This window comes from Cottoperca gobio, chromosome 17 (genome assembly GCF_900634415.1).
Source record: "Cottoperca gobio chromosome 17, fCotGob3.1, whole genome shotgun sequence".
Taxonomy (NCBI): domain Eukaryota; kingdom Metazoa; phylum Chordata; class Actinopteri; order Perciformes; family Bovichtidae; genus Cottoperca; species Cottoperca gobio.
In genome coordinates this window covers 22,713,994-22,786,082 of record NC_041371.1, presented here as the reverse complement: position 1 = coordinate 22,786,082, position 72,089 = coordinate 22,713,994, and the positions used below count along the sequence as shown (strand labels likewise).

General features: G+C 42.0%; 3 protein-coding genes across 7 annotated transcripts in view; 1 reads left to right on the top strand and 2 right to left on the bottom strand.

Annotated features, from left to right (window-relative positions):
- Positions 1–35,921: 35,921 nt before the first annotated feature.
- LOC115022630 (uncharacterized) lies at positions 35,922–57,319 on the top strand. Of its 3 annotated transcripts, none has more exons than XM_029453679.1 (12): positions 35,922–36,152; positions 40,524–40,581; positions 43,025–43,186; positions 44,773–44,970; positions 45,541–45,699; positions 46,250–46,330; positions 46,583–46,739; positions 47,052–47,096; positions 47,519–47,551; positions 47,709–48,173; positions 49,024–50,534; positions 52,472–57,319. In XM_029453679.1, the coding sequence occupies exons 1-12, from the start codon at positions 36,091–36,093 to the stop codon at positions 52,502–52,504; spliced, it is 2,964 nt and encodes a 987-aa protein (XP_029309539.1). In that variant the 5' UTR covers positions 35,922–36,090; the 3' UTR covers positions 52,505–57,319. The 3 variants fall into 3 exon arrangements, with proteins under 3 accessions (XP_029309539.1, XP_029309538.1, XP_029309540.1); XM_029453678.1 differs by having other exon boundaries at positions 40,524–40,608; XM_029453680.1 differs by lacking the exon at positions 47,519–47,551 and having other exon boundaries at positions 40,524–40,608.
- Positions 57,320–58,484: 1,165 nt separating this feature from the next.
- Positions 58,485–67,976, bottom strand: LOC115022029 (tissue factor-like). Of its 2 annotated transcripts, none has more exons than XM_029452817.1 (7): positions 67,766–67,976; positions 66,439–66,553; positions 65,548–65,637; positions 64,052–64,158; positions 62,493–62,671; positions 60,568–60,734; positions 58,485–59,317 (listed from the first exon to the last, which is right to left on the bottom strand). In XM_029452817.1, exons 1-7 carry the CDS (start codon positions 67,830–67,832, stop codon positions 59,230–59,232), a joined length of 813 nt encoding a protein of 270 aa, XP_029308677.1. In that variant the 5' UTR covers positions 67,833–67,976; the 3' UTR covers positions 58,485–59,229. The 2 variants fall into 2 exon arrangements, with proteins under 2 accessions (XP_029308677.1, XP_029308678.1); XM_029452818.1 differs by having other exon boundaries at positions 58,485–59,315; positions 60,573–60,734.
- A 3,697-nt stretch (positions 67,977–71,673) lies between these two features.
- The window catches only part of LOC115022804 (uncharacterized), a 2,990-nt gene continuing 2,574 nt past the window's right edge, over positions 71,674–72,089 (bottom strand). For both annotated transcript variants that reach the window (XM_029453901.1, XM_029453900.1), the window contains one exon: positions 71,674–72,089. This exon is cut by the window's right edge and continues 330 nt beyond it. In XM_029453901.1, coding sequence (XP_029309761.1) covers positions 71,770–72,089 — 320 coding nt within the window. In that variant the 3' untranslated portion in view covers positions 71,674–71,769.

Below are 72,089 nucleotides of genomic sequence, written 5' to 3'. Positions count from 1 at the left end.
TGCAAAGAGCAGCGATGAGATCCTCAGGTCACCGAACTGCAACCCCTCTCCTCCACGACTACGCCTCGATATCCTATCCATGAAAATCACGAACAGGATTGGTGATAAAGCACAGCCCTGGCGGAGGCCAACATTCACGGGAAACGAGTCCGACTTACTGCCGAGTATCCGGACACAACTCTCGCTTTGGGCGTACAGGGATTGGATGGCCCTCAAAAGTGACCCCCTCACCCCATACTCCCGCAGCACCTCCCACAGTATCACCTGGGGGACCCGGTCATACGCCTTCTCCAGATCCACAAAACACATGTAGACCGGATGGGCGTACTCCCAGGCCCCCTCCAGGATCCTTGCAAGAGTAAAGAGTTGGTCTGTTGTTCCACGACCAGGACGGAATCCGCATTGTTCCTCTTCAATCAGAGGTTCGACTACCGACCGAACCCTCCTTTCCAGTACCTTGGAGTAGACTTTACCAGGGAGGCTGAGAAGTGTGATACCCCTGTAGTTGGCACACACTCTCTGGTCCCCCTTTTTAAATAGGGGAACCACCACCCCGGTCTGCCAACACCTAGGCACTGTCCCAGACTTCCACGCAATGTTGACGAGGCGTGTCAACCAAGACAGCCCCTCAACACCCAAAGCCTTCAGCATTTCTGGACGGATCTCATCAACCCCTGCGGCTTTGCCACTGTGGAGTTGTTTGACTACTTCAGTGACTTCCATCAGGGAAATTGACGATGATCCCCCATCAGCTTCCAGCTCTGCCTCAACCATAGAGGGTGTGTTAGTCGGATTCAGGAGTTCCTCAAAGTGCTCCTTCCAGCGGCCGATAACCTTCTCAGTTGAAGTCAGCAGGGTCCCACCCTTGCTGTACACAGCTTGGATGGTTCCTCGCTTCCCCCTCCTGAGGTGCCGGATGGTTTTCCAGAAGCACCTTGGTGCCGACCGAAAGTCCTTCTCCATAGCTTCTCCAAACCTTTCCCACACCCGCTGCTTTGCCTCTGACATGGCAGAAGCTGCCGCCCTTCTAGTCCTTCGATACCGTGCAACTGTTTCCGGAGTCCTCCCGGATAACATAACCCGGAAGGACTCCTTCTTCAGTCAGGACGGCTTCCCTGACCACCGGGGTCCACCACGGTGTTCGAGGGTTACCGCCCCTTGAGGCACCTAAGACCTTGAGACCACAGCTCATCACCGCAACTTCAGCAATAGAGGTTTTGAACATCGCCCACTCAGGTTCAATGCCCCCAACCTCCACAGGGATGGCTGAAAAGCTCCGCCGGAGGTGTGAGTTAAAGATCCCCAGGACAGGGGCTTCCTCCAGACGTTCCCAGTTCACCCGCACTACCTGTTTGGGTTTACCAGGTCTGTCCAGGGTCTTCCCCCACCCCTTGATCCAACTCACCACCAGATGGTGATCAGTCGACAGCTCCGCCCCTCTCTTCACCCGAGTGTCCAAAACATGCGGCCTCAGATCAGATGATACGATTACGAAATCGATCATTGACCTTTGGCCTAGGGTGCTCTGGTACCACGTGAACTTATGAGCATCCTTATGTTCGAACATGGTGTTTGTTATGGCCATTCCATGACTAGCACAGAAGTCCAACAACAAACGACCGTTCGGGTTTAGATCAGGGAGGCACTTCCTCCCAATCACGCCTCTCCAGGTGTCTCCATCGTTTCCCACGTGTGCGTTGAAGTCTCCCAGAAAGACTACGGAGTCCCCTACTGTAGCCCCCTGCAGGGCTCCATTCAGGGTCTCCAAGAAGGCCGAATACTCAGAACTGCGGTTTGGGGCATAGGCACAAACAACAGTCAGAGTTTTCCCCCCCATAACCCGAAGGTGTAGGGAGGCGACCGTCTCGTCCACCGGGATAAACTCCAACGTAGCGGCGCTCAGCCGGGGGCTAGTGAGTATCCCCACCCCGGCCCGACGCCTCACACCTTGGGCAACTCCGGAGAAGAATAGAGTCCAACCCCTATCCAGGAGTACGGTTCCAGAGCCAAGACTGTGCGTGGAGGTAAGCCCCACCAGATCCAACTGGTAGCGATCCACCTCCCGCACTAGTTCCGGCTCCTTCCCCCACAGAGAGGTGACGTTCCACGTCCCCAGAGCCAGCCTCTGCTGCCCGGGTCTGGTCCGTCGAGGTCCCTGACCATCACTGCCACCCGTGTGACAGCGCACCCGACCCCAGCGGTTTTTCCCATGAGTGGTGGGCCCACAGGATGGATGGATGGGAGGCACCACGTAGCTTCTTCGGGCTGTGCCCGACCGGGCTCCGTGGCAAACCCGGCCACCAGGCGCTCGCTATCGGGCCCTCCCTCTGGGCCTGGCTCCAGACGGGGGCCCCGGGCTTCCTCCGGGCAGGGTCTCTCTTTTCCTTTCCCTTTCTTTCATGAAGTCGTTTTTGAACCATTCTTAGTCTGGCCCCTCACCTGAGACCAATTTGCCTTGGGAGACCCTACCAGGAGCACTAGGCTCCAGACAACACAGCTCTCAGGTTCATAGGGACACACAAACCTCTCCACCACGATAAGGTGATGGTTCCCAGAGAGGTTTTGTCGGCCGAGGGCGCGGGCCCCACCGACTCCCCCCCCCCACAGTAGCTCCAGTGTGTCCAGGGGCTCAACACTGTCGCATATGTGTCAGAAGTTATGTTGAACAGCAGTTCTATTGAAAACTGAATGTATTTAATTAAACAGTCATTTGAATGTTAAGTATGGCATGATGTGCAGCAAGTGTCAGGCATCAGTGAGCATCAGCACCATAGTCATTTTTCTGCCAAATGTTGGTCCAATGACAAAGACATAGCATGTGTAAATGTATGTTATGTTGTGTATAGTATCTAATACAATTGTATACAATTAGGTAGTTGGCCAACATAGTCAGCGCACCTGGAGGTCATGCAACAGTGTTGCATTTGGAGATGCCCCATCTTGATGATACTCCAAGGTCTCCAAATTGAGAGTGCCTGCTTTCTCAAATGAACAACTCCACCTCAAGTCGCACAACTGAGGTATGTAAAACCTGGGGCATACACATTTAATGAAGCTTTGACTTCATTGAGGCCATAACATTTTATTGAAAGCTTTTTGGATCATGGATTGCTACTGTAAATGCATGAATACACTCCCTTCAAAACCCTAGAAATAGCACGCACAAGCACATCCTGGACGGGCACTGCAGTAGTTCAATACTAAATCAATAAATTGTTTTTATTGTCTTATTTTAATGTCTCAGGTATAAAAATAGCTTCTGACCATTGACCTACTAGGTGGAGTATTGAGATATTCTTAGAGGAATATTTCTACATTTTGGAAAATATGCTTATTTGAATTTGAGCGGAAAGTTAGTTGAGAAGATCAACACAAAAGTCAAATATATCTGTTAAATATGAAGTTACAGCCAGCAGGTGGTTTGCACAAAAATAATAATTAGCAGTTTTACTAGGGTTTATCTGCCAAAATATTTGAGGTCCACAATGAGTAACTTGACAGTCTGCGCTGGTTGCTTGGCAGCTGCTCATAGCCAAGAAATAGTATGGCACTGTGGCTCAGAATAGAAAGGTGCCGTATAAATGCAAATCAATTTACTATAAAACTAAAACAAATGATATATAATTGAAGACTGTTAATTTTCTTTCCCATCACTTATATTTAAAATGGAAGGGAAGGGAACAAAGCTGAGGTTTCACTGGTGCTGAGGTTGTCAACCATATAGTCTCCTAGCAAGAGACGGGGTCAGGTCAGGACACTTGTGTAGTGAAGTGGCCTCTTTTAGTCTTTCAACGGTGCCTGTATGTGTTTGCATATGGGGGATGTGAGGACAAATGATGACTCTACTCAAACACTGGTATTTGAGATGTCCTAGAAAAGCTGGTAAAATGATTACAAATAAAGCAGAGATAAAATGAGGAATCAGAAATATACTACATACATCAGAAAGTAAACTGATCAAGGTAACTCTACAGGTGCTGTCCTACAGAGGAAAGTAGTGACATTTTCTGACAGAGGAAGTGGCAGCACACTCAATCGTTAAATTATTTTCTTTTTTATTATTATTGCCCTTCGTTAACATTGGCTTCAAGCTATTATTGTATTTATTGGGTTGGTTGCCATATCACAATAACGATTGTTTGATTTCCATTTGTATTTAAATATTAGGACTATGTTAAACCACTGTAGAGGTTTGATGACCAGTGTCAATATGTTCTTAATTTTTAAGTACAAGTAAATAATCAAAACAGAGAACTTTTTCCAACAGCCTTCGCAGTCCAGTAAGTCCAGTATCCCAAGAAATTACTTCATATTGACTGGCAAAATCTGCAGCGCAAGATTTATGTTCATGTGTCAGTGTCAAGGCAGGAACGAGTGTGTGTGCACTACGTAGTGAAGAAGAAAGTGTGGACGTCAAGGTGGTGGATTGGCTGGCAATGCATCTGACTTTCATAGAACAGACCCTCACTTTCACAGAATCTAGTTAAGTGTTCTCTTGTTTCTTTTGCTATCAGTTTATCTTTACATTTCCACATTGTCTTCTTTTTTAAAGTAAAAATTTAGTAAAAAAAATCAAAAACAAAACAATATCAATAATAATAATAATAATAATAAGCTTTATTTGTAGGGCACCTTTCATACAAGAATTGCAGCCCAAAGTGCTTCACAGCAAAAACATAACAACTAGTACAAGATTAGACAGAATAAGAGCATTTACAGTACAATAATCACAGTGATCATGTAAATGAGTCTGAAGTACCATTATAAAAATAGCAGAATTAAAATAGTATGAAATAGCAGAAAAAATAGCAGAAATTAAATAGCCAGAATTAAAATAGTCTAAAATAGAATTAAAATAGTATAAAATAACATTGGCACACCATTCTTGTAAATGTTTTAAACTATCAGGGCCATATTTTGAAAATATGAGATCAACAATGGGCCCCTGTGGCCCTTCAACTGGTACCCATTCTTGGTAGTCTTTGTATTTACGTTTACAGTAATAAAAACAGTAGAATCAGCACATCAGGGCTGTGGCTGAATGCCAGTATACTTTTTACTCCTTATCAGTGTTTGCTGTTTACTTGCTGGGAACCTACAAGACCACATCATAAAGGTTTAAAGCTACAACTCAACCTCACCCATTCACCATGTGTTTCAGCCATCTCAGTGTGTGAGCATGGCAATTATTAACTGGCTTTGTGTTGCCTTGGAAAAGGCTGATAACATCCAATAAAGCCATTTAGTGGCTCTCCATCACTCGCCTGTTGGTTTACACTAACACAGCCTCAAATCTATTGGCATCTATTGTATTTGATGGATGGTTGTACAAACATGAGGCATGAGGTGGGAGTGAACTTTCACTGATCTTAAGTGTAGTAGCTGTTCTAAAATGCTGCCATTTGCTCTGGAGCTGTTTGTTTCCCATTATTTAGCAGGCAGGACACTTGAACCAACACACACACACACGCACATATATATATATATATATATATATATATATATATATATATATATATATATATATATATATATATATATACATACATATATATATATATATATATATATACATATATATATATTATATATATATATATACATATATAAAATACCAAAAAAAAACAAAAAAAAGAGGACGTCGGAGGGCGATGGAAGCAATATTTTAGAAAGGGGGGCGTTCACGTGTCTTTTGGGGGCATTTGTGTGTACGGTCCGCGAGGTAATTCATAAACACATGCAAAAAATCTACTCCAAAAAAATGAATCCAAATCTAGTCAGATATAGAATATAACCGGCGACTGACTGTTTTTCCTGGCCAAGGTCAGGGTCCTTGAACACAACACGAGCGGAACATGTCATCATGTGGTCACGTCATGTCAAAAACTTCAATATTAAACGAGACGGTCATTGACATCAGCGAACGCAGAATGGCGAGTGTAACAAAGAGAAAGGTGTATGCGGAATGTTCCAGGAGAAATGGACGAACGATTATTTCTTTGTGGAAGTAAAAGGCCAGTGTTTGTGTGGACGCGCTTGCGGTCATGAACAAGGCTCTCGAGCTGCATTACAGCACGAAATGTGTCAAACTGCATGAGCTGAAAGGACGAGTGCGTTTGAATAAAGTTAACATTGTGTGTTTTTAGACTTTTATTTTTATTTTGCTGAGCGATAAAGTGCTGCTTGAAAAACAAAAACAAGTGCCGTCCCCCTCAGCCACCACTGCTCGAAAGCATTAATGTTATTCCAAAGATACACCATGAATAAAACTAATCTGAATTAATGTTAAAACACTAACGCTCTGGTCGGGACATGGACCAGCACCAGACAAGCTACACTCTGGCTGCTCGTAGCAGCAGAGCTAACACCTGCAGAGCTAACACCAGTAGAGCTAACACCAGCAGAGCTAACACCTGCGGAGCTAACATCAGCAGAGCTAACACCAGCAGAGCTAACATCAGCAGAGCTAACGTCTGCAGAGCTAACACCAGCAGAGCTAACATCAGCAGAGCTAACACCAGCAGCGCTAACACCAGCAGAGCTAACACACTGCGGAGCTAACACCTGCAGAGCTAACGTTATAGCAGAGCTAACATCAGCAGAGCTAACATCTGCATCACTGCTGCTGATTCAGGCTGTGTGTTTAAAGAACGCGGATATTTTCGCCTGAGTTTCTGAACGTTGGAGTCGACGTCGCTCCATTCATAATTAATGTGTTGGATTTCTGACTTTTTTGCACTTTGTAGTTCTCTCCTCTCTTTTTCTCTCGTTTGTTTGTGAAACGGAGAGAATGTGAACGCGCAAAGCAACGCCGTAAACACGGAAACGTGCACATAAATTAGATTAAATAACATAAGCGTTTGGTTTATTTAATAAAAGAGCACATTTGACGCTATATATTTATATAAAATAAAACACAGGGTTCTGTTGGGGGGGGGGGGGGCAGCGACTTCAGACTTGTTGCTTTGTGCTCGTTTATCATTGGATCACTTAAGAGTGCAAATTGTTTCACAGTTCTGAGGCTGCTGTGTTTAACACCGGTTACAGTTTGAATGTCTGACTCGTTTCTGATTGGCTGCAGTCTATGACATCGATTAAAGTTTTGAATCTCAAACTTCTTACCGTTGCATTTGTTTAACACTCCTTAATAAAATGTATTTGTTTGCTCCCTGGGTACATGGTGTATCAGGGCAATTGAATGTAAAAACAACAAAACATTTGTCTACTAATATAATATTTATTATTATTTTGAAATTTTATTATGTAACTTCAATCTCAGAGAATTTGAGTTTTTATAATAACATAATATAACAGCCTAATAAGAAAAATATTATAAGAATTGAAATACTAAATTAATATTATCAATATGTAATATAAATTATAAATACTAAGAATAATAATTAGAATAATACAAACTAACATTTTATTTGATGGGGGGAGGAGGGGGTAAGGGACCTGGATAATGGATAGGGGGGTGCTGGCCCAAAAAAGGTTGAGAACCACTGATTTAGACTGTCAAAATGAAAACAATTGAACATAGAGACTGTTTGTTGCACATCCTATGGCCATGTTCAGTCCAACTTTAAACTCTGTCTTCAAAAAATACTGCACTCTCTTTTATTTGACCGGGGCGAGTGCGGTTGCACAGTGGGGATGCCAACACAGATCTCTGGCAATAAAATGTAAGGTTGTCCGGCAAAAATGTTGAACCAGGCACATTTTTTGCTGCAATGTTTTTCAACAAGCAATTTGTGGTTCAGTATCTTGCCCAAGGAGACTTCGATATGCGGTCTTCAGATTGGTGGATGAAGTGTTTCTGAGCCACAGCCACACATGAAATTGTTGTCACCCTGACTTGACTTTCAAAATGGACTCCCCCCCCCCCTCCCACCAATGAAGCCTCTGGCATTGTTTCAGTGTGGTGCTGTTTAATGCCTGATGGTTGAGATGTCAATATGAAGGCTTAGATCTTGAAAATGTTTAACTTGAAGACAGCAGCTCACATCCCGTCCTCTACCAACAGTCAACATTAGTAGTTTATATTAACCTTGCTAATCACCCTTTACACCGACAGCCATCACTGAACATTACTGATTCACGCCCTGCCCTGATCTTGAAATGGGTCGCTGGCCAACATACATCTTCATTGACACTCAACCCTCATCTTGGGGTAAAAAGGGTTTGAGACAAAAAAGAGGTACTTAAGAGGTTATTGGAAATACTTGTACTTGTGTGTGTGTGTGTGTGTGTGTGTGTGTGTGTGTGTGTGTGTGTGTGTGTGTGTGTGTGTGTGTCCTTGTCCCTGGTCACTTGCTTTTTTTTGATGAACCTAGAGGGCCCCTCTTCGTCCTGACTAGGTTTTGACCTCCAAACCACTAAGTTCAAAGTTCTAGTGTGTGTTTGCATCCAGCTCCCTAAGTTAGTCACACACGGCTCTTTGCTTTCCATTTCACCTTTTCACTCTACATTTTCTTGGGTTAACACAGAGCACTCTGAGCTGGTAATGTGAAGTTAATACTCCTCAGACCCATTGATGACAGAGGCAGTGATGAGGTTTCATCAAGTCTAATCTACTAATACTCATTAAATGGAATGATGAACCCCTAACCATGACCATGTTAGATGAACCCAGTGAACAACATAGCATTATAACTTACAACTGGTACTAGTGTATATAAAAAAATAAAAGAAACCTGGCTAGAAATATTGGCAAAGTCTCTATTGCCACCTTGATAAAATAAATATAGCCAAAATGCACGGATGGCTTCTTGAAACCAAAAACTTTGAACTTTAGTTTCAATGGCTGAAAAGCTATGTTGGCATATTCCATATTATACTAATTTAAAACTAATTACACTTCATTACACACTACATTACCGTAATACCTATTGACAACTGCTACTAGCACAACACACCGGAATCTCCAACGGAACTGTCAGTAGTCGAGTTGCATTGTGGGTAACGTTAGCACCAGGTTTTGACAAATAAGACGAATATGTGTGATAAAAAATATGATATCTCTGGTAGTCTAATAATGTTATAGTAGTTCAAAGTTAAATGACTCTAGTGTACACTACATATTGAAGATGTGGGGTTTGAAAGAGGTGGGCATTTAGGAGATGGGGGGGTCTATTCAAAGAAGCTTTTTACAGGGTCCACGATAGTATACCATCGCAAATTAACACAAATATCGACGTTACAATCGTCAGTCCTCAAGGGGGCAATATAGAGCATGTACTTACAGCACAGAAGGGGAAAAAGAAAACATAGATGATGTGATGTGCATCTGAAAAGACGTGATGAAGAGCTTTTTCAAACTGGTCATCCATGGTTGTTTTAGGCGGAAGGTGTCAGCTTGTTGTTTAAGGGCATACCTGCCCCTGGTGGCAACGCTCAGACTGCAGCTTGCGCTTGTGTTGCCTTACGATTTTTACGTGACACGCTTCATAACACAATGGCCCGTGGAATCGATCATGCATAGTCTGAAGTGTACATGTTCTTGTGCGGACCATGTTTCTGCTCTAAAAGCCTGCTGAGGACGAAATAGAGGACTATTAATTTTGAAAGAGTAACAGCCAATGGGGAAACTCCAACAGTCCACTGACCAATGATATAACTTCATCACTCGCTCACCCAAGTCAGGGACAGACTTTCGCATTTATATGGCTGGCCCCGCTTTGTTGAGAATAGGGAAAATACATTTTGTAAATGCTCTGCTTTCCAAATAACCTCCTCAAGTGCCTCTTGACTGTAGATGGCTAGTAAGCTGTGTGTCAATGCTAGGTCAGGCACACATACACACAGTGTTTTCGAAAAAGGCAACAGCTCCCAACATACAGGGTGGAGTTGTGCACAAACAACACATTGTCCAATACGTTCAAGAATTAATTTCAGTCCGGTCGGACACAACTGAAAGATAAAAAAAATGTTTGGATGATAGCAATAAAAACAACTGAAATACAAACAGATAGTAGCTTTGCTTTAAAAACCTATGGACTAAATATGTGACTAAAGAACAAAAAAAGCACATTCAAAAGTGTCCAGTGTGATTTTCTTTCTGTGCTTTTTTGCTTTAAATTTGTCTTCAAAAGTGAACAAATATCAGAGAGGGTAATGGCTGTCCCTGGGGCGAACCGCTCATCAATCACTGACAGATATGGTGTAAATTAGTCTTGTTAGCCCTTAAGGTAGCGGGCCAAGTTACATAAGCATACTGAATGGCAGTCAAACATTTGTGTTAGATAAAGAGGCCCTTGAAAGCTGTGAATCCACCTGTATGCTGTTTGTCTTCTCTCAGAGAGCTCCCACACATTGTCCGACAGTGGTCAAATATACAAGTGTTGTCAAACACAGCAGGGTGTTTGCAATCTGCACTGAGTGTGCAGCTTCTCTCTTTCTGTATGTGGGGGACAAGCAGTCAGTGTCTTCCTCAGGGTGTTATGAGACTATAGCATTAAGAAGCCAAAGTGCTTCTTGTCGCAGGGTCCTATAGCTTTGGAAACCTCCTCCCTACACCTCTACTAACGGGAGGTCAGGTGTGTGGAGGTGAGAAGGGAGCCAAGGTTTGCACTTATCTATCAGCTTTGTTTTTCATTCTGGACAACTACTTATTTCCCTTTTCAGCCAACACTAAGAATGTCTTCCAGGAGCAGCCTGGTCCCACATACAAATGTAAGTGTGTAAGAGACAGTGTTGAGGACGAGTTCTATAGGAATAACTACATTTCAAAATAATAATTTCTCTCTCTATTCAATTCAAATGGCTTTATTGGCATAATGTAACACTGTACATATTGCCAAAGAATATATATATTTAAATATCTCTCCCTCTGTCCCTGTCTCTCTCTCGCTCCCTCTGCAGTCCCTCTCTTTGAAAATAGAACAGTACATAAGATACAAAGAGTATAATTCAGAGGGTCTGTTTGTTGAGGTGGATAATGTGCCTCATACTGGTGCAGGATGTCACTCAGGTCAATGCTTTGTAGAGCGCCAACATTGGCAGCTGGGCCTGTCCGTCCACCCCCCCCACTCCCATCCCGCGCGAGCGCGCGCGCACACACACACAGTTTGATACTGCGTGTGTTTATTCTGCTATTTGTTGAGACAGATAAGGAGACTCCTGTAAAGTCAGGTTGCAATAACTGAGTTTCCGTTTGACTATTTGTTTGAATTTGAACAGTTGAGTGGAAACAGTTTCATAATATTGAGTAAAGAAGAGAAGAGGATTTTTCTCTCAATATTCTCAGTAATTTCAGTGTGGTGGGCAATGAAACTAGAATCATTTGTTTTCAGGACATTAACATGCATATAGCTCACTGTTTTGAACTTGAAGTAAAATATAATAATTGATGTTGCTGTTTAATTTGAAATTGGGATGCCTAAAGTTTTACATTACAACATTCCCCAACCAGGCTTATATACAGTATACAGGACTGTCTCAGAAAATTAGAATATTGTGATAAAGTTCTTTATTTTCTGTAATGCAATTAAAAAAACAAAAATGTCATGCTTTCTGGATTCATTACAAATCAACTGAAATATTGCAAGCCTTTTATTATTTTAATATTGCTGATTATGGCTTACAGCTTAAGAAAACTCAAAAATCCTATCTCAAAAAATTAGAATAGTTCCTCAGACCAAGTAAAAAAAAAGATTTATAACAGCAAAACAAAATCAAACATTTGAAAATGTCCATTAATGCACTCAGTACTTGGTTGGGAATCCTTTTGCACGGACTACTGCATCAATGCGGCGTGGCATGGAGGCAATCAGCCTGTGACATTGCTGAGGTGTTATGGATGCCCAGGATGCTTCAATAGCAGCCTTTAGCTCATTAGCATTGTTGGGTCTAGTGTCTTTCAGCTTCTTCTTCACAATACCCCACATATTCTCTATGGGGTTCAGGTCAGGGGAATTGGCAGGCCAATCGAGGACAGTAATGCCATGGTCAGTACACCAGTTACTGGTGGTTTTGGCACTGTGGGCAGGTGCCAGATCATGCTGGAAAATGAATTCCTCATCTCCATAGAGCTTTTCAGCAGACGGAAGCATGTAGTGCTCTAAAATCTCTTGGTACACAGCTGCATTTACTCTGGGCTTGATGAAACACAGTGGACCAACACCAGCAGCTGACATGGCTCCCCAAACCATCGCTGACTGTGGGAACTTCACACTGGATTTCAAGCAACTTGGATTTTGCTCCTCTCCAGCCTTTCTCCAGACTCTGGCGCCTTGACTTCCAAATGAAATACAAAACTTGCTTTCGTCTGAAAAGAGGACTTTGGACCACTCTGCAACTGTCCAGTGCTTCTTTTCCATAGCCCAAGTCAGACGCTTCTTCCGTTGTCTTGAGTTCAGAAGTGGCTTGACCATGGGAATACGGCTATTGTAGCCCATTTCCCGGACACGTCTGTGAACAGTGGCTTTTGATACCTGGACTCCAGCTTCAGTCCACTGTCTTTGAAGCTCCCCCAAATTCTGGAAGCGACTCTTCTTCACAATGCTGTTAAGGCTGCGGTCATCTCTCTTGGTTGTGCAGCGTTTCCTGCCACATTTCCCCCTTCCAACAGACTTTTTGTGGATGTGCTTTGAAACTGCACTCTGTGCACAGCTTGCTCTTTGAGAAATTTCTTTTTGTGTCTTACCCTCCTGATGGAGGGTGTCAATGATGGTCCTCTGGACAGCAGTCAGATCAGCAGTCTTCCCCATACTTGTGATTTAGTTTACTGAACCAAGCTGAGTGTTTTTCAAGGCTCAGGAAACCCTTGCAGGTGTTTCGAGTTAATTAGACGATTCAAGTGATTCGTTGAACACCCTACTAGTATACTTTTTCATGATATTCTAATATTTAGAGATAGGATTTTTGAGTTTTCTTAAGCTGTAAGCCATAATCAGCAATATTAAAATAATAAAAGGCTTGCAATATTTCAGTTGATTTGTAATGAATCCAGAATGCATGACATTTTTTGTTTTTTTAATTGCATTACAGAAAATAAAGAACTTTATCACAATATTCTAATTTTCTGAGACAGTCCTGTATTGTGTCCAGCTAATTTAAAGCTGTTATTTTAACAGCTGTCTACTCTGGAGATCATTTTTGAAAAGCTATGGTATCAGTTCTGAAAAGTACCATCAAGGTTTTTTAAGACAATAAAATAAAACAATAGTCAGGTGTCTTTATGGACATTGAAACCAGTTGTTATATATATATATTCAGGATAATATTATTGTCCTCCTCATCCTTATCATTGAGGTTTGGGATGCTGGGTTGCACTGCTTAGTTCTGGCTGTAGTTATTATTACACCATCACATAAAATGTTCCTGTGTATCCCAAAGGAGGATAACCCAGAGAGCTTTGTTGGTGGAGGATAAGGACATGAGAATCTCTGGTGCTGTGGAGATGACTGCCCAACATTACATCCACTCTCCAGATGAATTGCTACAGTTGATCCTCCATAAACATATATTTTGATCTGATGTGACTAGAACTTTGTACATATGGATGTATTACCCACACATGAATGTGTTTTTACCATCAGGTGTGATGTGTTCATGTGTTTTTACTCTTTATCTTGTCGCTTGGCCTCCATCACATCTGGATCTCCAATAGAAGTGGCAGATGCAGTCCAGTACAGGTGATTAATGATGGCATCCAAAGTTTTCTTTACCTTTTTCAGAAAAAAAACCAGTCAACCTAAATGAAACCATCAACAGCCCATAAAAGCATTTACAGAACTTCCGTTCCGTTTTGGTCTGAGATGTGTTAATTACATGATGTGTTAATCGTTGAGGTCAGAGTTAGTGTTGGAGTTGTATGAGGCCTTGTCAACACGTACAGGGGCATTTTTGTATAGATGGGTTAAATGCAGAGTCTAAATTTCACTGTGTGTGCACTGCTGTGTACATGTGTGTGACCACTAAAAGAGGTTTCAAAAACCGCAACTTTCATTTCCATTTCCATTAGCTGTTATTCTCTATTAGCTTGTGTGTTTCACAAGGTAGCTATGCTGCCTTACAGCAATAAACATCATAACTAACGTTGCATCTCATTAGTGAAATCATTCTGCTTATTCATTTGGAAGATAGCGAACGTTAGAAAATTAGACTTAGGTTGCACAGTTCATTATTGTGGTCGAGCTGAATCTCGACCCTGACCGTCATCTCTCCGGAAGCTGCTGCTGGTGAAGCAGATGTGAAGGTACCGCACCAGCTATCAGCCTCACACGTCATGTCATATATCATATCGCCATGCACATAAAACTCCTGTCCAAAATTAGCACAGCACACGACCATGTGTGTTGTTTCAGATGCAGCAGTAAAGTTCCGTCTTTTCACGCGGACCAAATACACCCAGGCACAGGCACGAAAGCGAGCTTCTGCCCTTTTCTCGTAAACTGTGGACTCCACGTCCTGACAGGCTACAGTTTGTGCACAAACTCAATAATTCACCATGATCACAAATGGTGAAATGCAACTCACTAAACTACAGCCGCACAAACTCACTACCACATGCTACTGTTACTACTGTTTTTAGGAACATTACTCAAAACGACTACTTCTTCCTCCAATGTTTCCCTTATAGCTTGTGAAACATGAAATCTTGCATTAAAAATGTATTCAAAGTTTATTTCAAGTTAAAGGTTTCAGCAGGTATTTTTAGTACAGAATTCCCTCTTTGTGTTTCCACAGCTGCGGTGGAGGACTGCAGTCTACTATTGGGTTCATATCATTAAGTAAATATAGTGATCAGCTAAGAAGGCCACCTAAATAGAACCCCACCCTTCATTCACTGAACATGACAGTATATTGACAGTATATTGACAGTATATCGGCCTAGCCTCTGGACTGAGGGTGAGACTCTCCGGGCCCCCTGGTCTGATCCGAGCTCCAAGTTACTGTAATAATCCTGGAAACGCTCAGCACTGATAGACAAATTATTTTATTCAAGCAGAACTAGTTAAAAATGGAAATCAGTGTGCATGTGTGCGGGTGTGTGTATGTCATCAGTGTCACATCATGTGTCTTGAGCATAGACACATCAGGCCTGCCCGGAACACACACACCGCCTCCTGTACACTCTCTTCCCTCCATCCTTCCACTCTCTCTGTCTCTGTCAGTTGGGTTTCATTCACTCTGAAAGACTTTAGTACTGTTTTGTGAGCAAAGATCATATTTGAGTAAAGGAAATCTCCACTTTTTTCATAAACTGAAAGGGAGCTTTTCTGCCTCCACTGGAAGGAGTCCAGAACCTTTTCAATACAGCAAAGACGACAAAGGCCTCCATAACACCCGGTTTCATTCAGGTTGGCAAAACGACACAGTGGAACGCAAAGAAAAGAAATAAAAAGGAGGGGAGGAAAAAATCAATTCAGTCAGTGTCAGAAGTCACGCTTCATGAGGCTGAGTGTGTTAATGCTAACTGCACACAGTCAGAGGCATGACAGAGCGTCATAAACAGCCCCAACAAAAGAAATAACACAACAATCACTCAGAGATTAGTGTTTAGCATCTGTGTGTGTGTGTGTGTGTGTGTGTGTGTGTGTGTGTGTGTGTGTGTGTGTGTGTGTGTGTGTGTTTGTGTGTGTGTGTGTGTGTGTGTGTGTGTATGTACGTAAGTGTGTCTGTGTGCGTGCGTGTGTGTGTGTGTGTGTGTGTGTGTGTGTGTGTGTGTCCATATGTGTGTCTGTGTGTGCTTGGTTGTCCAGTTGTAGTTGTTGGCCATGTGTTGGTGTCTTGCTGGCTGACTGGCCCTGGCTAATTGCTGGTCTGCATAATCTATGTGGGCACTGAGCCATCCACCTTGGCATCAACAGATGACCACTACTGTCCTATCTGACTCGGTTTTCATCAGGCATCAACAGTGTGGGCCAACTGGAGTTTCACCAGAGGAGCACCACAGAGATAATGGTTTAAGACAACCTTTATAAAGTGTTCATAAGTAATAACTAACAGCTGTACTAAATGTTAATAAATCATTTAATAATACTTTGTAGATCCGTAACAAGCATTGATGAACTATTGGGTGATCAGCTTCTCCACCATGTAAGAGCTTTGTCTTTTTTAGCTCTTGAAGCTGAAACTGTAGTCATGATAGATTAGAGCTGGTTGAAAGAAAACCTTTCTACTGACTTACTAATGTCATACATTAGATGAGACAAACACTGGCCAACTGCCCTAATGATTATTTTTCACCTGACAACCACAATATTGTACTTATTTATGGCTAATAACTGATCATTAACTGGTAAAAAAAATAATGTACTTCTGTTTTAAAAAACTTGGAAACGCAAAGCTTTTACACCAATGTATCTGATGCCTTGTCTACTTGTTAATGATCATCATTCAACGTCCAATTACCCATTTGATTAACCAATAAAGCAGTTTCTGCGGCATGGTACGGCTCGGCTCTACTCGCTCTGATGTGGATAGTACCTGGTACCTGATAATGAGGTTCTAAACTACTGAGCCAATACTAGGTGGAGGTGAAAAACTGCTGACCACCTATTGGTCATATAGAGGGAATCGGAGTTTCAAGCTTCCGGTGGAATCACAATGCATGCTGGTGTGGCAAGCCTAGAAAAGTGAGCACCAACTCTACAAGGGCCGCCATATTGGATTTCTTCTCTACGTGTTTACATTGTATTTAGCTTATTCTTCGAGCGTGTTTACATTGTATTTGGCTAGTTTTTAGTGTGTAATCATCGCTCTTCTAGTTATGGTGGTTGGACACCGACATTGTGTGGTGAAAGGATGTTCAAACAGTGGGAGAAAGCTATATAAATGGGCAGAATCTCATTGTGAGCTTCACGATTGCAAAAATTGCGACTGCAAGCTACCATTCGAACTATTTCCATTTCCAACAGCACTAAAGAACAATGACAGAAGGCTAGCATGGACCAAAGCTGTAAAGAGACAGGATTACAATGGGAAGTCTTTGGAGCCCAAGAAATCTTCGCAGATTTGCAGTGAGCATTTCATGCAAGGAAAACCAACAAATGAACTCCCTGATCCTGAACTTGACCTGGGGTATGTGTGAAACCCCAAATCATCAAAAAGGAACAAACACAAGTTAGGTATATATTTATAATAGCTTACCCTGCAACACAACTGCAATAAGCACTTATGATATCGCCAGTTTTCTTAACTGCGCAGATCCATGCCGAATGTGGCGTATGGGAGATTTTCATTGAATGAGTACATTTTGCTTTCAAAAAGCAATACTCAGAATCTGCGAGAGGATTGAAAGATATTTGTTTCAACCAGCCAGAGTCAAACAGTCTAAATGCTTTGCCTTCTTTGTATTCGTTCAAAGTTCGTTTATGAAACTCGACATGGTTACCTGGGTGGTCAGACATTAAAAATAATGTTATATCGCTGAGGTATATCGGCGGCCAAGAAGTCATGCTGTTGTTTTCATTGACCCAGCCATCCTGCAATGTCAAGGGATCAGGCACTGAAACGCCACTCGGCATAACCAAAAGCTTAGTCTTTTCTTTTTCTGTGATTGAAAGACTTTCGTTAGCTGTTGGTTGCTCCTCAATGCCCATCTCTGATGCAGCAAACACCCTGGCAATAAGCTCGAGTTTTGTTCCTGAAACCTTTAAATTCCGCTTGCAGCAAAATACTTTCAAAGCTTCGACTTTCCACATCTGAACCTCATCATAAAAAAGGAGTTCAGAACTCATTGTAGAGTAGTAGGTTTGTTTACAACACGCTTGAAGAATAAGCTAAATACAATGTAAACACGTAGAGAAGAAATCCAATATGGCGGCCCTTGTAGAGTTGGTTCTCACTTTGCGATTCCATCGGAAGCCCGAAACTCCGATTACGTCTATACAATGGTCAATAGGCGACGGAACATCCTGCACAACCCGTCAATAGAAACCGGAATATTTTCTTTTCACTTAATCCAGATAAAAATGGCTACCCGCAAAACTAATCCGTACACTACGTTGTACAATTGATGAAGTTCAGATGTTCCTCTGTTTGGTTGATGATAAAGGGATTCAGCAAGTGTCCCGATAAAGTTGATGTTTCATGTTTCACATGACGGTGATAATTCCTCCTACACTGATGGGATACTGTCCGCTGGGGGAAACAAGTAGAGAAAAGGATCTGGTATCAAAAGTTGTTTAATATAACTGTTATAGTAATTGTAGTAATCCAAAAGCATCAGCATCCCAACAATGTTTAATTAAATAGCACAATTATAGAGCAGCATAAAAACCAATCACACTTAATATTCTCATTTTATATCAGTGGCATCTGACAGACATTTTCTTTTGATGTGAAATGCTAAAGTTGATAAGAAGCAATGCAGCAAGTTTAGAAATTATTATTATTATTGTTTTTATTATTAATAATAATTATGCATACTTGTTTGTAGTTTGTAGCATAATAAAAACTCCAAAAAAATGTTGAGGAAATATTTTTGCTCTCAAATAATGTAGTTCTCTAAACAGAACGTGACCCTAAAAGACACATCATTGGTTCAAACCCTAAACCCATGCCATCCCTTCTTTCAGTCTATTTGTCCTATGTTTTACAATAAAGGCAACAAAGTACCAAAAACTTATTTTAGATTATAACTGAGATAACTGCAGTGTTGTATTGTTTTATATGTTGCTCATTTAGTTTAGTTCAGTTGTTTGAGCAGTCAGGCCGCTGAATTCTACAAGATCTATTAGCTTCTTTAGGATAAAGGATTAACTCAATAAACTCACAAAATTTCATCCATCCATCTATCCATCCATCTTTCACCAAACTATGACCCTTTTAATTGCCTTGTTAACTCAGCAAAAAGACATGCTTCATTCAAACTTGATAGAAACTAAATAAAACTAATTATTGGTGAATCCACTTTCCACTGCTCCACCAATCTCCACCAACTGTGTTCAAAATAAACCTAAACATGAACTTGCAATGCACCATGAGATGTGAAAATATGTTGGCTCTGAGGGGGAGGAATCAGCAGTCAACAACGGTATAATAGGTCATTGAAATGCGTTTTTCAAAACTTGTGAATCATCATAACCACTACAGGTTCTTGAGCATACAGTCAAAAATGACACACAGAACTCAATACATAACCTGCTGGAGGAGATAAAGATAGATACCGTATTGATTACTCAATAAAATCTTTTAGCTTTTTAAGTGCCGCTCTGTGAGTTGTCAGAAAGCGGCTTTGACAGATTTTCTCCATCACACTGCGAACATCTTAATCTTTTATTTTCTGTTTTGACTTTGTAGAATCGTCATTTTTACTGAATACACCAAAAAAATTAATGAATTAAATAAATATATAAATATAATCCATGTCCTATATTATTTAAAATAAATAAGTGGGATGCAGCAGTGAAATGCTATCATGTGCATGCGTGCAAAGATTTACGGGCATTCTTTCTTCACTTGCATTTCACCCTGACCTTTTGGAAATGTGCTTAAAAAGTGTAGACATAGCCAGTAAAGCTCTTTGGTGGTACTGGGCTGCTTCCACTGGATACTAGACGCCAATACTAGATGTAAAGCAGTACACCTCTGAGGCAGTATGGAAAACACGTTGGGGCACCCAACAGTGCTCCCAAACTCTCCAACCTCCTCCCAGCTCATTGCTGATGTTCACAGTAGAATTCCAACCATCCACTTTGAACCAGGAGTAAATCTGAGGATATGAAGCTCTTCTGTGTGTTGTTACAAAATGTGGAAGTGTATGTTTAAAGAATAAGATAATCCCCTTTTACGACTCCTCTAAGTCTGCCTCAGGCCTTTCAGCTAGTTCACTGCAGAGCTTTCTGTGCTCTGTGTTGTGATGAATAGGGACCACAGTGTCTGGAACTGGCCACCACTAGCCTGCCAATCAATTTGTTTAACTCCCCAGGCGAGGGCAGTGATTGGTGGACCCTGCACACACACTCCCTTCCTGCCAACAAAGCAGCCCATATGCCCTCCCAGCAGGGGCCGGCCCTGATATGGGGGCCCACGCATTTAGAGACCCAGTTATAGGAATTTGGAGCTAATAGGATGAAAGGACTACCATCAGTGAATTGAAGCACAGAGCAAATCAAGTGGAATGCACATTCAGGGTGTCACTCATCCTCTAGCCTGTACCTCCATTCCACACTCCCCACAGCCACACTGCAGCGCTGACAGGCTCCAAACAAATCAGCAGGCATGATGTGCGGATCAAGAGAGAGTATATGAGAGTTGTGCTATGAGTTAAGGTAGGTAAGTCAGAGTAGGTATATAGAGGGTAATGTGGGTGGAGTTCAGAGGAGGTGTTGAGGTAGGTAAGTCATTGGAGTATGGGTGAGGGGGTCAGTCGTGGTTGTCTTACGAGTCAGGGGATCACTTTCACTTTGGTGGTCGGAGTTCGGGTCACTGCTGCTAGTGGGGTACACTTTTGTTCTCACTTTTTGTTCACCTTTCACTTTTGTGATTTTTTTTCACTTTTTTCCCATCCCTTTTTGGTTTTTGTTTTTCACTTTTCACTTCTTCTTAGTTCTTTTTGCGGGGTTGGTTCTCCCTTTTTTGCGGGTGGTGTGTACGTGGGAGGTTGGGATCATTTTTTTGTGGTCACTTTGGTGAGAGTGGGGGTTGCGGGGGGTTGCGGTAACTTTTTTGGTGGGGCTTGGGTCACTTTGAGGTGCCATCCAATTCCTGTCGCCCAAGCCAAACACGCTGATTTTATAGCTTCTGTAGTTTTTGGTAGTTGATTTTTTATGAGTATTTTTATTTTCGTTGTGATAGTGTTTTTTGTTTTAAGTGGATCATTGAGGAATTGTCTTAGTGTCTCTTTGGGTCTTAGTTGTGTTGATCGCTTTCTTTATTCTTTGTTTGTTTTCTCGTTTTTTTTTTTTTTGTTCTATTATAGTTATATTTTGTAGAGTTTGGATAGTCCTTTGTATAGTAGTTTTTGCCTTTATCTTTTTCTTTTCTCTATTTTTTTCCTCTTTTTTTCTTTTTTTTTCTTCTTTTTTTCTCTTTCTTTTCTTTTTGTTTTTTTTTTCCCTTTTTTCCCCTGTAGTAGTACAGGCCAGTAAGTCAGGCACTCGACTTCTCCGTATGTTGAATGTTGCCTCCGCCAAGGGCGGTGCTTATCCAATCTGTTCGGAGGATTCAATGCGTTCGTTGTGATTTTTCATGGATAGGATATCGAGCGAGTTAGTCGCTGGAGGAGAGGGGTTGGTTGCAGTTCGGATGACATGAGGATCTCATCGCCTGCCCTCTTTGCAGATGATGTGCGTCTTACCTTATGGGCATCAGTCGGTCTGGTACCTTCAAAAAGCACTGGATCGGTTCGCAGCAGAGTGTTTGACAGCGGTTGCGCGTGAGGATCGAAGAGAAAGAAAGAGGAAAGGAAAGCACATAAAGGAGGGCAGTGGCTCTCGGGGAAGAGGGATAGACCGGGTGTGGTGGTGGATTTGAGCCGTACTCCGTGGGGTAGGGAATAGAAGGCCATTACCCAAGTGAAGGAGTTCAGTACCTTGGGGACTCTTAGTGTACAGAGAGAGGGGACAATGGAGCGAGAGTTGGCCGAGAGAATCGGTGTAGCAGCGGGGGCGGTTATTACGTCACTTACCGCACCGTTGCTGACGAAAAGGAAAAGGAGCTGAGCCAGAAGGCGCAAAGCTCTCACTATAACGGCGATTCACTTCGTTCCTACCCTCACCTATGGTCATGAGGGATGGGTCATGACCGAAAAAGAACGTAGATCCACGGGTACCTAAAGCGGCCGAACAATGCGGTTTCTCAGACAGGGTGGTGGCGTCTCCCTTAGAGATAGGGTGAGAGAGAGCTCGCCATCGTGAGGACTCAGTAGGAAGGAGAACAGTAGGAGCCGTGACTCCTTTACGTTAATGAATGAAAGGAAGGAGTCAAGTGAGGTGGGTTCATTGGCATCTAGTAAAGGTGCCACTGGGCGCCTCCCTGGGAGGGTTGTGGGTGTTGTTCCAGGCACGTTCAGCTGGGAGGAGGACCACCGGGAAAGACCCAGGACTCGGTGGAAGATTAATTCTCCTCACTGGCCTGGGAATGCCTCAGGTCCCCAGTAGAGCTGGAGGATGTGGCACCGGAGGGAAGAAAAGATGGGTTTCTTAATGGAGCTGCTGCCCCCGCGACCCGATCCCGACGGATAGCGGCGTGGACGATGAGGAGGAATGGAGCTGTTGCAACAACTTTCACGTGTCGCCCATGCACTCCTCGGCGTCCTCAGCTTAACACTCTGACAAGTGTGAAAGTAGATCGGCTCCCAGGGTTGACGAGGATCATCGAAATCAGACACACACACATGCCACACAACACACATTTTTAAAATAGCTATGATGTTTAATTTAAATTTCAGGCGTTATGTGAGCGAGACAATGGCTGCCAAGAGTGAATGTAAGGAGACATCCGGCGGCCGTACTTGGGGTTCTTGGCCCCATTTGCAGAAAACTACTGTTTTAGATTTAGAAAACTTCTTCAGAGGCACCTGTCTCTGAAACCCAAACAAAGATCAATTTGAGTCGTCAGTAGGGGACAATAATAGCGGCATTATAAGAGAAGTAGTGGCGTTGATTTTGAATAAAGAAAACTATCCAGAAAGGAAAGAGAGAGAGAGACTTTACCCTTGCAGCTAGGGATGGAAGGTAATCAGGAGGCTTTAGCCCAGCAACGCAATCAAACACCCATCGAAATGAGCAGTGGTGAACATGAAAAATGAAAAAATGATGGTTGGTTTAAATCAAGAGTGTATCTCATGAATCACCCACTTATTACAAAGAGATGGACTGCTGCATGGATAGGCACACAAAACAGGTAGAAGGATGGATGGACAGACACACAGTAAATGGATAAATGTTGTGGAGTTGATATATAGTGTAACAAGCACAAGACCAGAGCTGCTGACTGCAGCCCCGCTGGTGGAGGCCTCCTTTGCTGGTTACGCCTTGCAATAAAGACCTTCCCCTTCAGCGTCCCACTTCAATGTATGCCATGTTGTGTCTAATACCCCCAGCCCACAACCCCACACACACATCCACAAACCAATTTCAAATTTTATCAGGATAGCTCTGGTGTGGCGCGCCGACCTCAGACCCAGGAGAGACGCCACTGCCTCGGTGTCGTGAAGTGTAGGACCTGCAGCGTCGACGATCCCCCTCAGTGTCACGACTCCAGCCTCTCGCAGTCCCTCAGTGAGTCCAGGTCTGCTGTCATCCTGCAGGTCCAGCCGGGCACCCCACACTAGAGGCTCCTCCAGAAGCCAGTACAGAGATGCTGCGGGTTCAAGGCGGTTCCATTTGAACAGTGTCCATGCCCTGATTAGTCCTTGTAAAAAGGAGGCAGCTCACACACACGAATAAAACAACAGTTCATTAAAAACAGAGATGCATCCAAACCCAGGTTAGCAACTCCCTTAAAAATGGTGCTGGCTACCGGCCTCCAGACGACATCATCAGGCCCTGTCAGGTACCTCTGGTAAAAAACTGTAGTTTAAAAGCAGCAGTCCGGCTCTCAAGGTGTATTAAACCCTGGCCCCCTTCTTCTTTTGGCAGATACAGAACAGCTTGAGACACCCAATGTAGCTTGTCCCAAAAGAAGTTTAAAATCGCTGCCTGTAGGGTTTTTAAAAGACCACAAGGGGGTTCGACACATTTAAGTTTGTGCCAGAGTGTAGATGCCACTAAATTGTTTATGACTAACACTCTGCCTCTGTAGGACATCTGGGGAAGAAGCCACCGCCATTTTCCAAGTCTCCCTTCCACTTTCTCAATGACTCCTTCCCAATTCTTTTTAACATTTTCTTCGTTTCCTAAGTGGATGCCAAGGTACTTCAAACCCCCCCTCTTCCAAGTTAAACCACCTGGGAGTTGAGGAAGACCATTGCTGCAAGCCCCCCACCGCTAAGGCCTCACTTTTCCCCCAGTTTACCTTAGCGGAGGAGATTTTCCCAGAAATGTTGACAATTTCTCCCAACTTTAAAATATCCTGTTGGTCCTTTATAAAAACGATGATGTCGTCTGCATAAAACAAAAGGGTTATTATACATTGGTAAAAGCAAGCCCTTTATACAACAACGGACATTGTGCAACATTGGTTCAATGGAGAAAGCATATAACATGCCCGACATCGAGCAGCCCTGTCTAACCCCCCTCGTTGCCTTAAGGGTCTACTCAGACAGCCATTGATTTTCAGCTTCTTCACCCCTGGAGGCCAGGACTTTGGAGAGCAGTTTATAGTCCGAGCAGAGCAGCGATACAGTTTTTAATGTCCTGCGGATCTCCTTTTTTGGGCAGGAGGGTTAAAAAACCGCTCTCCTGCAGCTTTGTGGGAGGATTGAGTCTTTAAAACTTCCGTTAAAAACATCTAAAATATCTGTCTTTAAAACCGCCCACAAAGTTCTGTAGAACTCTGGTGGTAGGCCGTCTATTCCAGGGGCCTTCCCCCCCTGCATGCTGTTCAGGGCCATCAGCACCTCCTCCTCCGTCAGAGGCCCCTCCAGCTCTTCATTAGAGTCCCTCAGAGACTCTAGGCAGGTTACTGCAAAACAGATTAAAAGCCTCTGTATCTTCCCGGTACTCTGTTTTGTAGAGTTTCTGAGTAGAACTCCACCGCTCTCTGACGAACCTCTGTGCTTCCTGTCAGCTGTTGTCCTCCTGACGACCGTAGAGAGTGGATCTGTCTTGCTCTGCCCGTTCTTCTTCTCCAGGCCGAAGAAGTATTTAGTCGGTGAGTCCATGAGGGTGGTGTTCTGGAAACGGGACCGGACCAGCGCCCCCTGTGCTCTGGAGTCTAGCAGGTCTGCCAAGATGGCTCTTTTAGATTTGAGGTCTTCAAAACAGCCTCTTTTTCCTGTGGAATCTGCAGAACTCTGTAACTCCACTATTTCTAACTCAAGATCTTTCATTGACTTAGTAATGTCTCGAGAAACATTGAAAGTGTACTGTAGACAGAGCTGCTTTATGTCGGCTTTCCCACGATCCCCACCACTGTCTCAATGAGTTAAAATCACCCTTTTCCTCTCTAAAACATTTCCAAAAATAAATAAAAACCTCTTTAAAATGTGAGTCTTGTTGTGGAAGTTTTCCTGCTTTACTCTGGAGAGATGTATATAACATCAAATAAATGGTGATAGAGACAGAGTTGTCTTTGTGCATTTATTTGCGGCCACAAATAGGCACCAGTTTCACAGAATACAGAGTAGTCTATGGAAGGGCACGAGTTAGAAGAAGACACATAGGCATTTTATACAATTTGGTTTGGAGGCGAGGTGATGAAAAAACCACAGGGGGCCGAGCCAAACTGCCCTTTGATGCTTGTGAGGTAATAGTTATGTAAAACAGAATATTGGGTGATACCCTCACTATTCTGTCTCAGTGAGTTAATTAGTTTGATCAGGATTTGGCTGTGTCCTGTCTTTTGTTAGTTAAGTCTAATCAGGATGCGTCTGTAAAGGGCAGTTGGCCCTGGTTTGATCTGACCGGCACTCCTATGTTAGCATCAAATGGCAGTTGGCTTGTTTAACATAGGAAACTTATATAATTAAAACAGTAGACATTTAAATTGCTATTACAGTCTAAAAGCAGAGCAGTGTTAAAATGCCAATATGCAGATTTGCACCTTATGTTGGCAATAAAAACATCACAACAAACAACAGAATGATCAGTAAAAGCCACAGGTTGAATAGTGCACCCTTTAAAAACATTAAAATGGTGCTTAAAACAATAAAACCTGTCTAGCCTCGCCATTGACATCATATTATCTCGACATTGAACCCATGTGTACTCTTTCTGTCCTGAGTGATGCTCTCTCCAGACATCACTCAGACTGTGAGCTGAGATCATCTGCTTCAGGGCTCTCCCTGAAGCAGCATGAGGTTCACGGTGATTCCTGTCTACTGTACAGTCTGCAGTGCAATTAAAATCACCCCCTAAAAACAAGAACTCCTCTGGATCACACTCACTTAAAAACACACTGAGGTTTTTTAAAAACTCAACTCGTTCCGGTCCCGAGTTTGGAGCATAAATATTTATAAAAACCAGATTAAAAAGCTCATATTTAGCTTTTACTACTAAAAACCTGCCTTTTATCTTTTCCTCCACAGTGTAGGACTTTGGTAAAAAGTTTTTAGCAAAGAGGATTGCCACTCCTGCCCTGGTGTTGCTAAAATTACTTAAGACCATGTCCCCATCCCATTCTCTCCTCCAGTCAGTGCTGTTCACAGTGTCGCTGTGAGTCTCCTGGAGCATTGCGATGTCTATTTTTTTCAGTTTCAAAAACTCAAAAAGACATGCTCTTTTTTTCACATCTCTAGCTCCATTCATGTTGAGAGAGGAGATTTTAAAACTGCTCATTATGCTGGCTGTGAGGAGTGACACACACATTAAAATGGACAGTAAAGAGACTGTCTCAGGCCTTCTCTTTTGTCCTTCATTTGAAAGCTCTGTTTTTAGTCTTGAAACCAAATTTTTTAGTCTATAGTATTCACGGTCTGTAAAACCCTCTTCCCCTCTATTGTTTATCTGAGTTCTTACAGACAAGAGCAACACACTCTTATCTACAAAATGATCTTCTATTTTGACTTGTTTGTTTTTTGTGTCTCTCAGGAACTTCCGTATCTCCTGTATTGTGTGCAGCTTATGCTGTGCTGCTGCTGAGCACTGAGACTCAGAGAGAGGCTGGCTGCTCTCAGCACAGTCCTCCTGCTCCTCTTCATCCTCCTGCTCCTCTTCATCCTCCTGCTCCTCCTCCTCTTCCATCACCACCTGTTCCTCCACCTCTGCCTGTTCCTCCACCTCTGCTTGGTCCTCCATCTCTGCCTCAACCTCGACCTGCCCCTCTTTCTCCTCCTCCTCCTCCACTTGTTTCTCCTCCTCTGCCTGTTCCTCCACCTCCATCTCTACCTCAACCTGCCCCTCTTTCTCCTCCTCCTCCTCCTCCACTTGTTTCTCCTCCTCTACCTGTTGTCTAGGCCTAGAGATGGCCCAGCAGAGGCAGCTGGGATCACATTCTCTACACTGTCAGCATGTTGTTCTGTGCTTGGACCTGCTTCAGTCTCAGACTGAGCCTGAGGGGTCACCGCCGGCCCCCCAGACCGAGCCCGAGGGGCCACCGCCGGCTCCCCAGACTGAGTCCGAGGGGCCACCGCCTGCCCCCCAGACCGAGTCCGGTCAGTCCCACTCCTCTCTCCCTCTGTCTCAGGCTGCTTCTGATTCTTTTGTGGACATGTTCTAGCTATGTGACCCTCTTTCCCACAGCTAAAACACCTCCAGTTCCCTGAGCTGACAAACATTACATAAGGGAACTCATCAGCCTTCAGTTTAAGGACCAGATTGAGCTCCTCGTCTCTTTTATTAAGAACCATCAGGACCTGTCTCTTATCAGATATACAGTGTTTTAATACTGTATTTTTGGATCCTGATGATGGGAGCTTCCTCATCTCAGACACTATCTTGCCATACCTAGACAGCTCTCTCTTTAAGTCCTCATTCTCCATCATAGGAGGGACATTTGATATGGTGACTTTAGTGGCCGGTGTAGTTAAAGGAATCACTGATACGCTCATCTCATTCAAGACAATACCGGACTCCACCACTGCGTTAGCCTTCTCAATGCTACTCACAAAGATCACCACTCCCCCTCCCATCCTCGCCGCAAACATCACACTCGGGTACCCTACTAACTTCCCCACAGCCAGGCTGACCTCCTCCACGGAGCAGGGGAAGCTGGGGGACACTTTAAACCCATGTTTGCGAGTCAGTTTGCGGTGGGGATCCATGCCGGCAGCTGCGCGCTGCGCCACTCACACACACACACACACACACCCACACAGACGCGCCGCCCAGCGGCGGTCACAACCTCTCAAAACTCTCTAAACCCCGACAAAACACGCCAACAATAAACGACTAAACACTCATCAGACACTCATATAACTTACAACATGAAAGAAAAGTTAGTTAGAAAAGTGAAACGGTTAGTAAACTCACGCGATCCGATCTCTCTCTCTCCTCTCTCCACCGTCACCGTCACCATCACATCACATAGACATACATAGATAGATAGAGAGAGAGAGAGAGAGAGAGAGAGAGAGAGAGAGAGAGAGAGAGAGATATAGAGATATAGAGCTAGAGATAGATAGATAGAGATAGAGATAGAGATAGATAGATAGATAGATAGATAGATAGATATAGAGATAGATAGATAGATAGATAGATAGATAGATAGATAGATAGATAGATAGATAGATAGATAGAGATAGATATAGAGATAGAGTGATAGATAGATAGAGAGAGATAAAGAGATAGAAAGATAGATAGATCGATAGAGAGATAGATGGAGAGATAGATATATAAATAGATAGAAGATAGATAGATAGATAGATGGATAGATAGATAGATAGATAGATAGATAGATAGATAGATAGATAGATAGATAGATAGATAGATAGATAGATAGATAGATAGATAGATATGGATAGATAGATAGATATGGATGGATAGATAGATAGATAGATAGATAGATAGATAGATAGATAGATAGATAGATAGATAGATAGATAGATAGATAGATAGATAGATAGATAGATAGATAGATAGATAGATATGGATGGATAGATAGTGGCAGTGGGGTGTGGTTAGGGCGCCGGCTGCTGGGGAGAGACAGGAGTGTCCCAGCTGGAGGCCAGACAGCTGAACGGAATCAGGTAATCAGTCACATAATAAATGCACGGTGATGGCCTGGTTCTGTTCTCTTGCAGTAGGCTGGGTTCGAGACTAGACGGAGACGCTCCTGCAGCCACGACGCAGAGCAGCCTGGAGAGCAGCGGACAGCAGAGCGACCGACAGGAGAGCGACCGGTGTCAGCTGTGCCTGTGTATAAACCCTACCTGTGTGAGAATAAAGCGTGTGTGTGACACTACCACTCCTCTTTGTCATAACTATCCCTGACTGTGGACAAGAGGGTCAACAACTGGCGCCTGAACAGGGACATGACAGAGGAGGTAGCTGCGCAGAGCCCGCTAGGGCTGATCCTCCAGCGTCTGGCGGCCATGCACGAGGGCACCGCGGCCCTCCAGCAACAGCAGAGCCAGACGCTCGTAGACCTGGCGGCGTACCAGAAGGCGGACCGAGACCTCCTGCAGGGAATGCTCCGGTCATCGGCTGCCCCGGAGGTTGAGTCGGGAGGCGGGTCAGCCCAGCTCCCGCGGGTCGCAGTGCAGAAGATGACGGCGGAGGACGACCCCGAGGCCTTCCTGGACATCTTCGTGGGCACGGCAGAGGCGTGCGGGTGGCCGCAGGCGGAGTGGGGGATACGTCTGCTCCCCCTGCTGTCCGGGGAAGCCCAGCGGGCCGCCCATACCCTGCCTGCGACCTCCAGATACCACTACAACCAGCTCCGGAGGGCGATCCTGGACCGGTTGGGCAGCACACCAGAGGGACATCGCCGCCGGCTCCGGAGCCTGCCCTTCGAGGACGCTGGCCGACCCTTCGCCTTCGCCCAGCAGCTCCTCGACTCGGCTAGGCGCTGGCTCCAGCCGGGAGTCAACTCCGTGGAGGACATCGTCGGGCAGGTGGCCCTTGAGCAGTTCATCGCCGGACTCCCCCTCTCCTCGGCGAACTGGGTCCAGTGCCACCGTCTGGCCAGCCTTGAAGCCGCCGTCAGACTCGCGGAGGCCGAAGCCCGGGCCATCTCTCCTCCACAGCTCCGGCCCGTTCCAGCCCCGAGGAGGTTCCGGCCTGCCGTGGGGGCCGCTGGCCCTGGCGCTACGCCATCCTCCGGGGGTCCTGCCTACACCCCTGGGACAGCTGGACCCCAGTCGCTCCCTAACCCCTAGTTTCCTTTGTTTTCCCCTCCACAGGACCCAGCCTACGCGTCTGGTCGCCCGGCACCGCAGAGGGCTCCTCAAATGTCAGGGCTGGGGTGCTGGCGGTGCGGCAAGCTCGGCCACACCCGGCGGGACTGTCCAGTCATGGAGGTGGGGCAGCTGGTCCGGATTGTGGCACCGCCAGACTCCTCCCCCGGTCCGGAAGGGATGTACCGTGTACCGGTATGTATACAGGGGGGTATTCACCAAGCTCTGTGGGACTCGGGATGTACGCAGACCATGGTCCACCAGCGCTTGGTTCGGCCCGGGGCATTGCTGGAGGCGTCGTGGGTGAAGGTGAGGTGTGTGCATGGGGATATTCACGAGTACCCGGTGGTGACCCTGGTAATTTCATTTAAGGGGAAAAAGCATAGAGTTAAGGCTGGAGTTAGTACTCGCCTCACGCACCCCCTGATACTGGGAACGAATTGGCTGGGGTTTGACAAGATGGCGGGGAAGACTGGGGGGGGGTGCGTTCACGGGCGATAGGGAAATGTGAGTTGTGTGCGGTGTTCAATGGGGAGACGGAGGTGGCGAACGCCGGGGAGGGGAGGGCAGGGCCGGAGGAGGCTTGTGATGAGCTTCCACCGTTACGTCCGGTGGAGGACTTTCCCCTCGAGCAGTCTCGAGATGAGACCCTCCGTCACGCGTTCGAGCAAGTAGTGTGTGTGGATGGTTCCCCACTACACCCGAACGTCGCACTGACACACCCCCACTTCTCGGTGATTAGGGACAGACTGTACCGTGTGAGCCGTGACACACAGACAGGAGAGTTAAATACCCAGTTGTTGGTTCTGAAAAGCCGCCGGGAAACGATTTTCCAGGCGGCTCATCATAACCCCATGTCCGGTCATCTAGGGTACGACAAGTCACTCAACCGGATAATGGCCCAATTCTATTGGCCTGGCATTCGCGCGGACGTGAAGCGGTGGTGTGCGTCCTGCCGTGAATGTCAGCTGGTTAACCCGCCGGCCACTCAAAGAGCGCCAGTTGCGCCCATTGTCATTAATTGAGGTGCCGTTCGACAGAATTGGTATGGACCTCATCGGGCCATTAGACCGGAGCGCACGGGGATATCGCTTTGTGTTGGTCCTAGTGGATTACGCAACGCAATATCCGGAAACAGTGCCGCTGCGTAACATCTCGGCAAAGAGTGTGGCGCAGGCACTGTTCCAGGTCATCTCCCGAGTTGGGATCCCGAAAGAGATCTTGACTGACCAGGGCACGTCCTTTATGTCACGCACTTTACGCGAGCTGTACGGGCTACTCGGCGTCCTCCATTAGGACTAGTGTGTACCACCCGCAGACAGACGGGCTGGTGGAGCGGTTTAACAAAACGCTGAAGAATATGGTTCGTAAGTTCGTTCACGAAGATAGTCGCAATTGGGATAAATGGTTAGACCCTCTGTTGTTCGCAGTGCGGGAGGTTCCCCAGGCCTCCACGGGATTTTCTCCCTTTGAGCTGTTGTTTGGCAGGAAGCCACGGGGTGTTTTGGACCTGGTTAAAGAAAACTGGGAGGAGGGTCCTAGCACAAGTAAGAATGAAGTTCAGTACGTCCTGGACCTGAGAGCGAAACTCCATTCACTGGGACAGTTATCACGTGAGAATTTACTCCAGGCCCAGGAACGTCAGCAGCGGCTGTATAACAGAGGGTCGAGACTCAGGCAATTTTCACCGGGAGATAAAGTACTTGTATTGCTCCCTACTTCTAGCTCCAAATTACTCGCCAAGTGGCAAGGGCCCTTTGTGGTCACCCGGCAGGTGGGGGACGTCGATTACGAGGTGGTGCGGTCGGACAGGGGGGGGGGGGCGACACAAACTTACCACCTCAATCTCTTAAAAGAGTGGAGAGAGGTGGCCTCTGTCTTGCTGGCTACTACGGTGATGGAGAAAGATGAGCTGGGGCCGGAGGTATTAAAAACGGTAAAATCAGCCCCGGTTTTTTGTGACAGCCAGCTTTCACCGGGTCAGAGAGCGGACGTTGCCACGTTGCAAGGGCTTTTTGCCGATGTGTTCTCCCCCCTGCCCGGGCTCACCACCCTCGCACACCACCACATAGAGACTCCCCCGGGCGTGACGGTACGGTCACGGCCCTATCGGCTGCCTGAACACAAGAGGAAAATTGTTCAGGCGGAGCTTCAGGCCATGCTGGAGATGGGAGTAATAGAAGAGTCCAGCAGTGCTTGGTCTTGTCCCGTTGTGCTGGTCCACAAGTCCGACGGGTCAATTCGGTTCTGTGTGGACTATCGCAGGGTTAATGAGGTGTCCAAATTCGACACGTACCCAATGCCCCGGGTTGACGAACTCCTGGACCGGTTGGGCACGGCTCGCTTTTATACAACACTGGATTTGACCAAGGGTTACTGGCAGATTCCCCTGTCTCCAGAGTCCAGGGAAAAAACGGCATTCTCCACTCCGTATGGCTTATACCAATTTGACTCTTCCATTCGGGTTGTTTGGGGCCCCAGCCACCTTTCAGCGGCTCATGGACCGGGTTCTGCGTCCTCACTCGGCGTATGCTGCTGCCTACTTAGATGACGTGATCATACACAGCGAGACGTGGGAGCAGCATATGCAGCAGGTGGGGGCAGTGCTCGAGTCCCTGAGGAGCGCGGGGCTCACAGCCAACCCGAAGAAGTGTGCGGTTGGGCGGAGGGAGGTACGGTATCTGGGGTACCACTTGGGTGGCGGGCAGGTGCGGCCTCAGCTGGAAAAGACTGCCGCCATTTCCGCCTGCTCGGCACCTAAGACGAAAAAACAGGTCAGGAGGTTTATGGGGCTGGCCGGCTACTATCGTCGGTTCATTCCGGGGTTCGCAGAGCTGACCTGCCCCTTGACCGACCTGACCCGAAAGGGTGCTTCAGATCCGGTCCAGTGGACGGAGCCGTGCCAGCGGGCGTTTGAGAGGGTAAAGAAAGCCCTCAGTGGGGAGCCACTACTGTTCTCTCCTAACTTTGCTCTCCCTTTTGTTTTGCAGACCGACGCCTCGAACAGCGGAGTGGGAGCCGTTCTGTCCCAGCAGGTGGAGGGGGTGGACCGCCCCGTACTGTACATTAGCCGGAAGCTGGCTCAGCGGGAGGTGAACTACTACGGTGGAGAAAAGAATGCCTCGCCATACGGTGGGCGGTCGACGCCCTGCGTTATTACCTCCTGGGGCGCTCTTTCACTCTCTGGTCGGACCATGCCCCGCTCCAGTGGCTCCACCGCATGAAGGATGCCAACGCCCGGATCACCCGTTGGTATCTGGCGTTGCAACCGTTCAACTTCAAGGTGATCCACAGGCCGGGTAACCGGATGGTTGTGGCTGATTTCCTCTCTCGCTCTGCGGAGGGGGGGGGGGGGGGGAGTTAGCTTGCGGCCGGCGGGCTCCCGGCCTGAGATTTTGTAGGGAATATGGTTGTGTGTTGTTGTTTTTATTGTTGGTTGTTAGAGTACGAATATGTTCAGACCACACTGGCAGAGAACAATAGACCATCTGTGATCAAGAACAATAGTAATGTCACGATAGTTTAGAGAGAGAGGAAGAGAGTAAGGCCGGGGTGAAGGGTGTGAGGGAGAGAGAGAGACATGATCAACATAGAGAATAGACAGAGACAGTTAGACATCCTAATGATTTCATGGTTCATGAGGTTTACAGAGTGTTGGCTCCCCTCTCCAGAAGCCTTTTAGTAGATTAGTGTTTTATTCATGTTATTATTTATGTCTCCCTCTAGTGATCATGAGGGATTACAACTACATACTGAGACTGACATTGCTACATGGAGGTACACATAATCTGTGCCTGCTGTCAAAGACTGAACAATGTGAACATGCTTTGATGTAAAAAAAAGATTATAGTTGTGGCCAAAATTATTAACTAAATGAATGTGTGTACATTTGAGTTGTATCTGTCACACACATGTACCCTACTGATGACTGTGAACCCTTGACACCTGGAGACACACACACACACACAAACACACACTTGTGTGTGTGTGTGTGTGTGTGTGTGTGTGTGTAACACAGTTATTAACAATGTTACTCTGTGCTCCACTGAAACCAATACAACCTGGCTGCCATAGCACTAACATTAAAAAAGTTGAAAAGTGAATAGTGGTGTTGAGATGGCCGTGAGGTTATTTAGTTCCTCCAGTGGGTCGTAATGTCCACTATTAGGATTCCATGTCTCCAACAGTGGTATTGTATTTTGATGTTGCGTCGACTGGTTTCATCCTGTGAAAACCTCTGAAAATATACCCCTGTAAGTAATACAACATGAGCAGTATACAATATGTAAAGGTGTGAGCTGTTTGTTGAAACCTGTCTACAGGAAGTGTCATTATATGTAATGTATGAGATGCTGCAGCTGGAGGTCGCCCTTTTTTGTTTTGTTTTACAATACATCCCAAAGCTGATATCGCTCTTGTCTGTTAGCTGTCTGAAACATTTAGGGCAGAATAAACTTGACACATGGCTCTCAACGAAAACTCCATCATGTTGGCAAATAGGAACCAGCTTGAGACTAATGTGGATACATTTAAAAACACACCTTCCATTCTGTCTCCAAAGAGCCAAATCTAGGCACACGTTTATAGGGCCTCCTTGCCACTAGGGTTTCTGCTCCTTAAATTCAGAAACAACTCCTGGTGGCGGGGCAGTGACAGAGACCTCTCCCTGCCTCCCTCTGTAGCTGCCATCTGGGTTAGGTGTTACAACCTTCAGGGAGCCAAGATGGCGATTATTGAGTGTGGAAAGGGTCCAGCGTTCCACACTCAAGTGTAGTACATGTGGGTACATGAGTGATGTTAATGATTCACTGTACTCAGGTAAGGTAAGATATTTAAAATCATTACATTACAGATTATACACAGTTTTGTTGTAGAAGAAGAAATAATAATAATAAAATGTATATATTATTTTAGAAAACTGTAATATTTTGTTATTTAATTAAACTAATTAATTATTACTAGTAAAAGGTTGATCCTAGTTTGGACTATAGTTTTTAGCAATCCACTAAATATCAGTAGCATTCCTGCACTGTGTGTCAATTAAAATATGAATAATGTTAGCATCTGAACTGCTCCAATGTTTTGTTTTGTTTTTTTTAAATCTGACAGCATTAACGCAAATCCACTCTGGACAGAAGAGCTTCCAGCAGCATGTTAAACTGAAGGGAGACAGACAGCTGTATTTTGGACCAAATGTTGTGCCATATTGTCTGTTTAGAATTCTGACCCTGAGCTGAAGGCTTTATGCAAATATGTGACAGTAATTTAATTAATCAGTGAACAGGGATTTACTATCTGGCTGACATTCTGAGATTTTAAGGCTGACATATGGTTGATTTGCTTATCAGTACTGATTGAACACACAATGATGAGCGTGAGGAAAAAACAAACTTAAAGTAAATATACTAGTGTCATTTGTGTCATTTCTGTATTTAGTCTGTTGTTGTTGTTGTAATTAACATTGTATGACTTCAATAGTTTTTTTTAATTTTTTTAACTAAACTAGTGATATGCTATATTCTATGTCTGTCTTATATTATATTACTCTATTACTAAGTATTAGACATTTGCCTCTCTTTTACTCTTTTTTCAACACTCAAAAGTTAGTATACTAACCTGTTCAAAAATAATTAAGCAGGATAGTGCAGCCTTCACATCTTTAGTTCCCCATTTACTCTCGTTTTTTTGGCTGGTTAGCTGATTATGCAATTAGTTGTGTAGACTGACAATACCACAGGGATGCGGCAGAGAAGCAGCGCGAGACCTGCGTCAAGCAGAGCAGAGAGATACAATACTGGAAACAGGATTTCCCTTCAACATAAAAGCAACATTTTCATGGTAAATTGGGGACATATACAGAGAGTTCACAGAACCTTAAGGCCAAATTTTGAACGCATCAAAAATATAAAATATTGGTCAAATATCTTTGACCAATATAATATAATATTGGTCAAGTAAAATATCTGTCACTCGTGTTGCTTTGTGCGCTGACAATGACACACAAGCTGGTCTTATTTTGAAAGGTTGGACAGGAAGTCCTGTAATTTTGACGCTTTAACTGCAGCTGGTCTGACTCTGAAGGCACTGTGTCAGAGCTAACGGGTTTCACTCCCCTTGGTTACGATCTCTAGTTAACAGAGAGAAAACTGAGAGTTCAAGGACGGTCCGTTAATCTGCTGCTAGATTTACTGCCACTGCTGCTGCACTAGCCCTGTCGGTAACGGAGGCGACGGTCAGAGGATGAGAGCGCGAGCACTGCAGTAATGATGCGTTTTATTCTGGACTGCCTGAGGACACCGAGAGCGAGAAACCCTAAGGATGAAGGGTAACGTTAAAATGACCGTTAACGCTCTTTCAATTATTTCAATTATAAAGTATTTTCTATCTACATTCCCAAGAGTCGCATGGTCTCATCATTTTAATGCGGTTTTAAACTTTGACCAAACTAAAACGTAAATGGAGGCTTTAAATTAGGAATATATTTAGGCTTTAAGTCAAATAGTGTAGGCTGCAGCAACCTAGGGCCTGCCCAATGTGTGTGGGGGGTTTAACCGACGTGCTTAATGAACGTTACGTTCATTAGTAGCCTGTGGGGTCTGTGTGCCAAATGTCACATCCCAAACCCTACTTGGTGGGTAGTAACCAAACTACACTTACTCAAGTCGATACTATTTTGACGTGCTTGTATTTACTTGGGTATTCCCGTTTTATATTACATTTTAGAGGGAACTCTTGGAATGTTTAGTCCACTACATTTCACTATCGTTAGTTACTATAGTTAGTTAATATACTATGCAATATAGCCCTGCTGATACTGATTTGATTTGAGAATTTAAAAAAATCTGATAAGGATACATCAGCCAAATAACATAACATAACTACACAATCTTCATGTGTATCCCTTTATATTTTGATATATATATATATATATATATATATATATATATATATATATATATATATATATATATATATATATATATATATATATATATTTACATTTTACAATGTAAAACACTTTATGTAATGATGACAGTGTTTGTAAATCAACTCAAATCTATTTTGGCATTTCTGTACTGAAATGTGCTGTTAATAATCAGCTAACATATACATCAATATCCATCTATCTGCAGTAAGATAATATTAGCTAATATAGCGGCCTGGGCGATTTTACATGCATATTTTCCGCTTTTGAGGTTGTTATGGCTAATTGTAAACGGTTGCATATTTACACATCCGGCAGACACAGAGCGACAGTATCCTTCATTGGAGTCATGTTTGTGTCCACCTGATGGATGTAAGTCCAATATTCAACACTCTTTTACCTCTGGGTTGGTCACCAACAACTTCTGAGAAAAGTGGCTGCAAGATAGTCGATGCAGTGCAGTGCTCAGTAAAGTCAATCCTCAGTAAATGATAGTTAACTAAAAGGGGCTAAAAAGCTCTGCAGAGCTGCATTTTGGTGATAATTCTCTGGCTTTGTCGCCACACGCATGCACGTTCACATCACACAGGCATTTCATTCATTATTCTAGTTCAACTGAAATGTAAATGTCTTGTCTGTTACAGAACACACTTGTGTTCTCCTTTTGAATTAATTAGAGAGAAAACCATTAGGTATCTTTTTTGCAGATGGAGACCTTATTTCAATACAGCCAATCAAATCTTGCATAAAGCAGTAACCTCAGCATTCTGTCACACAATATTGTGCTATGGCCAATAAATTATTTACAGTGTCAGCGAGAATGGTCCTATCTGGACATGCTTAAACAATATTTCCTCACAAATGTAAAGACTTGAAAGTCAGGAGTGGCAGTAGCAGCAAACCTAGCTGCTGAGTTAACTCAATTACAGACCTATGTAAAAGTAAAAGGCCTCTTTCAAAAAGGCATTCTTATTTCAAATAAAAGCTTTTTAATTCAATTATTGATGATGTGATTTAGATCCATTCATTGTTTTAACAGATCAGAACAGTTGAATTGGTAAACTTAATGACTGAAGCATCAATATATGGATGAATGAACACATGAAGAAGTCCTTGCTCCCTGTCATTAACTAGGTTAACATCAGCCCTCATGGACAGCAGCTCAAATGATAGTGACACAGTAGCTGTACAGTAGAAATTGCTCACACGGTCAAAGCTCAGACTCAAATGGAAACAATTGACATGTTTCAAAACCCAAATGAGGTGTAATGTAGTTCACATTTTAGAGCTGAGAATGACAAATTGCCATTCATTCAAGACATTAAAAAGAAAATTAATCTGCAATAGATTCATTGTTTCAGTCTTTTTTCAAGCTGGTGCCAGCTGCTTGACTTTTCCATATGTTAGAGAATGGAATGTCTTTAGAGGGTAGGACTGTTAGACGGGCTAAACAAGTCATCTCAGTCCCTGAGCTCTGAAAAAAAGGAATCCGTATTTTTCACAATTCACTGACATTGTTTAGAAAGACAATTCATGGAACACTTGAGAAAATACCGTACATGGCATATACGGCGCTTGCTGTGAAAAGGCCATTTCAAAAGGATTTAATAATGCAGTATGTAGTTTCATTCTAGTGTCAGCCTGTATTTAAAGCTGCAATTGTAACTTTTATGAAAAACAACAACTTTTTGTCATATTTGCTGAAACCACTACTGTAACAAAATCATGTTCCCCTGCCTCTGCCCCCCCCCCCCAGAGGATTCCACCACACCAGAGGAAAACAACCAATCAGAGCCGAGGAGTCTGTAACGTAGTGTACTGCTGGTGATCAAACTGTTTAACTAGGCAGCGCTGATCCAATATGAATCCAGATTCTGTTATTGTACTGTTACTTGCCCCAAATGTTTTCAGGAACATATTTATACTTTTATGTCTTTAAATTAGACATTTTGCAGCTGTTAACTTCATAGTTCTGTTATACTGTTAAGTGGTCTTACATGTAATTCCAGATACCGATATTGTGAACTATAGAAATGTCTATGTTCAGCTCTGCAGATACTTTTTATTTTTACTCTATGGGGGCAACTTGTGTCTGTTGAAATAGTTAAACCTACTTAAATCAATATTTCAAATCATTATGGTTGTCTTGACATTCATAATTTTAACCTGAGAAAGTGAAGGACACACACTAAAATCTTTAATTTGATTACAATATGCAGCAGAATGGTGCATTGTAGAGCCCTGCTGTGCTAAACGAGAGCCACTGCAACACACACAGGATGAGATGGACAACACACACTCACACACACACACACACACACACACACACACACACACGGAGCTGATACCGCACCATTAATATATGCCCAGATCTCTTCAACTAACTAATCATGTGTAATGTGTTGTGACAAACCCACAGATAATAATTGCCAACTCTGCAGTTCCCCTCAGCTCGATGGAGCTTTTAAGCCCGTTTTAGATCATTGTTTTACCTCCTGCAAATTACACTCTCATCAACCTGATTTCCAGCAGCAGCTTTTCAGTGATGAAGCTCTGATAGAACCACTGTACCAGCTGCTCAGCACCAACAACAGACCAAGTTAGTAACTGAATCAAACCAGAGCTAATAGAGTGATTGGACTTCCATTCATCAGATGGGCAGAAACATAAGAAACAAATGTTTCAAAAAGGTTGGATATAGTCCAAAATGGCTGCTGCCAAAAAAACTGCAGACATGCACTTGGTTCTGTACACTGACTAGTACGTTCGTTTGTCGGCATGCAGTCAAAATATGTGTGACTTATAGAATGCAGGTCTTCGCAACTACGCAGATGTGGAAACTATGATCTGTGCTGGACATGTTCACCATGTCAACTTTCAGAGATGACAACATGTGCAATGTTTTGTTAACAGCTTGTTCTGCTTCCCCAAAGTGGCAAAACAAATGACAGCATCTGTACAGCACCGTTGAGTGTCTATGAATTAAATGTATTACGATTATTTTATTTGAATAATACTACATTACTGACATGAATACCTTGTTTAATAAGATTAGATTACAGATGGACAGTGGTGAATAGTGATTGTGGTAAAATCATAAACCGTGTAATAAATTCATGACGAGTGCTGATGATTGAAGCAGGATAGAAGTGGAAGTTTTACAGTTTATCATCTGGCCCCATATTTAAAATGCATCTATGCATGATTATTGATTGTTAGTAATGCTTGCCTGTGCAGACTACAGCTCAGATTTTTATGAATGGCTTTCAGTGTATATGTGTGTGTGACTGATGCATACTGCAGTGCTCAGTGATGGTGATGGAGGGGGAGGAGGAGGTGAGAGGTGTGTGAGGACTAGAGAAGCAGCATGATGGTAGGAGGTAAAAAAGGACGGAGGAGGAAAGACATAAAGGGAGGAGACTAGAGGGGAGGAAACACATTATCCTATGCATGGATAAGCCTACTCTACTGCTATCACTCTGACTCATCCCCCTCTCTCTTTCTATTCTCACATTGGTGCATTCTGCCTGTATGCATCCATCACCCCGGGGACACACACACACACAAACGCGTTCACAGAGGCAGCTCCGCCTCCTCTGCAGTGTAGCGACAGCTAGCAAGGGCAGCAATGGAGGAGCGAGCAGTGCAGCAGGAAAAGATAGAGGGATCATGGGAGGGAGGGCAGGATGGAGGGAAGACAGACTGGAAGAATGAGTGCTCCCTTTCCTCCCTCCTTAAACACTCCTGTCTTCTCTGCTGGTCTTCTCCCAGGGACACCGACGTCGTGGAAACGGATGAGAGAGTCCTTGCCAAGGCAACGGAGATCAGAGTAAGAAGACCGCAGCACCTCGCGCTGGTGTGTGCATGTTTGTGTGTGTTTGTCAGGTTTTCATACATCTGTTTGAGTGTGTTTTGTGTTGGTATCACATTTTTTGTTAATATACAGGATGTGGACAGGACATAAATCATTTGTATGTATGGTGTTTCCAGTTTGGGATTCCTCCATCACTGCATTTCCCATGATGCTCTCATGTGATGTCATGATGCTGTAAAACTAGTCTCAAGCTGGATGAAGCTGTAGATGCACATGTGCTTGCTCAGTGCTTACAAAGCTGGAACCCTCGAGGTCTGAAGGCCCCGGCTCTACTTTCTGCTTTGTTGATTATTCCCTTTCAATTTAATGACATGACAATGATCATTTTAGCTGTGGTCATTTCTCTATTAACTGAAATAAACCGGACCTAAAGACAGTTTCTGCACTTATTACAGGTTCACACATTATCAATATGGTGTACTTATCTACATGATGCATATTCCTTAAAATATTTGTGTTTTTAAGTCTTTGAACTCCGAGCTGTATTGCCTGGTTATCACCTTATTTACAGGTGTATGGCATGTTCACAATATGTTTTATCTTTACATGGCATACATGGTTATTCTCAGTACGAGTTGGGCTACTCAGAAATGCTGTTATTTGGCATGTCAGTGTTGCTATACATGATGGACAGTATTTAAATATTCTTTTATATAATGCAAAATATATGCAATTTGACCGAATGTCCACAGACATACGGAAAATATCTGCAAATGAATGTGCAGATGTATGACAGAGATATAAGAACCATATTCACCAGACGTGACGAGCTTCAGTCCCATGAAAAGGGGTGCTGCATGAGCCACCAGCAGTGTGTACTGTAACCATGGATGCACAAACACCAAACCCTGGATTACTGGAAACTAAAGAAAAAGTCTAATTAGGTGATTATGAGCCAAGATCTGACGTTACAGGACATTGGGCTGCAACTGATTTATTTTCATAATACACCCATCTGCCATTAATTATCTCTTGGATAAAACAAAACTTCTTGAATTAATCAATTATTCAAATTGTTGCTAAATAATAAAAATGTTGTTGTCTAAATAATAGATTGTGTTGTTTGAGCGCCAACCTAAGCAGATTTTTGGACCATTGCCCATGATGGACCTGTACATAATACAATACTGGAACAACGTTTGCGTGCTCGTGTATGATTCTTAGGGTTTGAGTTGTTGGTCTCAGAAGAAGGGATGCTAAATCAGACGGGCAAACTGCACCTCTCTGCACGTTGGGAAAGTTTAACGCAGTTTTAAACCTGTGATTAACATTGTGAATCAAAACAAACAAAAACTTGTGTTAGGTTAATGCAAAAAAACTAAGTTCAAATAAGTAAGCTTGTTAATTGTGTCACTTAAAAAAAGTTAATGTAGGTTAATGTAGCCTGTGGTGCTATGGCCAAAACCTTTGGTTAAATATTAGAAAGGAAAACAACTGCCTCACATGAGACAACTTGAGTTTTAAAACAAAATACAGCACATCTAAACATTTGTCAGGTGAAAATAAAAACCAGTATGACATCAGTCAGTGCAATATAACAATCATTCATTTGTATTTTAGAGAATTCCAAAAGAGAGAAAAAGACTTGACTTTTCCAGCTGGATTTACTCCAGGATCTTTTATTTCAAAAAGCACTACATTGCAACTTCAGTAACCAGAGTTCTTTCTCATCTTGCGTTATCTGCGATGCCTCCTCCTGCTTACAATTTCACTCTCCTCCTCCCGTGTCTACCAAAATGATGTAACCTTGCAAGGCAGCTGGATTTGCAACATCGTTAGATCACATGAGTGGTGGATTTGCTCCTTTGCTCCCATCATAACCTTCTGAACTTACTAGTAGGTCTAGCAGGTCCCTTCTAATCTATATCTATGAGGCTGATAACGCCCATCCAATGGACTGACGTCATGTGAAACGGGTGCAGTGTCTCCCTGTTTCCAGTGTTTGAGCTAAACTAGACTAAACAGCAATGCTAGGCTAATTTGTTCAGAGGGCACACAGATAAATAGGATGTCGATGTTCTTATCAGACTCTGGTTAAAACAACAACAAGCAGTGTTTCTTAGTCAAAACCTTTTATCGAGCTGCTGTCACATGTTGAGCCAAATGTAGTACATGTTCATGTGATTAGCAGTCCATGAGGGGCTTATCTCTGTTCACTTTTATAATATTTAACTTTTACCTACATAGGACCATTTAAATTTCTGTCCACATTCCTTCTCTGCGCCTGTGTGTGTGATCCATGCATGTTTTTATCATTCCACATATGAGAAACCCTAAAGTGTGTGTGTGTGTGTGTGTGTGTGTGTGTGTGTGTGTGTGTGTGTGTGTGTGTGTGTGTGTGTGTGTGTGTGTGTGTGTGTGTGTGTGTGTGTGCGTGTGTGTGTGTGTGTGTGTGTAGGAGCTGGAGAATGCAGTGACAGTGGAAAACTTGGAGCTTCAGGAGCAGCAGTCGGACCGCAAGGAGCTGGAGGAGACTCTGGTAAAATTAGAGACGCACAAAGAAAAGCTGGTGCAGCAAGTAAAGTCCACTAGACAGCAGTGCTATGAAGAGAGTCAACAGGTAAGGATGAGCTGCTGCTGCAGCTAGTTATGTCTCACTGTGAACTGCATGAGTACTTCTTAAATGAATGAAATACAGTATGTATATATATATATATATAAATAAGCTGTTATATCTGCTGTGCTGGAACATTTCTTTTGTAGGTTTTGTTTCGCTCTGTGATGCTGCACTGACATCCATGTTTACATTGTTGAGGGATTTCTGAGTAACATATTCACACTTCCAAGTAGAGCCCGAGCAGGATTTTTAAGGTGGATGCTGATTTCAGTATTTTAACTATATATCGGCAAGAATTCATTTTGTAACAGAAAGAAAATAAAAATAAAAATGTATGGTGAAGGTCTCATGTCTAGTTATTGTCAAGATATGCACCGAGCGGGACATTATGCAGCTGAAAAATAAACGTGTATTATAGCTCTAATAGCAACAGTAAACTTCACTTCAATTATTGTTGTTATTGTTGTTTTAAATTGTAATTAGCTAGTAAGCAAGTGTTACCCTTTTTATAGACAAAAACAATTGATACATTAGGTATTGGGTTAAATATATTTTAGATAGTTATAACAGTTTTTTTCCATGTACTAATTTAAATGATCCAGTTCATCCATTTACCAGTACTCTTTTTATTCATAGGATGCAAGCTACAGAAAAACATTTTCCAGCCACCATTTATATCAATAGATTGAAGATGCTGATTAAAAACCTGCCATCTTTGATGATGCTGCAAACTAACAGAATGTAGTGACTGGGAGTAAACAAGACAGACACCGTTGGGCAGAATGAGTTGTTCACTATACGTTAACTACTCATTATCTGATGGATGGATGGAAATGTTACGAATAACCTTAAACTGATGAGGTTCATGACATCAGCAGCTGAGGTGGCTGGTGGAGGGACGACCAACACAGCTCATTATTTTTAATTACTTTGCAATCACGTTCTGCCTTTGCACAAACCGGTGGTTGACAAAGTACTCATTTTAGTTACTGTATATACTGCAGGGATCAAGATCCTTTTATCCTAACCTATAATAAAACATGATCGATTATTTGTTGTTTTTATTTTTCGTAGCAGGCCATGGAAATACTTGAGTAAAGTACAAGTACCTCAAAATTGTAGTTAAGCACTGGACTTGTGTAAATGTACTTGGTTACTGTCCACCACTGGCACAAACTACCGCACCACACTGCCATGATACTGCAGGCTTCTGTCCTTCTCCTGCTATCTGCTGCCTATCTTTCTCATTTCCTCACTCTCCTCCAAGATTTTAAACATGGCCCATATTTAATATTGGCTAATGCAAGCCAAGTTATTCACAAAAAGCTTTCAGAATAATATTACCATCATGATTTAGAAGAGGCTCAGCCTCCCAAAGTCTCTTAACAGTGCCATCTATGGTCAGAGCAGAAATTACAACAAAAAATCATCCTTAAACATTTAAATCTATAGGTTGATAATATTTCAAATAACCGCATAAAATTGCATTTCCCTGAAAAGTTGTGTTCATCTCTATCATGGTCCTTGTAGCATGTGACAGGTAATTATTATTGCTTACTGATCATTGACTCTTTGTATTTTATTTCCAGATCCTGTCTCTGCAGGCGGACGAGGTGCAGAAGGAGAGCCAGGTGGAGGAGTATGAGAGGGAACTTGCCAGAGTCAGGTGGAGGCTGAGGAAGCTCAGAGATGAGGTGAAGCAGGCCAAGAGGAAGGTGGAGGAGGCTGGAGAGAGGGACACTCCTCTGCAAGACTCCATCAGACAGTCCTATGAAGAGATCCTACAGGTAGAGGATGGTGTGTGTGTGTGTGTGTGTGTGTGTGTGTGTGTGTGTGTGTGTGTGTGTGTGTGTGTGTGTGTGTGTGTGTGTGTGTGTGTGTTATTCTATAATGGCAACAGTGGGCCTGAATGAAACCATCTCTGTCAATACTGTGATGGGCAGCATCAGAAAGTTGCATCCCTGAAGTCAACATCACACAAAAATGTATATAATTTTGTTTAATGTTGTTTAATTCATTTGTAAAATCAGAGTGAACCTGTACTAAATCCTGATTATTATATGTTGGTGTCTAATGTTTTTGTTTAATTTGCTGGATAGAGTAATACTAGTAGTACTCATAGGAGGAGGATGAGGAGGATGCCTACATTAAGACAAAGTAAACAACCACTTCTCATGTCTATGTTAACGTGGACCCTTTTAATCCACCAACAATCAGAGCAACAAGCTCAGTCAACACAGTCTCACTTTTAAAACTTTCATATTATGAAAGAAGCTCATTCCATTTGAATGTTTTTCTTTGGTAACTGTGGATTTTAAAGAGACATCATTGACTCCTTACTCTTATCTTCCTCGTAGGAGGAGCACACCCTGTGTTCTCTGTCAGGAAGTGCAGTCACTCCAGAAAGCCAGCTGGAGGAGTCAACTTCTCCTGCAGACACCATTGAAGATGATCCACTTCCTATGAGGCCTTGGGGAAGGAGCCAATCACTGCCTGCCTATGCTGACCTGATCATGGTAAATCAGTAATGATGCTTCACGCACTTTTGAGCCAACACTACAGAATATTTGATTGTGTCATTTTGTTTTGGTTCCACACAGTTTGTTATTTAATAGCAGGTGTCACCTCAAGTGACATCACTTGAAGGAGTGTGATTAATAATGTGATTCATCCTTAAATTTCTCCGAGTGGAATAATCTTGTAATCAGTACATCTGTAGTTTGTAGTCTGTAGTTTGTAGTGTGTGCACCCTCATGTCAACATAACAACATAAAGATCAAACTGATTGTATTTATTTTTGGTTTGAGCAGCACAGCAACCAAAACTTCACCAATACTGGGATCCTCTCAAATTCTGGAAACCCTTTGAACATTATAGATTAGTTCACTTGGACCAGAAAACCACTGGGGTGTGGCAGGTGTAGCATCAGGAGAGGTGTCACTTGTAATACTATATAGGTGTGACTACCTTCATCCTGATACAGTTGCAGTTTCTTTTCAGTTAATGAGCATATTTTTCATGTTACAAGTCTCACACTGTCTTTTCATGTCTGTCTGTGACTCCCAGAGGGCCAGTGGCTCGTCTTTCTGCAATAATCTAGCAGATACCAGAGAAGAAGCAGACGATAGTGGGACCAGCTCACCAAAGGTAGCTTCATAACCACAGAACCCCTCATGAATTATTTGATCATACAACAGTGTTGCTGAAATAATAATATAAATCAACTGCAGAGTATATGAAAACATATGTTTGGCTGGTTTCAAGGCTGAAATGATAAAAGCTGTTTGAGAAATGATACAGTCAGTTAATACAATGATTTTAAAGTATGAACAAACTGTCAAACAGTCTAATATAGCTCACTGACCAGCAGTCACCCTTCAAATAACACTGTGTTTTCAGATGGAGAGATCTGACATAGAGGATGAGCCGGAGGAGGGGGAGCCCAACAATGATGCGGAGAAAGAGAGAAAGAAAGAAGAGTCCACTGTTAACCCAGACGCTCTCAACCAACTGGACTTCTACCAAGCCGACCCCTTCGCCCACTGTCAGAGTGAGCGTATGTATCAAACATGGAGCCCTAGCCACTGTAAGGCTGATGAGACCTTTCACTGTATGACTTGGGAACAAAAAGTGTTTCCTTATTTGGTTGCTCTGGTAAAATGGTTTGTTTTAACAACTACTACCAGAGCATATATAAGAGAAATATATTTGGCCGTCAATCAACAAGAAAAAGATGCAGGCCTTAAGACTAAAACAATTGTGGAAACAATTAAACAAATGTATCTGTGGTTTGTCCTGTCTTTTATCTTCTTGTCTCTCATTGGTTGTATAAAATTATTTTACAATTTCTCTCTCACTTCATTTGTAGATGACCTCTTCAATGAAGACCTGTTCCCTAAAACGGATTCATCTGGTGAGTAATAATTAACTAGTTAACTGCACTTCATTTCACTTGAAACTCATAGGTGTTAAGGTTCTTGTCCATGTTGTTGGTGGAGATCAGGCATATAAAAAGTCAAAGTTTTATAATATACTGTAACTATGTTCTTGTTTGAAACTCTCTGAACTCAAGCATTATTACATGTTATTGGATTTAAGGTTTCACTGCTGTTTCATGTATCACCATGTAAGAACATTTACTCATTTACTCAATTACTCAAATGTGTGTGTGTGTGTACAGTACATGTGTGTGTGTATATATATATATATATATATATATATATATATATATATATAATGTTGCATAATGAATGCTTTAATTCTTTAAGTACAATATGCAGCCGATACTTAACATTTGATTAAATTTGACTTAAGTACCACTGCTTTTGGTTTCAGGGTTTCTATCTGCTGCTGACACAACTCTTACTGGTACAACTACTGTTGTTGAAAGTGCTTGTATCATGGTTCCTGGTTCAGCTTGTTTTCTTTGTTTTCAATATGATCTAAATTATTAAATATAATTGAGACAACATTTACATTTTAACTGACATGTCACTAAGTTTTTGTTGAATTGCCTGTTTGCCAGGTGGATTTCCTTCAGACCCTTTCAAAGGCAGCGACCCCTTTGCAGCAGATATTCTGTTTCCAGAGAACGTCGGCACTGATGAGGGGGTTGGAAATGTTGCCGATGAGGCAGACACTAGTCTGTCCTGTGCTGAAAACAAAGCCTCAACAGGAACTCAGTGCTTTGAGTCTGAATTCCCCGAAGAAGACAGCGACATAGAGATCAGTTACAGCCGAGAGGACCTGGACGCCATCGCTCAGGTTGATGATTTCCGTGGATTTAAACCCATTCAGAGCTCGTCAGAGGAGCTGGGACCGGAGCCCATCCAGGGCTGGAGGTCCCAGGGTCAGTATTCTATAGAATCAGACCCAAATGGGTATGAGCTGGACCTTGGCACTGTGTCCCCTCCCTCTGACATAGAAGAACAGAGTCTGGGATATCTGGCTGATGAGGCTACCACTGAGTCAACAACAGGACTGGAACAAGGTACATTTTACATGTTAATGTTACTTTTTAATCTTCTTCTTAGTGTGTGGCTTGGTGCTGCAACTCATTTGTCTTGATTTCCTACTTAATATGGTTGTAAGGATAATTTTTGAGCGCCTTGTGTAGCTGTCTTAACTACACAAGGTGCACAAATAAAAGGCAATAAAATAACTCTCTCCCCCATCCTCAGCATAAGGGCAAGCATGAAAGCAAAACTAAAAGGAAACCAGATAACTTGATCTCATTTGTATTTTACACATTTTAGCACATTCAAATATTGTGTTTGGGGTACTCTATTGGCTGATCCATTAGGGTTCACTAACAAGCGGTGATCCCTGATTCGCATTAAATATAAAGTACAGCTCGCACCAGGCCTACATAGCCACATAGGCCACACAGTCATAGAAAAACAAAAACACAGCCGACCCAAATAACAATGCTTGAAAACCAGCAGCTCCTAAAATACAATAAAACTTCTCCCAAAAGTATTTCACAGTAAAAATATAATTAAGACATAGTTGTGACCTGCGGGCTCTAAAACACGGCTTTACACTGTACCATTGGGTTTCCAGTTAATTTCGATGTAAAACCCATTTATTAAATTTGCAACAAAAATATGTGTCTAATAATTTGTTTATATTCTTAATCATATATCCTTGGATATTGTCCTATTTCTGTTTTAAACCTTTATTAGTTTGAGATATTTGGATCCTCTTTATAGACTTTTAAATGTTTTTTAAGTCTTTATAGTGTCATTTTAATCAATTATTTCATTGTATTGCTTTTCCCTCCCCAAAGGTCTTGCCCCTGATACTTCTTGCCTTGACAACTCTTTGTTTTCTTCTCCTAGGTCTGAGTTGTGGTTCAGCTCAGGCTGTTCCTGAGCTCGGCGAACAAGTCCTGTTGGAACCAGATTGGACAGGCAACAAAGAGCAATCTCTGTCCAGGTGTGTTACTTCCAGTCAGGGGGCAGAATGGGCTGGCAATATCGAAGAAGAACCCCAAAACCTTACAACTCCCCAAAACTCACTAGACTCCCAAAACCTGTTTAACCAGCCCGACTCAGATCCCAACAGAGAGCTTAGCTTTGACATGAGCTATGAACCAACCAGTCAGTCTTCCTTTGACCCATATGGCTTTAAACTCAGTCCAGAACATTCTAGTCACACCCTCTTAGACCCTGATGAAGCTGAACTGAGCCCGGAACCTTCTGAAAACGAATTGACCTTTGACCCTGAACCCTCCTCTTCTAAACCAGACCAACTGAACGCTGATAACTATGAGTTTGACATCCCTTCCTCCCAGATGGTGCGGGACTCTGACCCTTATGGCTTTAAACTCAGCCCTGACGAAGAGAATCAAGAGGTACTGGACATCTGTGGCAATGATAACCAGGAGGCAATGGACCTTTGCACCTATGATGACAACGAGCAAGTAGAACCCTCTAACTATAGCAACCAGGAAGTACTTCAACCTCATACCCATGAAAACCAAGAAGTGCTTGAACATTGTAGCTACAATAACCAGGAACTACTGGATTTGTGTAACAATGGAAACCAAGAAGTGCTGGAATCTTCTAGGCTTGTCAACACAGGATTAGTTAGCAATGAAAACCAGGAATTCCTCGATCTCTGTAGTCATGACAACCAGGAAGTAGTGGAACCCTATTGCAATATCACCAACAAGGAACTACTTGAACCTTGTAACTATGATAACCAAGAAGTGCTGGAACCTTTTAGCCATGGCAATCAGGCATTGCTGGATTTCTCCTGTCCTGAAAACGAGGAAGTGCTGGATTTAGATAGCCATGGCAACCAAGACTTACTGGATTTTGCTAGCAAAGAAAATCAGGAAGTGCTAGTTTTAGGTAGCCACAGCAACCAGGAACTCCTAGATCTCTGTAGCAATGAAAGTCAGGAACCTCTAGACTTAGGTAGCCATGACAACCAAGAGGGACTGGACTTGTTGAGTAAGGACATTTTCCCTGAAGCGAACAATAACCAATGCATTGTTGAATCAGTGCTTGATGTCAGTCCCACCAACAGCTCAGACAGTGATGTGCCATCAGAAGACCTGCTGGGACTTGAACTCACAAATACCAGTATCTGCACTACCAACAAAACAAACACCAACATGGCTGTCAGCAACATATCTGCCAATCAGGACATTGCACCATCTCATGCTCCAAGCGGTCTGCACTTGTTAGAAGGTGATCTGGGTTCAGTATTTGGGGCTGGAGGATACATCGGCTGTCCTGATGTAGCTGACGACCTAGCGCCTCTGGAGAGAAGGCAGGCAAACCCAGTAGCAGAGCCAGTACAACCAGTCAGACCAGTTAGGCCTCCTCGGCCCTCGCTCAGGGTGAGTTGGAAACCACACAGACTCACATGTGAGGTAATATTTAGAGTTTATCCGTCTACTTGGTTATTAATATCCAAGACCCAACCCCTGGACTGAGTCAGGCTCCAGCCAGATTATATTTATTCTAATGCAGGGGTCTTCAACGTTTTTCAGGCCAAGGACCCCCAAACTGGTGTAGCGTGGTGCAGGGACCCCCTACTGTATATATTGTATAGAAGAGGCTTAAAGAGGTCCGTGCGACTCTGTCTCTGACTGTAGGTGTGTGTTGCCGCCCTTCACGAAGTACAGCGGGGAGGGGGGGATGCGAATGCATAAAGCAAAATAAATAAATAAATTGTAATAAAAAATAAAAAAAGTTTTTTTATTTTTTTTATTTTTTTGCTTTATCTACAAACATTTTTGCGACCCCCCCCTGCAGTACCTCTACGGACCCTCTGGGTGTCGTGGACCCCCTGTTGAAGACCTATGTTCTAATGGTTTCGATAGGGTCCCAATTTATTTGGTTCTGCATGCTGGATGCTTTCGTCCATTTTTCATTTTCATTGGATCCCCACCTTTTTTTTCTAGTTTTGGTAGGTCCTTCATTGTTTTGGATCAGACCAAAAATGTTGGTCCCTTGAAGACCTTTCCGTATGAGTTTACCTCTCATAAATTAAAAACAAGTTGTACAGATGGACTATAGTGAGTTGATTTATCATGCGGAATTAATTTCCTTTGCATACAGTACAGTTGAATGACATTGTTTCATAGAAGTTGGTTCCTCTTGGTCCCACTTTGTGATCTTTCATTTTAAAGTACAACAGACATTATAAGCCTTTTTTAACCACATTAATTTGTACAAGGACCCATAAAGCCTCAAAGCCTCCGATAGTGTCTCCATTATATAGTCTGTCCACTAGAGATCAAACGTTTCAGCCGTAACATTTCCTGCTCAGTACATATTTTGGTCACTATTCCTTAATAACCAAATTTAAGTGATCTTCATAAAACTGTTTATGTATGTTATGTGTTAAGTTGAAACATATATCGGTGAATGTATAGACATTTTTAAACCAAATAATCCAATGATGAGTTGCTATCGGCCCCAAACGTCCAGCAGGTATATTTGTAGCTATGCTAGCAGCGTAGCTCCAGGATGCCAATGTTGGCCAGTTGGTCCACCAAATTGGTCCAGACAAAAATATCTCAAAAACAGCTTGATGAATCGAAATGACATTTTATACAGATGGTCCATCGACGATAACATCTAATGACTTAGGTGATTTACTGATTGTTCCTCTAGTGCCACCAACAGGTTGACATTTTTGGTTTTGAGTGAAATATCTCAACGGCCATTGAACGGATTGCCATGAAATATGCTGCAATTATTCATGTCATCATGATTTATAATGGATTTAGTGATCACTGATGTTACATTTAGTGCCATAATCAAGTTTTACTTTGTCTTATGAGCTGAAATTTAAGTAAAGATAATATGATTTTAAAATAGTATTAAATTTGTAAATGGACTGCATTTATATCACGTTTTTCTAGTCTTTGTGACCACTAAATGCACTTTTACAACACAAGTCGGCATTCACCCATTTACACACACTCATTCATTCACTGGTGGCAGAGATGGCCATACAAGGTGCCACCTGCTCAACAGAAGATAAATAATATATTTATAAATACGATAAATACTCACACACACTCACACACACTGTTGGCTATGGAACGGGAGCAGTTTGGGGTTCAGTATCTTGCCCCTTATCGGAGATGGCTTAGACTGTGTCAGCTAAATTAATGTAATGTAAAGGTATACTTAACATGCACTCATTTAGCAGGTCTTCACACTGTTAAAATACAGATCTATGTCAACAAACAATTTAACAACTGTATCTGTCAAATAATATGAATTCATAGTTCCTCTCCGTTGTCTTTTATTTTTGTTTTAGGCCAAGGAGACTCAGGGCATCGACCTGAAGTGATCTCTCACCATCCAACACTCGTGTGGGGGTTCCCATGTCAGCAGGGTTCCCATGACCACGACAGCAACACAAGTGGATGAGGGGAGAAGTAAGAGGTCGGCAACACAATGGATACAAAGGGAGGTGGAATGAAGGAGAGATGATTAAACAGACAGCAGGGAGAGATCATTCTGCTGTTATTTATTGCAATAATCCTAGTTTTCGTTGTTTTATGTTTCAAGGGGACAGATTAAATTCAGAATGGAAAGATTAGAAGTTGGCAAGATGTAAAAACTACTAGGTACTAACTGACTGAAGTTAAGCAAACCTGATTGGCTGTCAGAGTGATTTATACAAGTCAGGGTTGGCAACAACAACATTTTTTGAGGGTGTTCTTATTTCCTAGTGTTTTTAGCCCAGATGATGCTTGTCAATCAATCATAAGGTTGACATTATCTGTTATTTATTCACTGTATAAGCTGCCAACTCCTTCCTGTGTCCTCTGAGCCTCTTAGTTAAGCTTCCCATCCTTTCCGACTTTCCGGTTTTGACATGGGACAGTGAAAATAATCTCTCCTTTTTTATTTGAGTTTAGTGTTGGAGCATGTCTAAGTGGACTTTATGTGACTTTGTCACAGAGATAAAATGTATATAAATGATGTACTCAGCTATTGTGGTTTTCAGATTATCTAGTGAAATAGTAGTTTTAGGTGGGACTTGGATGAGAGCTGTATAAAGAGTTTGGTCGGGTTGTACAGTGAGTGCATATCTTCCGTCACCATGGTAACATGCCCAGTGTTTTCAGTCAGTGACTTAAAGACTTAAAGAGTGCGTTAACAGCAGGCTTAGAAGCAGTGTTTCACTGCCATCAAGACTGTGTCACCTTTCAGCATGTGGTCAGAAGTGTGCTGTGTTGCACCTGCACACCACTCCAAGAGGTGTGCAGTTAAACCAGTGGGGGTGAAGATTTTCTGGGGCTGTTAAATTACTCCTTAAGGCATTTAGCCACTGAACTTCACACTTGAACATTTGAATCAGTAGCACTAAAACAAATGGACCATCACTGAAAACTGTCACACTGCATTTCACTACATCCGTGTCCCACTTCCATATGATATACTAACAGTACAAAGTGAAAACTATGCACTCATTTGACTGTGCACTATGTTGGTTGTTAGTGTAGGAGATATTGATTTTCTTAACTGCTTGGTACTAACACAAAAAGATAGGTGTGAAAGTATGAGCTGATTGAGAAACTGCGGCTTTAAAAGACTGCTGCCAATTTCAATATAGAAAACAAAGCAGCGACAAAAAAGTGGAAAAGTATTTTATAGTTAACAGTTTTCTGAGCTGCCACTGGTGTCTTCCCACCACTGTCTTTTTACTTTTACTCATTTAAAGCTGTGAAATGCTATTATGTTGCATTGTGGGTCAAGAGCGTCCAATAACACTCAAAACATTAGGAACCACTTTGAAGTTTGCGGGTGAGCACACATCAAACACAAGTAGTGTAACTACAGCTGCTTTAGCCTCTTATTCATACGTAGGTATTAGCAATTGTGTCCACCAGAGAGCACTGACAACGTTTATTTTTACAAACTTATGGCATATGTGATCCTATCAAATATATATTTATTTAAATTATTTATTATTATTTAAATAAACATCATCAACTGGGCTATAGTATGTACTATATACTAACTGTTATAGTTTACTGTTTTTGCAGTCAATAAATCAATTCATCTCACAATATTTACTAACAGGAAATCATATAAGACCTTTTGGACTGCCGTGTTGAATGAAACTTAAGAAACAAAGCAACAAAGTGTTCACACAGTTTACTGCTGTCCTGTTTCAGTCGTCAACAGCTCATGTCTTTATTTAGTTAATGGCATTGTGGGATAATAGTTTACACCGACAGCACACTCAACAATGAAGCAGACTTAGTAAGCATGCTGACACGTTTGAGCATATTTACAGTAATTTAGTGTCAACATGCTACATACTCCAAACCTGCTTAGAGTTAGTACAACGTATGGAATTGGGACACAGCTAGAATCAGGCACCAGGTAGGATCTGGCAGGAGCAGGGCTTCATTGCTTTGCAGCGCGAAAAATAAGAGGGCGCTGTTTTGAAAGCATCCCGAGTTTCTTACAGGTACTGGTACAGGTACTTTAAGGAAGGTCTGATAGGCCAGTGAGAAGATCACATGCAACATGTTTACCCTCATCAAACCAAAGACATCAGAGAGGGGGAGTGAACACAGATAGAACTGGGCTTCATGGTAAATGAAGTCCTAACTGCTCTACCAGCAGGGGCTCAGTTGTGTCTGCCTGTGAGAACTACAATGTCCAATCTCTCCAACATGTATGGCTCTGGGTGAGGAGAGTAGTTAGTCCTGCTGGTGGAACGTGTTGGATCAAACTGCATGAAGTTAACATTTTCCATCATTATTTTGCCACGTGCTGCAACAGAAACAAGCTGTGAACACAACATTGGCATATCATATGCTTTTAAGTTGATAGGGTCAGCTTGTTAGCACACAGTTGCTTGTTTATACATTCAGCAGACACAGAGCAGCACTAGCATCCATGTGTGTGCTTGTTCATCTGCTGAGAACTATCTGTTTCTGCGTTGCTCCGCACCAGCGAGTCTCTAACTGTGTGTCGGCTGTTTGAAGCTGCAGCTGGACAGTGAAACGATGAACTGAAAGTCATTATGAAGCTCTGTTTCTGCTCGCTGTAAGAAGCAGTCCACACGCACCGTGTAACCAACACATGTTATCCTCTGGGCTGCAAAGCATTGTACATTCAATATACCATGTAACCAATTCATTCAATACATGACATACATATATAGAATTATCTTTATATAAAGGGAAGAATGTGAATAACGGTGTGTCCTTTGCACATGATGAATATACATAGTATATCCCAAATGACCTTCACACTGGAACAGACTTAACAGGCTCTGAAGGAACATTTCAGTTCATATTCAATTTCAGTTCACGCCTACCTCATTACTGCTTTGCCATGATTGCATGACAACACTGTGAACCATGTACAAACAAACATTCTGTGATTTTTGACACAGTAATTGGTACCCAAAGGCCCATTATTGCTGTCATTAGCTCTCCTGTCAAGGGTGTTTTTGAATATGTTTAATAGTTTGTATGATGCAATTATCATATCCTTTTCCTTGAGGTGTGAAAACCCATAAAGAGGAGTAGGCTGGCAGTGCTGCTGTAAACAGGAGGACATAGTTAGAACAATTACAAAATTCCTCTGACACGAATCACTATTAGAATACTGTTCAAAAGCAACACTATGAGAGCCATGAGGTGGTGGTGCTGGTCGTGTCTTCTGGACTTCTAGCTCGTATCTCTACAGAGAAATAGTTCATGTCATTTGAAATGTTTTGCAGCTTCGGCTTGTTTCTGCTGTATTCTTCTATTTAAAATGCATTCGCTCACTGTTTAACAATATCTGTCCATGAGGATGACCAAATAATACCACTAAGCAAGACATGTTGGTTTGTTTTCAGTTCTTAATAACTTGTAGAGGGATGTATCACCCACCCTCCACTGCTCACGTTAACACACGTTACACAATTCTTATGCTGCATTCCAGACAACTGGGAGGTTGTTCTATCTGCTGAAATGTGCAACTTCCGAGCTGCAGGTGCAACTCCCAGCATTCCAGGTGCAAGTCGCAAACATAAACAAAAAACATGGCTGACCGTGACAAACTGAAGTTTCCTTGGCAAGTGTACACACAGTTGAACACTCCACACAGGCAAATCAATTTGACATTTCAGTTGATGGTTTACTCTTTACAAGGTGCTGCCATTGTTGTGTGACGTCAGACAGCTGCTTAAGAACTCCCCGTCTGATAGCGTTCCATTGTACTTTTTCTAGTAGGAGATTGGACATATTTGAGTTCCAAGTAGTCTGGAATGCAGCATTAGTGTAATATCCAGTATGTTATCCATGCAACCCACATAGATGCAATGCATCTCCCACTCTCTGTTTCATGAGCTGGCTAAAGTCCCAACCAACATCTTCTTTTGTCAAAAACTGATACACTTCAAAATGACATTCCTTTATAAATCAATATTAAAGATGTTATGACCAGATTTGTTCCCAAGAGAATTTTACAAAGGATTGAAGAACATGTCCCTATTTTCTACCTGGCATTTCCTGTTAAAGCATGAAATACACATGTGTTCCATGTCTGTGTGATATCAACCTTCCACTCTCCAAGCTAAACTAGTTTTTGATTAATAAATGGTATCTGTTTTCTTACTCTTAAATTGTTGGAAATATTACACTGTACATAGACACATGTAGCACAATAAACATGTCATTCCGTGCATTGTAAAAATGACCAGGTTAGCAAGTTATTTTATTATTTACACAGATGGCAGTTGAATTATTTGTTTTTGCGGGCATATTTATTTATTTATTTATTTTTGTATTGACCCATTTTTGTATTTATTTATGTACATGCTGCTTATAATATGTGTACATGATCAAGACACGAACATGATCAAAATATTGAAAGCAGCAATATTGTTCATAGAGAAGACAGAAAGGATAAAGTTGCTTCTGGGCTTTTCATTCATTCATGTCCCTGGCAGTGCGTGTGTGTTTTCTATGATGTATGCACTTTAAAAGCCATGAGTGAAATGATATTCAAAAGAACTTCTGTGTTTTGCCATGGTGAAGCATTGGTTTCTTGTTATGATAATACATTTATGTGTGATGTTGTATGTGTTGCTGTCTCAATGTGTGGTTCTGTGTTGGAAAAATTAAGAAATAAAACGGATCACTTTCTGTGTCAATGTACATGCACATTTAATCTTCAGCCATTTGTTGGATAATGTTAATGAGCAGCAGAATGAACTTCCTTTCGCAGACCAACACACGATCAGGGCTCGAGAGGAAACAACATGTTTTGGTGTACTTGTCTAAAACTTAAAGGAGACGTGTCATGAAAAGCTCACTCAGAGCTCGTGCACATATGTTTGGGTATCTGGAGTAAATGCCAACCCACAAACTGAAATAAGACAACTCAGTATATCAGAAAACATGGGATTCAACACCATTCAGATTTGGCTCCCCTTACATGACATGCAGGCTCATAATATCAGATCAGAATATACCGACCCCACAGTATCGTCATGGATGTATTATAAGGACTTGATACGGCGCCGCCACTCAGCATTGCTTGCAATTTTCCCCGTGTCCCAAAAAGCATTGTCTTCATAGGCCACCTTTGTAAAAGAGTAAAGCTGTTGACAGGACACCTCCAACTGCAAACAAGGTCAATTATGACTCTTTCTGTTATGCATTTTTTATCCATATAGGCCTTATATTTGTAAAACTTTCATCATGACGAGAAAAGTCTGTGACGTCACCTCGCGGGCACCCGGGGCCAGAAGGAGAACAATTACTGCGCATAGTCAGTGGGTAACCAGGTAACCAGGAAGTAAATCCAGAAGCTGGGAAACCTTTCGGAGTATGTGCCAGGTAAGCAATTCTCATTGGACTGAATAGTCACCATCTTCTGGTCTGGTATCCAGTTCCTATCAGTCATCCATGATCATCGCCAACAGCTTGAGATCTTCCTTTTAAATCAATTCTTCGCAAGCCAATTAAAACAGACTAGGATTTTTTAGTGGGGGCCTTAAAGAGACAGAGCATTCCAGATGATGAATTTAAGTCCAATATTCACCCTCTTTTAGCTCTGTCTTTAGATTCCACCAACACCTCAGAAATCTATCTGTCTCTGTAGCTGCTAAATGCTCCGCCATGTTCAGCAGCTGGTCTCTGACGGTGTCTGCTGCTGCTGAGCAGGTCGAGGACAGAGAGTATTTAGAGCTTTCTCTCTGAAAACCGAAACTCCAGTACCTTGTAAATAACGATTACAAGTATAAGTTAAAATGAAGCTTGATGAACATCACTATAAGAAATTAAGAAAAAAATAGGATCTGGAGAACCTTTTCATTTTTTTATGTTTTATTGATTACATCCTTTTGATCAACAAAAGTTTCTCCTGTGACACACAAAAAAAGAATAACATACATCCAACATAAGGCGAAAGGATAATATGGATTTGTAGGAGACGAGTGTGCTCATGTTGCTGTAGTTTCACGGGGCAGCCACTAGGTGCCACCAAAGAGCTTTCATTTACTCTACTTTCAGTGGTGATTTGTATTGGGTTCTGATAGATTTTTTAGGGAAAGTTGTTTTGAAATAACAATAAATTATGAAAACATAGTTTAGAGGAAAGCGTATGAGGGCATTTGGATTGGCGTGCCGTGCTAAAAGAAGAAGGTTAGGGAATAAAGTTGTGAGGGAATGTTCTAGGACGGAGCTGTTCTATTGTTGATGTGCTGATGATTGTCCACATATGTCATTCACACACATGGGATAAATGCAAGAAATGCAAAGTAATAGGCAGATAGTATAACCTCACCTTAATTTAAATATGAAATAGAAAAATATAATGACTACAATACAGTGTTAAAAAAAGAATATAGCTTTATAAATGTTTCCCTATAAACAGAGAGGAGAGAGAAAAGGGAGACCAGCTCCCTGTGTTTGAAAGACACCGACACCAAAACACGCACACGCACACGCACGCACACGCACACGCACACACACTCACACACACACACACACACACACACAAACACACTAAACAGGTGCTGATGATTGAGATGTGTTTCTTTGTCGGCAGCATCTACAGCAGAGGACCGTCACCATAACGATGATGAAGAGGACTGTGAGCAGGATGAAGACTGCACCCACCCAAACTCCAAGATTCAACTCTGGAGGCACAAAGAGAGTCACAGTTACACACATGGATCTGTGTCGTCATCGCCCACTTTAAACACACAGTGTAGTTTATAACCACGAACGGACAGTAACTAAGTACATGAACTCAAGTACTGTATTTAACTACACTTTAGGTACTTTGTTCCTGCTACTTCTACTCTACAACAATTCAGTTCACTACATTTATTTGATAACTTTAGTTACTTTGAAGATTCAGATTCAGATTAATAATGCAACATACAGTATAATCAACAAATAATTGTTCATGTATTATAATTTTGTATTTAAGTGAAGATAAACTTTATTGATCCCTTGGTGAAATTCACAACTATACCCAGCAGAATATATTGTAAAATAAATAAAATACCTTTACCAGCTGCAACATTAAAGTGATTTTAAACATATTCATAAAACACTAATTATAATCCAATAATATATTATATATTATACATATATTCTGAAATGGGTCATTGTGCAGAACTAGTACTTTTGCTTTTGGTACTTTAAGTATATTTTGATGCTAGTACTTTTACTTAAGTAAAAAATGGAATGCAGGACTTTTACTTGTAACAGAAGTAAAAGATGACATGGATTGTCCATTCACAACACAACCTAAATTTACAGCCATCAGTTTAGTTTTTTTAAACGGTGATGCCGACCGCTCTACGTCCCCGCAAAAAAGCCCTCCACCGGCTGTGAGGTTGAGGTGATGGTGCAGTCAGATTTCTCCTTTCTGCCACTTTGAATGTATTCCAAAAAACTAATTACAAAACAGGAACAAGTCTGTAATATCTACAAGAGAGTCAGGCATCTGTAATTCTTCTCCATCTGTACTGAGGCAGACTGCAGCTACACTGACTCACTATCACCTCTAGAGGAACAAGTGGTATTACAGGCTGGACGGAGCGGGGCTAGCTGTTAGCATGCTAACATCAATAGATATCTCTGCAACATAACATCTACACTGTTACCTCTTCAGACTCTGTTGATGATATTAGTTCAGTGTTTGAATATTATAATTCCTGCATATTTTAAGGGATATTCCACCACCAGGACACGAGAAAGTGTTTCTGATAATTCAGCTATTTTGAAGAATAATTGGGTCGTTCCACTTTTGTTTTAGTTTTTGTTATGCCCACATTTAACATGCACATAAAACACATGGAACTCTTTCAAATGTGATCATGTGATGCTGAGGTTACTCTCCAATGTGTAGTGTGTAGTGCATACAGAGAGTGCGCACCCCACAGGGTTGTTTTTGCCTCCAGGTATACACTGATGCACGCTCCAGGCTCCGTGCTGGGTGCGTTTGGGTCTGGAGGGGATGAAAGCTGCTGCCATGAAGCAGTAACTCTGTCCTGCATCCAGCTGTGACAGCACTGCCATATTCGTGTCAGATATGATGTCTCTCTGGTAAAAGGAGGAAATATTACAATCACAAAGCCAGCAAGAGTAAGCTAGATTAAAAAAAAAATGTTAAATGTACTTTGCGCAGTTCTAGTTATCAGTTCTTTAAGTTTTTTTATTAAATAATTTCTCTTAATGGAGAGAAAAGCTTTACAAGAAAAACACACATTGTATTCTTAGAAATACAAGATATACAATAGTGATCATCTATACTCTTAGGTCTGTCTACGAAAATACTGTCCATATCTGGGAGTAACTGGAAGACATTTTAATGGTTATGTTTAAAAAAAATGAGGTTGAAAGAGTTAAGAATTTTGTATTGATAAAATTCAATTGTACAACTTTTATGAGCCAAGATGAATTATTTTACTTTGTAAAAAAAGTTGGTTTCAATATCGACGTATTTATGACACTAATTGTATATTTCTCTCTTATGCTCTTTTCTTATATGTTGAGAGAAAATGTTATCATTATGTAACAACTATTTTAATAGCCTTCAGCCATCAAGCTCCTCTCCAGTGGAACCAGCTTCCAGTTTGTGTTCGGGAGGCAGACACACTCTCCACATTTAAGAGTAGGCTAAAGACTTTCCTTTTTGATAAAGCTTATAGCTAGGGCTGGCTCAGTTTTGCCCTGGATCAGCCCCTAGTTATGCTGCTATAGGCTTAGACTGCCGGGGGACACCTCCCTGCTCTCTTCCTTCTCTTCCTCTCTCCTCCTCTCCCTCTCTTCTTCTCCCTCTCTATCTGTATGCATTTATGTAAATGTATGTTGCTAACTCATCATCCGGGGCATCATCCCCAGAGTTTCTGTGTCTATCATGTGGCAGGTTGCCACTGATAAAGTTTACGTCAGGATCATGAATCGTGGCTGCGCCTGCTGACCTGGTCCTGCTGGACACCGGGAAGCCTTTTTGACATTTTCCTGGATTCATCCAAACTTTCTCTTTTTCAACACAACATAATTTCTGTCAAATGTTGTGTTTTGACTATGTTGTTTATCCTGTACACACGACATCTATTGTATGTCTGTCCGTCCTGGGAGAGGGATCCCTCCTCAGTCTAACAAGGGGGAAAATGTTAGAATGTTAACATTGTTAGAAAATATTAGAAAATGTTAGAAAATGTTAGAAAATGTTAGAAAATGTTAGAAAATGTTAGAAAATGTTAGAAATGTTGTGGGGTTTCTTTTAGGAAGTTTTTCCTTGTGCGATGCGAGGGTCTAAAGATAGAGGGTGTCGTAACCTGTACAGTCTGTAAAGCACAGAGACAAATGTATAATTTGTGATATTGGGCTATATAAATACATTTGATTTGATTTGATTAATAACGATAACTCTGGAGTTGTTCGTATTTATGTATTGTATATTTATTTATAGTGATTTATTAGTCACATGACTAATTGATTAGTAGAGATAGTTAAAAGCATTCTGTGAATAAAACATGGTTGAACTTCTTTTCGTAAAGCTTTGTACCAAAGCAGGGTGTAGTTTAACCAAAAATGATAACTTTGTTGGTCCATTTTGTAAAGATTGTGTTTGTGTCAAATTGGATGAAAAAATTCTAACTTGAATATCTTAATCAACTTAAATAATACAGTAGTGTATGATTGAAATAACTAGCTGATGAATTACACATATACATCCAACACATTGATCTTACTCTATGATTGTACATTTAATTTACAACTGTAGTTTTCAGAGACTTGGTTTGAATGCCTGAGCTTCATAGTCGTGTCAGTGTTGGCAGCTGAATACTGTACCTTGCCTGTACTTCCAGACTTGTAGTAGGTGATCTTATACTTGAGGTCCTTTTTGAGAATGTCTCTGAGGCTGAGCTGCTTGTCATAATGGTGAACACTGGTCAGAGGATCTGTGATGTTGACAATGACTGTGCTCTCATCTAAAGCCTCCACAATGATGTTCACAGCACTGATGTTACCTGAGGAGAGGACACAACACCAGGCACCATGAGACTACCTGCTTATTCAGAAGTGTCTTTCATAAAGCTGAAGGATGTGAGTTTGTGTGTACACAGTTGATCACAACATTCTGTTGAACTGATGCTGGGGGAGCATATCGGGAACCGCTCAATGCTTTTCCTTCTATTTTTTAAAGAGGAGGTTCTGTGTCTCTATTAACCACTACATACATGCAAGTACATACAAGGACATAACCATGCTTCCCTATTGACACATTCATTCTGGTTTTCAAAAAATAATATATTCCCATACAACTAAACTGCAGAGCAGACTGCAGAACAGACTGCAGAGCAGACAGCAAGAGGCTAGCAACCTGAGACGGCATCCACCTGTCACTCAAAGCAACCACACCCCTAATAATGTGTAACTTAAAGCTTTAAAATACTGAAAAACATGTGAGTTATATAAAAATCACACCACATACAGCTGTCATGAATAGGGAAGTGCCATATTATTTAGTATCCTGGTTATGATTGGGTTTTCCAGGTTATGTGCTGTGCATGTAGACACCATATCCTGGTTTCAGAAAGCTGGCTATGCACTGGAGTACTGTTGCACGTAAGCACTGTTGGTCCAGAACATAGTGATGAGATGTTGAGGAATCGACACACGGCTTTCACACATTTCGGTTGAAAAACCTGAATACTATTCGAGTCATGTATACAGGGAGATTGGTAACCATGTCTGTAACAATCCTATCCTGAATATGATTAAAATTACGATAAGACTCAAAAATCATGCATGAAAACGTTCTCATTCATTTCAGAGGGAATACCTAGTGAAACAATTCAATAAGTGAAATCAACAACAATCAAAATAGCCACTAAGCACAGTTCAAAACCAAGCCTGTCTGTCTTTGATTTACATTCATAATAGGCCTGTGTACATTTTATAATATGTAACTTCATTGGACTCATTGCATTCAAAACCTGGCACCTACATTACCCACAATGCAACCAGCAATTTGGTTGGAGACTGGGGTGTGTGTTGGTAGTAACATCAAGCAGAGATGAGGAGCTACAGAGGACAAAGCTCACTTCTTTCTAACTGGCTTCTAACTTGTAGTCTACAGCCCCATCTGACACTGACTCAAGTGACATCACTTGAGGACATTTATCAGACGTCACACAGCTGCCTCTACATATACATATACATATACAGTGTTACTCTACAACACCTGGAGACATATTAAAAATAATCAAAAAAGTGGAAATATATCCTCAGCTGAAGAATAATGTATCAATGCTGTATTTTACAAAATGTAAAGGCTCAAAAACCCACTTTTATAAAGCAGACAACTGTAATGTGTGGAGTTCGTGGCTTGTGCATGCAATACCTACTCTCTAAATAAGGGTTGAACACCGACGAATACTCGTGTGTTAACATCTCCAGGGAGATGTCATAGTCCATAATCGCAGGCTCTGTTATGATGTCAGCAGAGTAGGGCCTGTCAAACAGGAATACAGAGAGAATTATTCCAAAACTCTCGAGCAATACGGTGAATACTGAGATTCATCTTTTTAAAAAAATGACAAGGTTACGACGTAAAGTGAACTTATTGAAACTAAGACTAGATAAGATTTATGAAGACAGAAGAACATCAATCTGGCCATGAACAAATGAATGGATAAGAGATAATAGAACTCCTAATATTTCTCCGATTTTAATAGGACACCTCAAAGTGGAACGTAAACCTATTGTCTCATTTGTTACATTTTATAAGTATCTACAAAAAATGGTCATCTTTAAAGTTATAATCCTTAAAATTTCCAGTAAATAAAACCCTGTTTTTTGATCATATTTTAAAGCATTATTTCAGCAATAGCCATTCAATGTATTTCCATTGTGTAATCACGTCTCTGAATTCTCCTGCCTCTCTGTCACCTCTAACAGGACCATGATGGAGAGGAAGTTGTGTGGCTCGAGTCCTATTTGGTGTCATCTGGAAGTCCTCCCGGATCTATCTTCTTCATTTATGTTTACAATCTATCTATATTTGTGTCATCTTGATTGTCAATAGTGTAATTTAACAATGTTGTTCTATTCTGTGCACATGATGTCCCTCCTCACTGGCTCTTCCTGAAGTTTCCCCTTTAAATGTTTTTTTGGGGGAGTTGTCCTTATCTGTGTGGGGAGATATGTGGCTATAGAAATAAAATATACTTGATTTAACTTGTAACAGTTGTGAAGGCACAGACAAACGATGGCATCAGTTCAGAAACACTTCTGTATTGTTCTGCGTTTTATTTGGAGGACTTTAGTTTTAGATCCAGATGATTTCAGTGAAAATTGTAATATATTTTGTTGATTTTTGCAAAGCCTTTGAGTGGTTCACAAATCAAACCCTGGACTCGATTGGCTTCAAATAAGTCATTAGGACACTATGCAAGTTATACAGGCCTGATCATAAAAGGTGAAGACATTTAAAAAGTATGTTTTCATCTCTTAAGAGAAATGATGCTTGTCTGCATGTAGAAGGCCTGTGGAGGCCTGTAGTTCCATAGTGGTGGTGGAGGAATCCGTTGAGTGTGTTCACTTTAATTTAACTCAAATCAGGTCAGTGTGATGATCCTGATATGAATGTTTTAGTTATGCTCTGATTTCATATTTTAAGAAATCACAGAATCACAGTTGAGTAGCCTCATCAGAATGTTTCTATAACTGATTAATCAAAAGTAGAGAGAGTACAGAGAAATATGAGTTTTTGTTTAAATATTTTCAAATATGATTGCAATAAGAATAACAAATGAGAAGAATGTAAACCTAGCAGACATTTAAGCCCCATGGAAACATTATTGAGGTATTATTGAGGGCTTGTATGGATAGAGGTCTTTACCTGTTGAGAGGTTTGAGAGTGTGGGTCAGATCACATTCTGACTCCGACACTCGGATGCAGTCATCACTGTCCGTCCAGTCACTATCATCGCTGGCAGTCACAAGACACAACACACAAAACAGGAGAAATATGCTTTGAATAAAAAAAACCCTGACTTTCTGACACGATCCGGCAGTGTGAGATGACAAAAAGAAATATGAATAAAAAATAAAAACATTTGTGAGAAAATGATTGCATAAGTATGAGAAAATTAACTATAATTATAAGAAAAAGTCTATGCTATCTGGAAAGAGAGAGAAACTTAAAAGCACTTTTGTTGCTGACACAGTTTAAGATATTGACAGGTGTATGTGCCTATTTTGTCTTAAAAGATTAAATAAAGTCCAATGTTTTGCCAGGCAACGCTGCTTTCTTTTGCTGGACTCCTCTGTGTTGGGACTGTAGACACACTAAGGTACTGTAATAAGTTACACAGTGGTCTCATTGATATGCTCGTGTCTAGATAGTAACCCATGATTTGCAAAACTCTCACGAGATGCTTAAGGTTAGGCTTTGACCTCGAATGGTACATTTTGCGAGTCTCACAAGAGTTTTCGGCAGTTTTTGCTAATCTAGGTTTACCATCAAAACACGACACAAGGTCATCATTTGATCCTGGCTCCACTTCTCACATAGTCGTGTGCACGCTTGTTTTCCTGCAAAATCTAAATTGTAATCTTACTTTGCGTTTAACTCAATGAAAGAAATACATTTATACAGTGTAGTTATGCTTGATATGCCTTCAAATGAGTGATCATGTTCATGGCTCATGTTTAGATTCCTCACCCCACCTGACATAAGAGCAGTGGAAATATTAAGATCCTTTACTAAAGTGTGTGTGTGTTGACTCACCTAGAGTACCTGACAGTGAATACGTGGTCAGATGCCTCTGTAGTCCAGTTGAGGATGGTTTTAAAGTCCAGAGACACCCAGCGGACATTCTCTGCTCTGGGCACACCGTTGTCATCTATGAATGAAGTGCAACACAACATTAATTTCCACTCATCCATAATCTCTGGATATTATCCTATTTTTTTTTTGTTTTGTTAGTACGATGTGCAGTAGTATCACACCAAAACATGTGATAAATCAGTTGGAGTAAAACTTTGGCATCCCCATACTCTACTTTCTCATAAACCAAAAATGACCTGGTAGAAACTGTTTTATAATGTCTTATACACTTTAGGATATTGTATGTCCAGCAAACATTCTTGTAACATTCCATTAAATGTTCTCATTGCCTTAGTTTCTTGCAGCATTGAAAGAATGTTGTGGAACATTCTGTTTGGTTCATCAGTTGCATAAACATTACCACATGTCAAAATAAATGCTGTGTGATGATTAATCATCATCATGGAACATTTACTGAGTACCATTAAGGGTGGTGGTGGTCTGGTAGTTAGGCTTCCAAAGAGAACACCGAAGTGCAATACCTAACATGTAAGTGTATCTACAGTGGGCCTGGAACATTTAATAGATCATTTAATAAACACATTAAGAATCTTGAATGAATTCCAAACATGAAAATGATCTAACTCGTCCCTGATGTATAACTCCTCTCTGTCCATTCTCCATCAGACACCGTGGAGCTCAGCTGTGAAATACTGTAGGCTGCATCAGATTGGAAGACAGCATATCAGCATATTTCATCAACTAAACTTCTTCTATACGATGGCAGTGCCAAGGGGCAACCAGTGGAGGCCGGAAGTCTGATCTCCACACAACGCACAACACAATAGAGGTGAATAAATAATCATGAAAAGGCATGTGATAGGAACCACATGGGAATAAACTGTACAGTACAAACTGTACTGTACACCAACTACATATATATATATATATATATATATATATATATATATATATATATATATATATATATATATATATATATATATATCTGTCTATCTATCTATATATATATATATATATATATATATATATATATATCTATCTATCTATATATATATCCATCTATCTATCTATCTATCTATATATATATATATATATATATATATATATATCCATCTATCTATCTATCTATATATATATATATATATATATATATATATATATATATATATATATATATATATATATATCTATCTATCTATATATATCTAGCTCTCGATCTATATATATATATATATATATATATATATATATCATGTGCTTTTACCTGCAGTGGTGATGATCCAAGCACACAGGCAGACTCCTAGATAAAGCCCAGTTTTCAAAGATGCCATGTTAGCACAATCCAAAATCCTTTCTCCTTCAATGCTTGACCTTGTTAAAGTGAGTTGAAGCCAGGAGAAGTGGCTGTAGATGAGATATTCCTGTGGGTCTAAGTTGATCACACTGACTGTGGTTTCTGCTCAACAGGACTGAGAGTGTGGGAGATAGAAATGGAGAAACTGGGGGACGGTTCAGGGTTCCGCCTCATTCAGCCTGATCCCCCACATGCCTGCCTGCTCATGGGGGATTCTTCAACGATTTGCTCAGTTTTAACTCCTCCTTTCATCAAAGCACAAATTGAGAACATGAGGAAAATATCCCTCTGTGACTGACCCATCTCTAAACTCACAGAAACATGAGTTGTTAGTGAGCAATGGTTACACCCACCCTGGCAAGAACCAAACAGTTGATTCATTCTCTGTGGGAAAGACATTCTCTGCATCATGCTGCTCATGTACTCAACTGTGTTTCTGTGGAAACCAAACAGCTTGCCTTAAGAGCTGATAGACTTTGTCTCAAGTGATCCAGTTCAAGTTGGGTACTGGCTTCTAGCTCAGCAAGAAACTTACTCATGTCTTTCTTAACTCTGAAGATGGAAATCTAGCCTGATATGGGACACCAATGTGAATACCCATTATTAAGGACTTCATTTCCTTAAAGAGAGACTGAGCAATACACTGTTCTAATGTAACTAATGACGTTACTGTATCTACGGCTGAATCCTGTCCAGGGTTTCCAGCTCTGTGGTCCTGGTATGGTGCATACTGGCTCACTTACACGGCTTACTGATTTAATATCCTTTATTTAATCGTGTAATCTCATCAAGAGAGACCTGAATACAGCAGATAACAAGAAAAAACACATTTCCAGACAAACAAAACACATTCAGCATCAGAGACACTAAATAGATTTAAACAGTTAGCTGATAAACACAATGCAGCATTTAGCTGCTAAAGCCTGCTATTCTGTCAGAGTGAATATTAAACTGACAGGTGGATGCAAACATCTTTTTTAGATTATAATATGTCAATGTTGTGCATAAAGCTTATTCTGCTGCCTCTAAATGACCAACAGACTTGTGAAGTCACATTACAAGTTCAGTATCCAATCTACAAACATATTAAATCACTGGTCAACACTCAATAAAAACTAACATCTAATTTAACAGAAACTACATTTTCTAAGTTGAGACAAAGTTTATTTTTTATCGAAAAAGTAAGTATTTTATTATAATAATAATATAATAACTAACCTCTAGTCCTAACCCATTCCAATAATTTTCAGAAAACTCTGCAAACTGCTGCTATAAGTTGACAAATACTGTTGAATTTGAAATAGCCCTCAGCTGTCTTTTTATGTTCCCCCTGAGACAGAACGGCAGCCAAGGAATGTGGGGCTGAAGTAAGTGGAAATATACTAAGTAGCTTTTCTGCAAAGATCACGGCTAAAGCAGTAGGTATTTTTGGATTCTTGTGAAAATCGACGATGCTCGTAAATTCATCTACTTATGGTAATGGCATTTAGGTCAATCAGAGATCTGCAGTGAAACTTTGTGACCAGTTTAGACGGATACAACTGTATTGAGCCACTGTGTGGGAACATTGTAGCAGTGTCATTTGGGGAAACCTCCTGGTAGCAATTAGACACCATGTGAGTGTTCTAGTTGGACCTCGCCTCCACACACATACACAGAGACTCTGAGAAAAACACACACACACACACACACACACACACACACACACACACACACACACACACACACACACACATACACACACACACAGAATAACACACTGTTTGTATTGCATCAACTAAAGTAATTATTGTAGGTGACTTTAATATTCATGTGGATGTTGATAGTGACAGCCTTAATAATGCATTTATCTCAATATTAGATTCAATTGGGTTCAGTCAAAATGTACATGAACCAACTCACTGTTTAAACCACACTCTGGACCTTGTTCTGGGATATGGTGTTGAAATTGAAAGTTTATCAGTGTGTTCACATAATCCTCTTTTATCAGACCATTTTTTAATAACTTTTGAAGTCCTGTTACTGGACTACAAGCCAGTAGGCAAAATATCCTACGCTCGATGTTTATCTGAAAGTGCTGTGACTAAATTTAAGGAAGTGATTCCATCAGCACTTAATTCAATACCAGGACTCAATATCAATATAACAGAGGACTCCAATGCTAACTTTAGTCCCTCCCAAATTAATTATCTTGTTGATAGTGCTGCAGCCTCACTACGAATAACACTCGACTCTGTCGCTCCTCTAAAGAAGAAGATCATAAAACAGAAAAAGAAAGCTCCATGGCTTAATTTACAAATGCGCAAACTAGAACAAAAGTTGAGAAATCTTGAAAGTAAATGGCGTTCCACTAAACTGGAAGAATCTCGTTTAGTCTGGTTAGATCATCTTAAAACGTATAAGAAGGCTCTCCATAATGCCAGAGCAGCTTATTACTCTTCCTTAATAGAAGAAAATAAGAACAACCCCAGGTTTCTTTTCAGCACTGTAGCCAGGCCTGGTCCGGTTCCGTTTAGGGCTTTGTATACAAGAAGGAGGACCTTAAAATCAATTCTAAAAGTTACTGAAAGCCAGTGTAGAGTGGCTAACACTGGACTGAAGTGGTCTCTCCTCTTGGTTCTAGTCAGCAGCCTCGCTGTAGCATTTTGGATGAGCTGAATTCTCTCCGTTGTCTTAGTCAGAGCAGTTTCGGTACTGTGGCAGGCTCTGAAGCCTGATTGAAATTCCTCCAGGATGTTGTTTTCTTTAAGAAAGGAGTTTATTTGGACCGAGACAATTTTTCTAGTATTTTGCTGATGAATGAAAGGTTAGATGTTGGCCTATAGTTGGTCAGCGTATTACTGTCTAGATTAAGTTTCTTTAGCAAGGGTTTTATAACGGCTGTTTTGAAGACGTCTGGGAAAATGTCCGTTAGAAGAGACGTGTTTATAATATTTAGGACGTGACTTGAAATGCTGTCGAATATCCGCTTAACGAATGCTGTAGGAGTGGAGGAGTTACATTCCATCACAGTTTTATGAAGCTCAGTTAATGTGATGCAGGTGAATGTTCACAATGTTTGCAGATGTTCTCTGTGTCTGCATCATAAGTGATGCTGGCTCTGATTGGAGTTATTTTATTATCGAGGAACAATGCAAGTTCTTCATACTTTGATGCAGAGGACTGCGGAGGGGTGGGGACAGTGTTAAGTAGTTAATAGTCGAGAATAGTATTCTAGAATTTTCAACGTTCTCTGTGAAGAAAAGTTATCCTTTCTTGCCAGCTGCATTGCTTTACCATAGGCAGCCATGGATTCTTTGTAGATGTCAAACTTAACTGTGAGCTTAGTTTTCCTCCACCTTCGTTCAGCTGCTCTACAAGTCCTCTTAGTCTGAGTAACATTGCTGTTGTTTAACCAATTGCTGTTTAATCCAGTTGTGTCCCTGGATGGTGTAATGCAGGTGTCAGGGTCTGTTGGGGTGATAGGCTCAGGTGCAGAGACAGACACAGGCTTGGAGTGAGTCAGAAAAGTCTTTACTTTTAGAACAGGTGGCAGGACAAAACTCAAAATACATCCAGACAACTAACAGGTAAAGTCTGGGCAAAAACAGGATCAACAGAGGATATCCGAAAATCAGGCAGCAAAAGGATCTCAAGAACTAAAGAGTAAAAATGCAGTTAACTCAGGAACTCGAGACACAAAAACAGACACTTCAAGAGACGAATCAAAACTCACAAACTTGGCCTTCGGCAACAATTCAAGACTCAGCAATGAACAGAAGAAAACAGGCAGCTTATAAAGGCTAGCAAACAAGGAACAGGTGCAACCAATGAAACAATAAAGACAAGCACATGACACACAGAAATGAACAGTGGCAACCCCACATGGTCCAAAGAGGAACTGCAGTCCAAAAACCCTGACAGGACCCCCCTTCCTATGAACGTCTCCTGACGTTCCCACACGGGCGATCAGGGTGGCTCTGGTGGAAGGCCTCGATGAGGCCCGGATCGAGAACATGCCGAGACGGGACCCAGGACCGCTCCTCAGGACCATAGCCCTCCCAGTCCACCAGGTATTGAAGGCCCCTCCCCACCCGGCGAGAATCCATTAGGCGGTGGATTGAATAAGCAGGGCCACCATCAACGATTCTGGGGGGCAGAGGGGGTTTAGCTGGAGGGACCAAAGGACTTGTGGCGACAGGGCGTAGGCGAGAGACGTGGAAGGTGGGATTGACCCGCATGGACCGAGGAAGTT

Coding starts and splice junctions, on each gene's coding strand:
- LOC115022630 (XM_029453678.1), top strand. CDS start 36,091: ATGATGCGTTTTATTCTGGACTGCCTGAGGACACCGAGAGCGAGAAAC. Junction 43,187..44,772: donor GCTATGAAGAGAGTCAACAG/GTAAGGATGAGC, acceptor TTTTATTTCCAG/ATCCTGTCTCTGCAGGCGGA. Junction 47,552..47,708: donor TGCTGACACAACTCTTACTG/GTACAACTACTG, acceptor CCTGTTTGCCAG/GTGGATTTCCTTCAGACCCT.
- LOC115022029 (XM_029452818.1), bottom strand. CDS start 67,832: ATGGCATCTTTGAAAACTGGGCTTTATCTAGGAGTCTGCCTGTGTGCT. Junction 62,672..64,051: donor GTTCAACCCTTATTTAGAGA/GTAGGTATTGCA, acceptor TCCTCTCCTCAG/GTAACATCAGTGCTGTGAAC. Junction 60,735..62,492: donor AGTCTGGAAGTACAGGCAAG/GTACAGTATTCA, acceptor TCCTTTTACCAG/AGAGACATCATATCTGACAC.